This window comes from Miscanthus floridulus, chromosome 18, assembly GCF_019320115.1.
Source record: "Miscanthus floridulus cultivar M001 chromosome 18, ASM1932011v1, whole genome shotgun sequence".
NCBI classification, from domain to species: Eukaryota; Viridiplantae; Streptophyta; class Magnoliopsida; order Poales; family Poaceae; genus Miscanthus; species Miscanthus floridulus.
The window spans coordinates 113,938,724-114,010,812 of NC_089597.1; the positions used below are offsets into that span (position 1 = coordinate 113,938,724).

General features: G+C 43.9%; 1 protein-coding gene and 1 pseudogene across 1 annotated transcript; one reads left to right on the top strand and one right to left on the bottom strand.

The window, feature by feature from the left end:
- The first annotated feature begins 21,295 nt into the window (after window positions 1–21,295).
- Window positions 21,296–29,872, top strand: LOC136522685 (polyubiquitin-like; annotated as a pseudogene).
- Window positions 29,873–41,878: 12,006 nt separating this feature from the next.
- On the bottom strand, window positions 41,879–42,901 carry LOC136524407 (BTB/POZ and MATH domain-containing protein 2-like). Its single transcript, XM_066517800.1, has one exon. It carries the CDS (start codon window positions 42,899–42,901, stop codon window positions 41,879–41,881), a length of 1,023 nt encoding a protein of 340 aa, XP_066373897.1.
- Window positions 42,902–72,089: the final 29,188 nt, after the last annotated feature.

The following is a 72,089-nucleotide window of genomic DNA, read 5'->3' on the forward strand; positions in this document are numbered from 1 at the left end:
CTTCTTTTCAAAGATCTCACAGAAGACGATTGGCAAGAAAGAGCTAAGTGACCTACATGAATTTGTGGTGGAGACACAAAACCATCTAGAGATGTGTTTACCTCCTGCTTTTTTATATAATGCCACATCTCATGATTCACATGGTTCATCAGATATAGGTGCTGGGCCCTTGCTACTTGCATGAAATATGGTCCTACGAGTGGTTGATGTCGGTTCTAAGCCGATACGTGCATAATCAAGCGTACCCAAAGGGCTCCATGATAGAGGGTTATAGTACTGAAGAAGACATCGAGTGCTGTCAAGAGTACCTAAAAGTACAGAAAGGGATTGGTAAACCCGATTCTTGTCACAAGGGTAGGCTAGCTAGGAAGGGCACCAGTGGTAAAAAAGTGTTCATCAACCATGATTACAAAGAAGTGAGTTGGGCGCATTATAGTGTCTTATAGAGTACACAACTGATGCAACCGTATATTGATGAACACTTGGCTATCATTATGGTGGAGAGAAATGGTCATTCATATGATTAGGTCATGAAATAGCACAAGCAATGGCTAACTACATGGTTGAAGGACCAAAACATACCGCCTGGAGAAACCATAGACTCTATTACCATTAGTAGGTTGGTGGAGGGGCCATCGAGACAAGTGACATCTTGGAAAGCTTATGACATCAATGGGTACACGTACTATACCCACGCAAAGGATAGTAAATATGTGAACCAAAACAACAGCGTTCGAATAGAAGCTCTCGATGGAGTGGGGCGAAAGATCCAATACTTTGGCATCATTGAAGAGATATGGGAACTTGACTATGGAAGGGATATAATGGTGGCCCTGTTTCGATGCCCTGGATCAAACAACACCAACTAAACGAGATCAGATTGAGAGTCCTGGACCTCGAGAATCTAGGCTACCAAGATGACCCTTGGGTGCTCGCTGCACATGTCGCACAAGTTTTCTATATGTCTGACCCACAAAGTAACCTCCCCTCGAAGAAGACAAAGCACAAGGTTGCCTCTAGGAAACAGCACTTTATCAGAGTTGATGGTGTGGATGATGTTGAAGCTTACAATAACTATGATAAGATGCCGCTATTCACAGACTTTTCTAAGAAGATCAATATTGTGGAAAAGAACCTGCCTTAAGACATATTGCCATGGGAACAAAAAGGTGTCAAGGGAAAAGTCATTACAGCGGGCCAGCTAGATGTTGAACGTGGAGTGTTTGTGTAAGTGTATGTGTGTATTTGTAAGACTTCATTTATGCATGTGTGTGAGACTATATATTTATGTATGTGTGAGACTATATATTTATGTATGTGTGTGGGACTACCCTTTGCAACATCTAGATGAACCTATTGCAACATCCACTCTATTACTACTAAAACAGCTGTAATACGCAGACACTTAAAGCAGGCACTTATTACTACTGCAACATGTTCGGACTACTATTGAAACACTTAAAACAAGCACTTAACACTTTATGAAATGAAGAAATGACCAAAATAAAAGTTGGAGATCAATATGGTCCTACGAGTGGTTGATGTCGGTTCTAAGCCGATACGTGCATAATCAAGCGTACCCAAAGGGCTCCATGATAGAGGGTTATAGTACTGAAGAAGACATCGAGTGCTGTCAAGAGTACCTAAAAGTACAGAAAGGGATTGGTAAACCCGATTCTCGTCACAAGGGTAGGCTGGCTAGGAAGGGCACCAGTGGTAGAAAAGTGTTCATCAACCATGATTACAAAGAAGTGAGTTGGGCGCATTATAGTGTCTTGTAGAGTACACAACTGATGCAACCGTACATTGATGAACACTTGGCTATCATTATGGCGGAGAGAAATGGTCATTCATATGATTAGGTCATGAAATAGCACAAGCAACGGCTAACTACATGGTTGAAGGACCAAAACATACCGCCTGGAGAAACCATATACTCTATTACCATTAGTAGGTTGGTGGAGGGGCCATCGAGACAAGTGACATCTTGGAAAGCTTATGACATCAATGGGTACACGTACTATACCCACGGAAAGGATAGTAAATATGTGAACTAAAACAACAGCGTTCGAATAGAAGCTCTCGATAGAGTGGGGCGAAAGATCCAATACTTTGGCATCATTGAAGAGATATGGGAACTTGACTATGGAAGGGATATAATGGTGGCCCTGTTTCGATGCCCTGGATCAAACAACACCAACTAAACGAGATCAGATTGAGAGTCCTGAACCTCAAGAATCTAGGCTACCAAGATGACCATTGGGTGCTCGCTGCACATGTCGCACAAGTTTTCTATATGTCTGACCCACAAAGTAACCTCCCCTCGAAGAAGACAAAGCATAAGGTTGCCTCTAGGAAACAGCACATTATCGGAGTTGATGGCGTGGATGATGTTGAAGCTTACAATTACTATGATGAGATGCCGCTATTCACAGACTTTTCTAAGAAGATCAATATTGTGGAAAAGAACCTGCCTTAAGACATATTGCCATGGGAACAAAAAGATGTCAAGGGAAAAGTCATTACAGCGGGCCAACTAGTTGTTGAACGTGGAGTGTTTGTGTAAGTGTATGTGTGTATTTGTAAGACTTCATTTATGCATGTGTGAGACTATATATTTATGTATGTGTGAGACTATATATTTATGTATGTGCGTGAGACTACCCTTTGCAACATCTAGATGAACCTATTGCAACATCCACTCTATTACTACTAAAACAGCTGTAACACGCAGACACTTAAAGCAGGCACTTATTACTACTGCAACATGTTCGGACTACTATTGAAACACTTAAAACAAGCACTTAACACTTTATGAAATGAAGAAATGACCAAAATAAAAGTTGGAGATCTTGACGAGTTATACAACTTTTATATTCATCACCTTTACAGCTGAAATCATTTAGTGGTTGAAAATTAGGTTTGAAGTTGTTATTTTCTAAAATTCAAAATTTGAATTGTCCAAAATTAGTGACAAAGATAGATGACCAGACTAAAATGATAGAGCATGATTTTAGAAAATTTTAGGAAAAAAACCATCAAATTTGGAGTTAGTATGAGGGAGAAAAACTAGTTACAAGTTTCAGACACAGATTAAAAAGAGAAATCACACTTGTTCATCATTGATCATCATGAACAGTTGTGATTTTTCTTTTTAATTTCTGGGTAAAATTTGTAACTAGTCTTTCTCCCTCATATTAACTTCAAATGTGATGATTTTTTTTCTAAAATTTTCTAAAATCATGCCCTATCAAGTTACTTTGTTGATTTGGTCATTCTTTTCGTTTGACAAAGTTTGAGTAATTCAAATTTTTAAATTTAAAACAATGACAAGTTCTAACAAGATTTTAAAACACCAAATGATTTCACCTAAAAAAGTGATGAATACCAAAGTTATATAACTCATCAAGATCAACAACTTTTATTTTGGTTATTTCTTCATCTGACAAAGTGATAGTAAACATTGTTCATAAATCGACATGTCTCTCGTATAGTTTATGAAACTATGAGTGATATGCGGATTTGTGAACAATGTTTACTAACACTTTGTTAAGTGAAGAAATAATCAAAATAAAAGTTATAGATAGTGATGAGTTCAACAACATTTATGTTCATGACTTTGCTAGTTGAAATTATTTAAGGTTTCAAAATCTTGTTTGAAGTTGCCATTTATTAAAATTCAAAATTTGAATTGTTCAAATTTAGTCAAATTAAAAGATGACCAAAATAAAAGTTGTAGATTGTGATGTGTTCAACAAATTTTATGTTCATGACTTTCTTATTTGAAATCATTTAAGGTTTCAAAATCTTGTTTGAAGTTGTTATTAATTGAAATTCAAAATTTGAACTTTTCACATTTTGTCAAATGAAAAGAAAACTAAAATATAAGTTATACATCTTCATGAGGTCTACAACTTTTATGTTTACAACATTTTGATTTTAGATCATTTTTTGTCTTAAAATTCAATTCGAAGTTCACAAATTCAAATTATAAATTTTTTAAATATATTTTTTTATTTTACAAAATAAAATGTATCATTATATCTATATATATAAGCAAGTAATTTTTATGTGTACGCAAAAATATAGCAAATTATTTTTATTACATTTATACATTTATATATACATTTACACATTTATAAAAAATATGCAGAAGTAATATTTAAAATATGCAAAAATATTTGTAGGGGCGGCCGAATTAGAAACCGCCATTACAAATGCATTTGTAGGGGCGGCTGGTCTTTAGAGCCACCCCTACAAATGACTTTGGGTATATATTCTAGAGCTCGCGCCTGGCCAAAATCTCACCAAGTCTTGGGCGTCTTCTTTCTCACAGACGTCGTCAGGCCACCAAAAATTCTCCCGCCACCCCGCCGCCGCCACCATCTCTATGGCCTACCGCCGCCTTCCTCCCATAACCGTCTCCGTCCCCTAGGCCTCCTCCGTGCCCCAAATGCCGCTTTTCCCTAGGCCGCCACGGTGGCTTGGGTTTGTGAGAGCTCGCATGGCTAGCTGGCCTGCCGCCGCTTGATCTCATACCTTGACCTCTGACCTCGCCGGTCCATGCACGCGCTCTGACGACCTCGCCGGGGGATAGGGTTTGTGCTCCCCTGGCCCGGCCATGCGCTCTGGCTGCCATCCCCACCACCGCAGCGGATCCCTCTCCGACCTAGAGCTCCAACTCGCTGGCCCGCGCGCACGCTTTGATGACCTTGCGCGGGCTACGGTTTGTGCTCCCTGGCCTAGCCATGCGCTCTGGCTCCGCCACCGGTGGTCCCTCACCGACCTCTATCTCCGATGATGTCACCGGCCCGCGTGCTCTGACCTCTCCCAGCGCTCCCTCGGTGACCTCAAGCTCCCCTGGTGCTCCCTCTCCGACATCGAGCTTTGAATGCCGCCATACCCCTTGGTATGCCCCAACCCTTCACCTACATGTATCCCCTTCGCCTCAATTCCTGCTGTGATGGGTTACTGAGGAAGAACAGAGCATGCACTTATAGTTCTTTTTCCAGTTAAACTGAAATAATTATATGAATTTGTGGTGAAACTGAAATAATTGTGTGAATGGAGGTCATCTATGTGGATTATTAGCTTCTTTGAGTCCCAGTTAATTTGAACATCGGGAATTTTGTTAATATTATAGTTCTTTTTCTAGTTAAACCAAAGCTACTATTTTTTTGTAGCTGAACAGTAGGCATTATGGTATTCCTTTCTTTGTTTATTAGAAATATGGTTGATTAGCTATTTAATTGGCCCCTGTAAATCTTTACTTTGCATCAGTTTGGTAATGTTATACTTTGCATTAGCTGTGAACTCAATTTGGTGAGGTGTGGTGGCGGCAGTAGTATTATTGTTTTTGCTGCAATGGCGTTGTTTGAGAACATGAAAAGTAAAGGCAGTAAACATTTGTGCTTGTCCAGCAACCCAACTAGTTATATGTTTTTTGTCCAGCAACCGAAGTTTCATGGCTCCAAAAAGTATGAAAACTTTAAAGTATGCTATCTTGAGTATCTAGATTCTGTAGTAATTTTCTTAGGCCCAGATCTGTTCTCTAAGTATATCTCCAGTTGTAGTTGTCCAAAAATTATGAAACTTGGTCTGTATGCTAATCTGGGTATGTACTTGCTGCTATGAAATTCTCCCGTCCATATCTGTTCAGAAAGTAGCAGTTCTCTTTTTAGGCCATAAAATGCTATGTTTTTTAGTTCTTTTGGCTTGAGTATGTAAATAATCTGATGTGGGATATGATTGTTTTAGGAGGAAACCTCCAAACTGATTCAGAGCCCTTTGTCGGTGATGTTTTTTTACTAATTTGAGAGCACCTCCCAAAAATTGCTTCTACTACTACTTCTAGTTCGGCAAATGAGTTATCTTTTAATTTGTTTTAGTTTGGGGGCAGGACCAAGTAGTCCTAGGGCCAATTAAGATTTTTTTTTCTGGAACCTTCCTCCCCCCCTCTTGCTCATCTCTATCTTTCTTTCTTTCTCCTATCTGCTCATGAGATGAATAATGTGATGTCAAAACTGAGGCAAAGGGCTTTCGTGCAATGATGTTTTGCTGAATCTCATGAATTTGTTGCTGCAATATTGGTGCTATTACATAATTCTTGTTTATAAAACATTTTGCCTCAGATGAAAGCAATTGCCAACCTTTAGCTTCTCCTGCTCAAGATTCTTTTTGTGATGTTCTGACTCCTTAATTTGTTTATTTCTTGCATCAAGTGCATCCACCATGTCCTAGATATCGGACCATAGCTTCCGGTTCTCCTCAACAACTCTTTGTGTGTTTTATTGACCAAGCTGTCTCATCTTTAGGATTTCTAGTAAAAGTGGGAAAAACTGTTATTATAGTCATAGATAGCACAAAATGATTGAAAATGGATAGTAACCACCGCATGTATTTAGTCACTCCTAAATGTATTGTTGCGTTGTGCGTAATAAACTGTTGGATAATTGTAGTGATAATTGAGGCGATAGATAGATGAGGACGAGTGGCATTTCTGTGTGTCCCTCCCTTAGGGTGGTGGTGATCCTTTTGTCTTTGTGCCTCCACCAGTCCACCTCTACTTGCTTGTTATGTTTCTTGCTTGCATCAACCAGCCTGCCAGCCAGCAAAAATGAACAGGCCATTCCCAAGACAATAGAGAGCATGTGTAGCCTGTAGGTTTGAGAGCTTGGCTAGCATGCATGTTACCGTGCTTCTTGGAGCTGCATGTACACACATGGTAGGACCTGACCACTCAAGCTTTGCTCACTATTCGTTGCAGACTCTCAGTTTCATAGAAAAAAAGAAATTGGAAAGGAAACACATGCATAGAAGAATGGAAAACGTAGGAACGACCGGCTGGGGTTACCGGAGTGCCTATTACTTAATATAATAAATGTACACACATGATCTTACTATAGTCTTGTAGTGTCGTGAATGGAGGCACTTTCAATTGGATTGACTGGACCTCAAGTGCTATTGCCAATTTACTATCATCTGAGCATAACAAATTTACAATGTTAAAATGAAAGGAAGTATAAAAATTTCAAGGGAATAATTACAATCATTCTACTGGGCAAGAGTTCATCAGACCATAAACTATAACAAATGCTCCTTCCGTGTTTTTTCTTTTTCAGTTGCAAGGGCCAAGGGATACAAACGTTTATTTCAGCAGCTCAGAAGCCTAAAAGTTCATCGATTTTCTGCTAATAATGAGACCAATGCTACTATTTTTTAGCTATTTTTGCCATCAACTACTCCTCTATGTTTGCTAAGCAGCTATTGCTTTTTTTTTTTGCCAAATCTCCCCTCTCCTCTCCTCTCCATTGTTTTGTCGATGATGAAATTGTCCAAGTCCATACATTATATGGAATATGAGCTGATGATCAAGAACTTATGAGGAACTTGGCATCATTACCAGCCGCCCCTATAATACCTTCTCCTCTCTTCTCTGTTATGATGCCTCGATGCTCCAAGTTCATGATCAAATGATGATTGACATGTTTCTGAAGCCTCTACTACTGCTACTACTCGTTTTTTTTATATATTGTTGTTTTATAGGACTACTTTGGTTTATAGACCTTTTTTATTTCTTATACCTTCTCGCATACTTAAAGCACATTTTCTTGCATCTATTAGAACAAAGCGCGAAATAATATCGCGGACACCAGACAGTGTAGCTCGATGCCCCAAGCATGATGAGCAGCCAACCTATGAGGAGCAAGCACTAGAGGACCAGCTTACTCAGGAGCAATTTGATAACAAGTTAGAAAAGGATCTAGAAGTGATGCTTATTCAGGAGCAGTGTGACGAGGAGGAAGGAGGAGCAGAAGGAAGAGCAGGAGAGGCTGCTGAAGGCGAAGAAGAAGAGGATGATGATGATGAGGACTCAGAAGAGGGATATGTAAGTCCTGAGGATCCTTTCCCACGTGAAGCTAGAAGGAGGCCAACAGAGGAAGATTTGGACAAGGATTTTGACCCGAACGAGGAGGTAGGGATAAATCCTTAGCTTGTAAATTTTCTAAAGCTTTGGCTGTATTACCTCTGCTAACACTTTGACCTATCGTATATATAGCTCCCTCCTGAAACTTGAAAAAGACGATGTCGATGTCCGCGACATCTCGTTGGACAAAATGGAGTAGAGGAAAGGAGAGCAGAGGCAACAGCCACAGAGACGGACATTGAGGCCTCTACTCCACAACCTCAAGACACAACCATGAACACGACTACCAAGCCAAAGAGAAAACGAGGGGATAAAAAAGCAAACCAATATTCAGATAAGGCATGCTATGTGATAACAGAGGTCGGGCCAGCATGAGAGATCCTTGAGCCAAAGGAATTTAGTGGACGATTCTGTAATACGATTGGGTGCATAGTAAGAGATAAATTGAACCCAGCAATCCCTAACTAGAAAGCGGTACCAGAGAAGAAAAAGGATGAACTATGGGATAAGCAACTGAAGCTCAATTTTAGATTTTCGAAGGGTAATCAAGAACTGGTAAAAAATGCTTTCAAGATCATGGGATAGTCATTCCAACATTGGAGGTCGGAGTTCAACAAGAAGTATATCCAAAAGGGGTTAACTCCCTTCAACGAGTTCGGCAACATAACTCCTAGTCAATGGGAGGAGCTCGTGGCTCAGAAGACTTCACCAGAGGCATTGGAGCTTAGTGCCCGTAACATCAAGCTGGCGAAGAGGAACAAACACCACCATCATCTAGGCCCCGGTGGCTACTATGCCAAGGAAGAGCAGTTTAGGAAGATAGACGAAGAGGCAGCTTTTGGGAATATTGATGTGAAGAATTTGAAGCTACGCTTAAGGAATTGGATATATGCGAGGAGTACAGAATCATCCGGCGGTAATCTTAAGCTTGATAACCCGGAGACCCAAGAGGCAGTATCAAGGATAATGAAATTTGCTGAAGACAAGGAGAAGGGTTCCTTCAATCCTTCCAGAGAGAGGGATGATCTTAGCCTTGGCTTGGGAAACAACGAGCACACAGGCCGCACCAGGGGTCTAGGGAAAAGGTCGACCTAGAAACATGGATTCGAAGAGGATAGGTGCATGTACAAGAAACAAGGCAGAGACTGAGAGGCTAATCTTGAGCTCCAAGTGAAGGCTCTAGTTGCAAAGGCGCTGGAGGAGCAATGACTGTCTATGGAGCCATGGACATTTATGACGCCGCCAGGAGAAATGATATTAGTTGGTAGCCCTCTGAAAGTTCCTAGCAGCCAAGGTTCCACTGCAGCCACAACCCCCATCGATCGCATACGGGAACCAACTAGTTGCACCTTGGTGTTCCTTAGTGGCCGGCAGAACATTGTGATGGAGGTGGCAACGGGTGTGGCACATCCTCTCGGTGGCTTACACCACAATAATAAGATACCGCCGAACTACACTAGGGTCGAGGTGCATACTGTGAAGCCTAAGTTCATGCAGTGGAGGATAGACTATGCAACTCTCGAGGGGCTGGTGTTACTCGGAGATGTAATGGGGCAGTTCATCCTCTGGCACAAACGGGGCATTATATTGACTGCTTCTTCGCCGCCTCCCCCTCTTTCAAATTTGGAGTGAGTTGTTGAGGACAGGGAGATATTTTCACCATCTCATGACCACCACATTCCTGAGATGCCATATTCTTCCTTGCATCCTAGTGAGCATGTGCCTAATAAGCCACAACCTTCTCCAGCTCATACCGAGCAAAGTGCATGATGAGATGCCACAGTCTTCTCAACAAGCGCTGTCGATACATAAACAACGAGTGTGTAACACCCTTGGTGTTACACTATAAATCATTTGCTAAAACATGTCATGAGCATCATGTTTATGTGTTAATGTATGTAATATAGTGTGTAGATCAATTTCCATAACTTAAAACGACCAACAAAAATGCATAACGAAAGGTTGTTCTCGACTTATGAAATTATCAAGTAAGGCTGTTCGCGAATTTTTATTGAACGAAAACACTATAGAACATATATATGGAACTTTAATAAAGTTAGAAGTATAAACTTTGTAGATGACGATGAAATACCTGCGGTCGAAAAATGAATTCACTAGCTAACTAGTCTAATAGTGTGGAAATCGAATTTGATGCGAATCCGATCAACACTTAGTCAAATTTTTAAGACTGAAAAATGGTTTGACAAAGCTTTGTTTGGCAATTTTTGTATAGTAATTGGGTTAAGGAGTGGTGTGGTATCAGGGCTTGTTTTAGTAGCCTAACATGCCCTATTAAGTATAGCATAGGTGGTTTGGCGATTGAATCAATGATTTGGATTTTTAGGACGCTTTAAAAAGCGTGCATGGCACGTTCCTGGCCGGTTTCATCGCGTGGGCGCGGATACCATGCCTCGGGCACTTGTCGTCATAGCGTCGGCCGTCCGACGCACACGCGCACGCACGCACGCACGCATGCACGCACACACACATGCGCACCGCCATGCTCGGTGGGACGCTAGGGGCCGTTTGGCCTGGCCACTCTGCCCCACCGCGTCACTGCCGTCGCGGGCCCGTCGCCCTAGCCGGTCCGCTGCCGCCTAGCGGCTCTGCTTCGCCATGTCGCTGCCTTGAGTTGCGTCGTGTCGTGTCTACGCTGCGCTGCGTTGTTCCTCTTTGACCGGGTGGATGCCGTCCATGTGGCCTTGCACGCCGTCGCGACGCCATTAATGGCGCCGTAGCATGCAGGCCATGGCCTGTCACCGATGCGCTCGCTTGTCCACTGCGTTTGGGGTGAGGTACCCTCGGCCACGGCACCCGCACCCCACCAAGACGCGCCCTAGTCGAAGTCTGACGAGTCCCGCTGCCCTCCCATCTGCCCGCGTGCCTTGCTTCCCAACCACCGCCGCCGTGATTGGCGTCGCGCCGGCCCGGCCGAGCCGCGCCAAAGCAAATCGCATCGCCTGGTCCAATTCAGAGTAATTGCATGCGCCAAAAGCTTTAAAGAGAGCCTAGCTATGAGCCAAGCCCGCCCACTGCTACAGCCGTACTGTATCAAGCCTCAATTTGAAGTTTCCCCGCCGTTGGCCACGTTAAGACCGAACGGAGACACCCACCAAATTAGCCTCACACCGTCCACCTCCATCCAATTCCATGGCACCATGTCTTCACCTTGATCCCCTCCACTCCCTGCGCACCCCACTTGAACCACTACTACTTTCCCAGTGCCGCTGACAAGGTCGCGCCACCGCAGTCCATCATGGAGCTTGCCATGTGCGCATGGCCGGATGCACCCGATCCATCCCCGGCCAAACTGTCACCAAAGCAACAACCTGGGTACGATAGTGGTGCTTTAGAGTTAGCTAGCTCTCCCTGTGGAGGCTTAGGGTGGCCGATGTGGTCGCACCATCATCGCGCATGGCCACACGCCATGGACACCGCTTCCACGAGCTCCGCCACCCTTGTAACCTCGGTTAGGGTAGACGCTAGGGCTGTAGGTGCCGTTCGGCTCATTATCTGGGTTGGGGCGGGTTCCAAATTGCCGGCATGGTGGTCCAGTGCCATCGCCGCCGCGCTGGTGTGCGCTGGGGTGGTCGGACAACCCACCCTTGGTAAAGAAGTGAATGGGGAGGGGCTTATCTGTATAAGCGTAGACTATGGGAATAGTGTTGCGAACCTCTGGGGGAATCACCGGTAGCTCGAGGGCATTTTTCGCAAAAGATGTCGGCGCATGCGAGCCTCCTCGTCGCGGGCCGTTGCCATGTGGTTGGGTCGCGCCACGCATGGGCCGCGCCGGTGAGTCGCGCGTGCGCGCCCACTGCGCGGGAGTAGGCCGCGTCGCTCGCTCGTGGGCCGCGCGAGTTAAATTCGCTTTTCAATTTATAGAGGATAGAAATGGCTTTGTATTTTACATCCTAAGTTGAACTTTGGAAATTAATATCAATTCGTATAAGTAGCCAAAAATTGTGAAATAAATTCTATTGAGTTCCTAAAAATGTGGTCTACCTGCTAGTATAGTTAGCTTATATATGTCTGTGTTGGTGCTAAGGTCTATTAAATCATTGAAAGTGTTAATGTTATGTAGATTAATAATTATAGGAATTTTTGTGGTAAATTGGTAATAGCTTTGACCGTAAAATTTTTACAGTAGGTTCATTGTATTATTAGGTGCTCACTGTAATTTTTGTACCCTTAGAATAGGTTGATAAATAGGGTAGCTAGTACTCCTTGTTTTATCATATATATAGTAAATCGATATTATGAATAAGGATGCCTTTAGTTGCTAAGATAATACATGCAATGTTTCATACCTGTTTAGTGGTAATAATAGGTAACTTAGCATCTTGGTCGGTAGAGCAAGCTTAGTAGCTTGATAGATGTATTCTTATTTTAAGAGTTGCTATTGCCGTATTACTAAGTGTTGCATCTTCATTTCATGCATGTAGATAACGAGTTGGTAGAGTTCATGACTGTGGGCGAGCAGGAATACGAGGAGATCATCGAGGAGTACGAGGAGGAGATCCTCGTCTAGGAGGGCGCCCCGGAGCTATCAGTTGCTGACTTTGCTGACACCCCGCCTGCCCAAGGCTAGCCCCAGTGCATAACCCTTATTTTGAATGATCACTGGATATATATGGATGTGATATGCATTTATGTTACATGCATTTTATGGAAACTACATGCATAGATATACCTACCTGTGTGTCCTATTAGCATAGGTCGAGTAGCTGCTATGCTTAGGATTTTATGTAGTGTGAGTAACCTACCGTTACTCACAATAGGTGATTATTATGATCACTCATGATAAAATGGTGGAAGGAAAATGGAGACCAGGCAGGGACATGGTTTGGGTATCGGTAGGTGTCCACCAAACAGCAAAGAAGTATCTAAATGTTGATGCCATCAAATGGTCAAAGGATTGCCCGAAAACATATGAAAGAGGCAAGCCCTTCCTACCAAGCTAGAACATCCAGCGCCTACCACTTGGAATGAGAAGGTTTCATGATTGGTACTTGCGTGTTCTCCTAACGAGCATAGACCTCGTACAAGCATTCTTCCCCGCCGGCACATTTGGAAGCCCAGCCGGGAAAATTATCTTTGACTTCAATGACATGCAGACATACTTTCACCTCGGAGCAAAGGAAATGAATCTAATTCGCACGTGATGCCTGTAAGTCCTTGCCCTCCCGATATGATATGAATGTAATCTTTGGATTTTGTTGTAACTAACCCACGCCGTGATTTATAGAATGCAAGTGCACATTGTAAAACAAATGCCAAGTGTGAAAGCTGGGTATATAGACCCTCAAACTATAGTACAAACAAATTTTAATTACCCTAGACAGTGGAAATTAGATGCCAAAGAGCTAGCTATTGGAATGACCCTTCGGGAGAAAGAGGACATCCGTGCGAAGAAACTAAGGCAAGAGTCGCTTAAGGTTTCGACATACATTGCCCTAGCTTTTAAAAATCTCCAACAGCACTCTACTATATGGCTACCATACAACTTCGAGTAAGTTCAACTCTATATTTAAAGCTTTATTCGATATATTTTATTCGATGCAAAAGAGATTATCTAGTTCTATGATTAAATTCATGCAACAACCACTGGATTTTTATAGGCGTTAATGTTGGGAGGAGCATGGCATGGGTCTTAGATTCAATAGATAGGGACCCGGTGACATACAAAGACTTCATATCGATTCTCAAGATGTATACATATCGACAATCCTCATTAGCTTATATATTTATATACATACTTGTAACGTTCACTTTTGGATACTTACAAGTTGCATTTGCTAAAATAATTTAAACAGGGCATTCAGGTTCTATGTCAATGAATATCACGGAAGGCATGATCCAGTAAGGAAGGGGAGGATGGCTATAAAAACACTATGTACGGTAAGTGTAACTTACTTTAGTACTCTATTACATGGCTGTCAAAAGCATTACTTAATATTTCCATATGCAAAACACAGTGCCCCAAGCAGAAGCCTGAGAGTGTACATTGTGGATACTATGTATGTTCTATGATGAGTAACACCGGTGTCTCCAGGAGACACCTCTTAAGGGCAAGTTTGAACCTCTTCACCCGTAGTATAAAAACTTCGCACATGATATGAAATACTAAACCGAAACTTGTTCTCTTGTAGTGGAAAGAAGAGAAAGAAATGAAAAGAGACCCATACAAGGATGCCCAACTCTTAGAGCTCATCGGCGACCTTTGAAACTTTATATTGGACCAGATTGTACATGTCAAAGGCACCTACCATGACCGAGATTCTAACTTAGGTAGAAATCCTCAATACCAACACCTTCGTGAGACTGAAAGGCTAGCTCTAGGTCGTAGATAACAATGTATACGGAATTTAACATTGGTCTTACCTTGTGGAACGATTTGGACTTTTGGAACGAATTAGACATGTGAATTATATATTTTTAATGATGGATTGTATATATTCTTATGAATTGGACTTGTAATGGTAGTTTATATAATGTTCTTGTGCTTGTGGTTAGATTTGAATTATATATGTTCTGGTCAGATTTGAATTTTATATATATATATATATATATATATATATATGTTTTTGTCGAATTTGAATTGTAGATTTGAAAAAAAATTTGGCGGAAAAATATACTGTAGGGGCGGTTCTAGATTAAACCGCCCCTACAAACAGGCATTATAGGGGCGGCTGGTACTACAGCCGCCCCTACAAATCGATTTGTAGGGACGACTAATAACACCATCTGCCTCTACAAATCGATTTATAAGGGCGCTCTGGGAACCGCCCCTACAAATGCATGATTTGTAGAGACGGTATGATCAGCCGCCTCTACAAAGCCTCACTAGCCGCCCCTACTAATCCTGTCAGTGGTAGTATGGAGCTGATTTGTTGTGAGAAAAAACACTGCCGACAAGCCTTGCCTTTCTTCAAGGAGATAATAATCATAGTGAGCATCGAGCATCTGGACATCTCGATGTGACCTAGCTTTTAATCAGCAAGTCCCTTAAGTGAGATCAGTGAAAGCTAAATCCTTTAGCCGGCGGCCACGATGACAAGTAAAATGACAACAGCGGCGGCTGTAGAGAGATTTTTCATGAAGCCGCCATTGGTTGTTTTTTTAGTGCATGTTGATGCGTTGAAGAAGAAAGCGAGCAGACAAATTTGCTTGGATCATCGAGTTGAGTTTCGAGAAGTCAGGCTTATATATAAATCACAAGTCCAAGAGGACAAATCTGCATTGCATTGGCTGCTCCAAAACAATGGATCCATTGAACTTACCAAGAATACAACAGAAACATATGCCTGCCCCCGAAGGAGGATTGGAGGGGAATACTTTGCTTTCTCCAAACATTCTTATTGTAAGTTGGATTCATCCACCGGCCGTTCTGGCCTGGTAGTGTGATATTTCATGCTAAAGTTTTGGACGAGCCAAAATTTCTCACGTCATCTCTAGCTCTCTATCTCTCTATATATATTACCAAACTTTTCACTCATCTGTCATCTGCTCGATCATTCTTCTTCAACGTACGAACTTCATTCCACAAAGAAGCAACCAAAAAATGGAGCTACATTCACGAAGAAATCTCTCTGCAGCCGCAGCCGCCGCCATCGTCCTCCTACTCGTCATCGTGACAGCGGGTACATGCACAAGCTATGTAACGTCGCATGACGCGATGTCTTTTGATTATTACTCTGGCTAATTAACGATGTTCTTGCGTGGACGTCAGAGATGGCCTCTGTTGGGGCAGCAAATACTTGCAGGCACCTGAGCGGCAGCTTTCGAGGGTGGTGCTTGGACGAAAACAGCTGCACAGATGTTTGCATAGACGAAAGCCACGACAACATTCAGGGCACGTGCGCCGACATTCCCCCTCGTTGCTACTGCATTACCAATTGCTCGCCCTAAGATTGTTGCTGTCATGCTTATCCCTGCTCGGCGTCGTGTAATAACTACTTATAATGTATTTGGTGGTACTCACCGGTTACTTGTGTTATGACAAATAAAATCGTTTGGAAGTGTGGATCGATAAACAAACATGTTGTTTATTTGCAACAGAGCAAGTTGTAACATCCCGGAATGTTTCTGATTGCAAAAATGTGGATTTCAAAAAATTTCGTGTGTTTGTTGCTTTGCAGTGAAAACATTTAAGATTATCTTCCCGTGATCTCTCCTAAAATTCCTAGTAATAAAATTTGAGTGCATTTATTTGCGAGAGAAGGATATGGATATTCACGGAAAAGAAGAATCCAAATTAATGATTCGAGGATCTCCCTCATGGAATGCGATACCTTAGGAAGGAAAACAGCTAACACCTAAGGTACCCACGAGGCTAACCAAGAGTATCAAGATGATACGAACTCGAAGCCTATCAGTTTGGAGCTTACATGGAAATAAGAAAGAAGTGTACCCATGTGATGTGGAATAATCGAAGAGAGGACATACAAGCTAGGAACCACCAAGGAGGACAAGATGAACAAGTCAAATGACCAAGAGTATCTGCAGGATACAATGGGTTTCGAGCCACAACTCAGGATCAACCAAAATTGGATTAAGGAGAGATATGACATTATGGAAAAGTAATTTCAACTATGTTGGAAGCATCGACAAGCAATTGGACAAATGTAAGAAGCAAAAGAACTCTGTCAACCCAGTGCAACTTTAATCTCGAGGACGAGATTCTTCTGAGGAGGGGGGAGTCTGTAACATCCCGGAATAATGTTTCTGATTGCAAAAATGTGGATTTCAAAAAAATTCGTGTGTTGTTGCTTTGCAGTGAAAACATTAAAGATTATCGTCCCGTGATCTCACCTAGAATTCCAAGTAATAAAATTTTAGTGCATTTATTTTCATAATAAGGACAAATCTATGTTAGACTGATTTAGAGTTCTTTTGGTTTTGGTTGGTTGCTTGAGTCTGATTTACATTTGAAATCTAAATTCGAATGTGAATCTGAAGCTAACTGTAACCTAACCCGAGCTAAAAGCCTGATAACTATCCAGCTAGCTCTTGATCTCTATCCCAGCCCAAGCCTCTCTGTCTCTAATGCTTTTTCTTTCGTCTCCCGTGAAGCCCAGCTCGGCCTTGACCAATCGAATCAACCCAAACCATTTGCCTGCTGGCGCTCACGCCCGCGGCTCCGTGGGCCGTAAGGGCCGGCGCGGCCGTGGCCAGCACCGTGCTCAAGTGCCTCTCCCCTCCCGTGGCTGTGAACTACTAGCGCACGTGTCGGGGGCACAAGGTGCTCTTGATGAATAAGATGTGCTTTGGCACTTATTACCAGTAATGTGTGGAATGCATGTGGGAGGTATGTGCCTGCAGAATCCAAATTGGTACTTGGATGATATACATATATAGCCTGTTCGCGCCAGCCCAAACCAGCCAGTCAACATTGTTTTCCTCTCACAACAAACCAGTACCAGCCAGCCCAAACCAGCCAGAAACCAACAAGCGAACAGGCCGACAGATACGGAAGATCAATAGTTCAATAGTGATATTTCGTGTTTGTATAACAAAATTAATACTGCCTGTTGCTTCCTTTTTGCAAAGATACCTGTAACAGTGAGTGTTTGAGCTGCTACACTAATATGGGCCGTCGTAGCCCAAGCGGGGGCCCTGGAAAACCCATCACGCAACTGGTTCCAGTCGATAGGCTGCGGCCTGCGCGAGAGGGCAGGCGGACCTTGGACGCCGCGACGGGCGACGGACTCTCGCTCACGTGTGATTCCATATTTTTCTCATAAAAAAACGTGTGATTCTATATTTCCATTGCCGTGACCGTGAGCCGTGACGTCACCGGGACCCCACCAGTTGGGCACGGCAACCCTCCGTTCCCTCACTATAAAGTCCACCTCCGGCCTCCCTAAGATTTCACCAACCCGAACTCCCTCAATCCCAATCGCGAAGTCACACCGCAGCGCCGCCGCCGCGAAAGCAAACTAAGCAAGGCCCTACAGATCTTCTCGTCAAGGTATGTGCCCCCCCCCCCCCCCCGACCGATTCATCCCCCTAATCTCTCAGTCTAGGATGGGGTCGTGTATGTATGGCCAAATCTCTATTGCGCCTTCCATACGAAGATCCTTATAAATTGCTCGCATGGTCTGCGATGTTCGATCGTTACTTTTAGTTAATTCATTCATGCTGAGTTCGTTTTTTGGCTTATTGCCGTGCTTATAGGCCGTGGAGTTTCTGTTCTGGAACGGAATTTTGTAGATATCATAGAGTTAGGGTTCCATTCAAAAGATTTATTAGTGTATTATATCAAAATTAAGAGGGATCATTCCTATCATGACACCTCGAATGCCTCAAACGTAATCCTGCAGATACCATAGAATTATGTTTCAATTCAATAGATTAATTGGTGTATCATCTAAATTATGGCTACATCCTTACTATAGTGTTACCTCAGAAGTCACAAAGATGTCCTGTATAAGTCAATCAGGTTTCAGTTCGATAGATTAATTAGTGTGTTATCAATCTCAAAGTCAAGAAATTCAAAGTTCAAACCATGCCTGCCATAGGGTCCTGCTGCCCCTAACACAATCCTGTAGGTATGGTTTGGTTTAATTTCAATCTGTTGATTAGCTTGTGCTCAAAATTAAGATGGTTTTTGCTTAAAAAAAATTAAGATCTTTATTACTTCAAAGAAATCAAGATGAATCTAGCCTTGAATCTTCCCTGCCAATTTTACCTTAGATCAATCCATTTCTGATCACCTTAATCAGAAGGATATGTATAAATTTTGGAAGTACTGCTAAACTTATCAAGTAAGGATGTTTGCGAATTTTTATTGAATGAAAACACTATAGAACGTATATACGGAACTTTAATAAAGTTAGAAGTACAAACTTTATAGATGACAATGAAATACCTGCGGTCGAAAAATGTATTCACTAGCTAACTGGTCTAATAGCTTGGAAATCGAATTTGACGCGAATCCGATCAAGACTTAGTCAAATTTTTAAGACTAAAAAATGGTTTGACAAAGCTTTATTTGGCAATTTTTGAAGAGTAATTGGGTTAAGGAGTGGTGTGGTATTAGGGCTTGTTTTAGTAGCCTAACATACCCTATTAAGTATAGCATAGGTGGTTTGGCGATTGAATCAACGATTTGGATTTTTAGGACGCTTTAAAAAGCCTGCATGGCACATTCCTGGCCGGTTTCATCGCATGGGCGCGGACACTGTGCTTTGGGCACTCGGCGTCGCAGCGTTGGCCGTCTGACACACACGCGCACGCACGCATGCACCCACACACACGAGCACGCGCACCGCCGTGCTCGGTGGGACGCTAGGGTCGTTTGGCCTGGCCGCTCTGCCTCGCCGTGTCCCTGCCATTGCCGTCGCGGGCCTAACGCCCTAGACGGTCCACTGCCGCCTGGCCGCTCTGCTTCACCATGTCACTGCCTTGCGTTGCGTTGCGTTATGTCTGCGCTGCGCTGCGCTGTTCCTCTCTGACTGGGTGGATGCCGTCTGCGTGGCCCTACACGCCGCCGTGATGCCATTAATGGCGCCGCAGCATGCGGGCACGGCCTATCACCGACGCGCTCGCTCGTCCACTGTGTTTGGGGTGAGGGACCCTCGGCCACGGCACCCACACCCCACCAAGACACGCCCCAGTCGAAGTCTGACGAGACCCGCTGTCGTCCCATCTGCCCACGTGCCCTGCTTCCCAACCACCACCGCCGTGATTGGCGTCGCGCCGGCCCAGCCAAGCCGCGCCAAAGCAAATCACAGCGCCTGGTCCAATTTAGAGTAATTGCGTGTGCCAAAAACTTGAATGGGATCCTAGCTACGCGCTAAGCCCACCCACTGCTGCAGCCGTACTGTGTCGAGCCTGAATTTGAAGTTTCCCCGCCGACGGCCACGTGAAGACTGAACGGCGACGCCCACCAAATTAGCCTCGCACCGTCCACTCCATCCAATTCCGTGGCACCGTGTCTTCGCCTTGATCACCTCCAACCCCTGCGCACCCCACTTGAACCACTACTGCTTTCCTGGCGCCGTCGACATGGTCGCACCACCGCAGTCCATCGCAAAGCTTGCCATCTGCGCATGGCCGGATGCACCCGGTCCATCCCCACCCAAACCATCACCATAGCAGCAACCTAGGTATGATAGTGGTGCTTTAGAGTTAGCTAGCACTCCCCGCGGAGGCTTAGGGTGGCCGACGTGGTCGCGCCGCCATGGCGCATGGCCGCACGCCATGGCCGCCGCTTCCATAAGCTCCGCCACCCCAGTAACCTCAGCTAGGGTAGGCGCTAGGGTTGTAGGTGTTGTTCAGCCCGTGATCTAGGTCAGGGCGGGTCCCAGATGGCCGACGTGGTGGTCTAGTGCCATCGCCGCCACACTGGTGCGCGCGGGGGTGGCCGGAGGACTCGCCCGTGGTAAAGAAGTGAATGGGGAGGGGCTTATCTGTATAAGCGCAGACTGTGGGAATAGTGTTGCAGACCTCGGGGGGAATCACCGGTAGCTCGAGGGCGTTTTCGCAAAAGATGCCGGCGTGCGCAGGCCTCCCCGTCGCGGGCCGTTGCCGCGCGGTTGGGCCGCGCCACGCGTGGGCCGCATCGCTCGCTCATGGGCCACGTGGTTGGGCCGCGTCGCTCGCTCATGGGCCGCACGGGAGTGGGCCGCGTTGCTCACTCATGGGCCACGCGGGTTAAATTCGCTTTTCAATTTATAGAAGATAGAAATAGCTTTGTATTTTACATCCTAAGTTTAACTTTGGCAATTAATACAATTCATATAAGTAGCCAAAAATTATAAAATAAATTATGTTGAGTTCCTAAAAATGTGGTCTACCTGCTAGTATGGTTAGTTGATACATGTCTGTGCTGATGCTAAGGTCTATTAAATCATTGAAAGTGTTAATGTTATTTAGATTAATAATTGTAGGAATTTTTGTGGCAAATTGGTAATAGCTTTGATCGTGAAATTTTTATAGTAGGTTCATTGTATTATTAGTTGCTCACTGTAATTTTGTACCCTTAGAATAGGTTGATAAATAGGGTAGCTAGTACTCCTTGTTTTATCATATATATAGTAAATCGATATTATGAATAAGGATGCCATTAGTTGCTAAGATAATACATGCAATGTTTCATACCTGTTTAGTGGTAATAATAGGTAACTTAGTGTCTTGATTGGTAGAGCTAGCTTAGTAGCTTGATAGATGTATTCTTATTTTAAGAGTTGTTGTTGCCGTATTACTAAGTGTTGCATCATCATTTCATGCATGTAGATAACGAGTTGGTAGAGTTTGTGAATGCGGGCGAGCAGGAGTACGAGGAGATCATTGAGGAGTATGAGGAGGAGATTCTCGTCCAGGAGGGTGCCTCGGAGCCATTAGTTGCTGACTTTGCTAACACCCCGCCTGCCCAAGGCAAGCCCCGATGCATAACCCTTATTTTGAATGATCACTGGATATATATGGATGTTATATGCATTTATGTTACAAGCATTTTATAGAAACTACATGCATAGATATACCTACCTGTGGGTCCTACTAGCATAGGTCGAGTAGCTGCTATGCTTAGGATTTTCGGTAGTGTGAGTAACCTGCTGTTACTCACAATAGGTGATTATTATGATCACTCATGATAAAATGGTGGAAGGAAAATAGAGACCGGGCAGGGACATGGTTTGGGTATCGATGAGTGTAAGAGGTTGTGTCCTGAGGTCAATGGGGCATAGCTTGGTTACATTGTTTCCCTGTCTGTGTCGGTTAAGGACCGACCGTTGCATTGGGTTATAGGCAAGTCACAGACTTATTATTTCGAACACATACTTGTATATGGGCACAGTGATGGCTTGTTGCTCTCTTGTCGTGGGTTCCGGCTCTTTCCAGACTGACTGGTTGGAGGTGGGGATGGTGGTGGTCTAAGCACCGCACTGAGTCCGGGACTCAGGAGCGGGGGCTCAGAGTCCAAGTTTGGACGGGGACCTGGACCCTGTGATAGGAGAGTGGTGGGTTGGTCCTGCTTGTGCCAAGGGTAGGTACAAGCGGGGCGTGTGTTTCGGGGTATCCAGTTGGGCACATTGATTCATGAATTGCCAGACGATCCAGTATGGCTTGTCTGCAATTTAGCACCATAGTAAGAACTGAATGACGAAAGGTGGTGAAATGGAACTGTTTGCTCAACTCTTGCTTGAAAGTAGAACAGGTGCTTACATAGAATGGTTAGATAATGAACTAATCATGACTGCTAATAATACGCATACATAAAGATTCACTATTAGTATTGCTTTCCGCAAAAAGGAAAACCAGCAAACCATAAAGCTTATCATATCCCTTGGAGTCGGGAAATTATTCCCACTAGTCGGATAAGTCTTGCGAGTACATTGTGTACTTAGGGTTTATTTACCCCTGTTGCAGGTGTAGCTTGAGGAGTAGCCGTTATGTGAAGGATTCTTCTGGTGGGCACAGACGGATCCTTGTATATTATCGATAGATGTTTATTTTTATTCCACTGTTTAATTTCCGCACTCTGAACTTGGTATGTAATAATGTCTTTCTAAGAAATCTGGTTGTATGAAATAGACTAAGTAATGTAAACTCGTTCTCATTATTGGATCTAGGTGAAAATGTGGATTATTCGAGTTCTCCCATGGGGTGTGCTCGACGAAATCCGCCCGATGTAGCTTGCTCTCGGGGTGCTTAGTGTCTGGTGGAAGACGAGCGCCTCCAAAGGTGTGTTATTTTAGGTGGTTCTGCCATAGAGTGCCTCCTAAAGAAGGTGATGCACAAGAAGATGAGGATGTGCCTGAATGGGAACTTCGAAAGAAGCATCCAATCACCATAAGGCTAATTTATGTTCCGATGAAAGACGTCTCATCGGTGCACAAGTGGTATGCCCATGACCAGTTAAAGTCTGAGAACCAAGTTAAAAAAGTCCCAACATGGGCTTCTAAGGAGGCCATCACTAGCAAAGTCCACCAAACAACAAAGAAGTATCCAAATGTTGATGCCATCAAGTGGTCAAAGGATTGCCCGAAAACATATAAAAGAGGCGAGCCCTTCCTACCAAACCAGGACATCCAGCGCCTACCACTTGGAATGACAAGGTTACATGATTGGTACTTGCGTGTTCTCCTAACGAGCATAGACCTCGTACAAGCATGCTTCCCCATCGGGACATTTGGAAGCCCAGCCGAGAAAATTATCTTTGACTTCAATGACATGCAGACATGCTTTCACCTCGGAGCAATGGAAATGAATATAATTCGCACATGGTGCATGTACGTCCTTGCCCTCCCGATATGATACAAATGTAATCTTTGGATTTTGTTCTAACTAACCCACGTCGTGATTTGTAGAATGCAAGTGCATATTGTAAAACAAATGCCAAGTGTGAAAGCTGGGTATATAGACCCTCAAGCTATAGCACAAACAAATTTTAATTACCCTAGATAGTGGAAACTGGATGCCAAAGTGCTAGCTGCTTGAAAGACCCTTCGGGAGAAAGAGGACATCCATGCGAAGAAACTAAGGCAAGAGTCCCTTACGGTTTCAGCATACATTGCCCTAGCTTTTAAAAATCTCCAACAACACTCTACTATATGGCTACCATACAACTTCGAGTAAGTTCAACTCTATACTTACAGCTTTGTTCAATATATTTTATTCGATGCAAAAGAGCTTATCTAGTTCTATGATTAAATTCATGCAGCAACCACTGGATTTGTATAAGCGTCGATGTCAGGAGGAGCATGGCATGGGTCTTTGATTTAATAGATAGGGACCCGGTGACATACAAAGACTTCATATCGATTCTCAAGACGTATACATATCGACAATCCTCATTAGCTTATATGTTTATATACATACTTGTAACGTTAACTTTTGGATACTAACAAGTTGCATTTGCTAAAATAATTTGAACAGGGCATTCGGGTTCTATGTCAATGAACATCACAGAAGGCATGATCCAGTAAGAAAGGAAAAGCTGGCTATAAAAACACTATATGCGGTAAGTGTAACTTACTTTAGTACTCCATTACATGGCTGTCAAAAATATTACTTAATATTTCCATATGCAAAACACACAGTGCCCTAAGCAGAAGCCTAGAAGTGTACATTGTGGATACTATGTATGATCTATGATGAGTAACACCGGTGTCTACAGGAGACACCCCTTAAGGGTAAGTTTGAACCTCTTCACCCGTAGTATAAAAACTTCGCACATGATATAAAATACTAAACCAAAACTTGTTCTCTTGTAGTGGAAAGAAGAGAAAGAAATGAAAAGAGACCCATACAAGGATGCCCAACTCTTAGAGCTCGTCGGCGACCTTTGCAACTTCATATTGGACCAGATTGTACACGTCAAAGGCACCTACCATGACCGAGATTCTGACTTAGGTAGAAATTCTTAGTACCAACACCTTCGTGAGACTAAAAGGCTAGCTCTAGGCCGTTGATAACAATGTGTATGGAATTTAACATTGGTCTTACCTTGTGGAACGGTTTGGACTTGTGGAACGAATTAGACTTGTGAATTATGTCTATTTAATGATGGATTGTATATATTTTTGTGAATTGGACTTGTAATGGTAGTTTATATAATGCTCTTGTGCTTGTGGTCAGATTTGAATTATATATATATATATATATATATATATATATATATATATATATATATATATATGTGTGTGTGTGTGTGTGTAGATCGAATTTGAAATGTAAATTAAAAAAAAAATTTGTGGAAAATGTACTGTAGGGGCGGTTTTAGACTGAACCGCCCCTACAAACAGGTATTATAGGGGCAGCTGGTACTACAGCCGCACCTACAAATCAATTTGTAGGGGCGGCTGATAACACCAGCTACCTCTACAAATCGATTTCTAAGGGCGGTCTAGGAATCGCCCCTTCAAATACATGATTTATAGAGACGGTATAGTAGGGGCGGCTAGCCGAGCCGTCTCTACAAAGCCTCACTAGCCGTCCCTACTAATCCTATCTGTGGTAGTGTGAAACTGATTTGTTGTGAGAAAAAAACACTGCTGATAAGCCTTGGCTTTCTTTAAGGAGATAATAATCATAATGAGCATGGAGCATCTGGACATCTCGATGTGACCTAGCTTTTAATCAGCAAGTCCCTTAAGTGAGATCAGTGAAAGCTAAATCATTTAGCCGGCGGCCACGATGACAAGTAAAATGACAACAGCGGCGGCTGTAGAGAGATTTTTCATGAAGCCGCCATTGCTTGTTTTTTAGTGCATGTTGATACGTTGAAGAAGAAAGCGAGCAGACAAATTTGCTTGGATCATCGAGTTGAGTTTCGAGAAGTCAGGCTTTATATATAAATCACAAGTCCAAGAGGACAAATCTGCATTGCATTGGCTGCTCCAAAACAATGGATCCATTGAACTTACCAAGAATACAACAGAAACATATGCCTGCCCCCGAAGGAGGATTGGAGGGGAATACTTTGCTTTCTCCGAACATTCTTATTGTAAGTGGGATTCATCCACCGGCCGTTCTGGCCTGGTAGTGTGATATTTCATGCTAAAGTTTTGGACGAGCCAAAATTTCTCACGTCATCTCTAGCTCTCTATCTCTCTATATATATTACCAAACTTTTCACTCATCTGTCATCTGCTCGATCATTCTTCTTCAACGTACGAACTTCATTCCACAAAGAAGCAACCAAAAAATGGAGCTACATTCACGAAGAAATCTCTCTGCAGCCGCAGCCGCCGCCATCGTCCTCCTACTCGTCATCGTGACAGCGGGTACATGCACAAGCTATGTAACGTCGCATGACGCGATGTCTTTTGATTATTCCTCTGGCTAATTAACGATGTTCTTGCGTGGACGTCAGAGATGGCCTCTGTTGGGGCAGCAAATACTTGCAGGCACCTGAGCGGCAGCTTTCGAGGGTGGTGCTTGGACGAAAACAGCTGCACAGATGTTTGCATAGACGAAAAGCCACGACAACATTCAGGGCACGTGCGCCGACATTCCCCCTCGTTGCTACTGCATTACCAATTGCTCGCCCTGAGATTGTTGCTGTCATGCTTATCCCTGCTCGGCGTCGTGTAATAACTACTTATAATGTATTTGGTGGTACTCACCGGTTACTTGTGTTATGACAAATAAAATCGTTTGGAAGTGTGGATCGATAAACAAACATGTTGTTTATTTGCAACAGAGCAAGTTGTAACATCCCGGAATGTGTCTGATTGCAAAAATGTGGATTTCAAAAAATTTCGTGTGTTTGTTGCTTTGCAGTGAAAACATTTAAGATTATCTTCCCGTGATCTCTCCTAAAATTCCTAGTAATAAAATTTGTGCATTTATTTGCGAGAGAAGGATATGGATATTCACGGAAAAGAAGAATCCAAATGATTCGAGGATCTCCCTCATGGAATGCGATACCTTAGGAAGGAAAACAGCTAACACCTAAGGTACACACGAGGCTAACCAAGAGTATCAAGATGATACGAACTCGAAGCCTATCAGTTTGGAGTACATGGAAATAAGAAAGAAGTGTACCCATGTGATGTGGAATAATCGAAGAGAGGACATACAAGCTAGGAACCACCAAGGAGGACAAGATGAACAAGTCAAATGACCAAGAGTATCTGCAGGATACAATGGGTTTCGAGCCACAACTCAGGATCAACCAAAATTGGATTAAGGAGAGATATGACATTATGGAAAAGTAATTTCAACTATGTTGGAAGCATCGACAAGCAATCGGACAAATGTAAGAAGCAGAAGAACTCTGTCAACCCAGTGCAGCTTTAATCTCGAGGACGAGATTCTTCTGAGGAGGGGGGAGTCTGTAACATCCCGGAATAATGTTTCTGATTGCAAAAATGTGGATTTCAAAAAAATTCGTGTGTTGTTGCTTTGCAGTGAAAACATTAAAGATTATCGTCCCGTGATCTCACCTAGAATTCCTAGTAATAAAATTTTAGTGCATTTATTTTCATAATAAGGACAAATCTATGTTAGACTGATTTAGAGTTCTTTTGGTTTTGGTTGGTTGCTTGAGTCTGATTTACATTTGAAATCTAAATTCGAATGTGAATCTGAAGCTAACTGTAACCTGACCCGAGCTAAAAGCCTGATAACTATCCAGCTAGCTCTTGATCTCTAACCCAGCCCAAGCCTCTCTGTCTCTAATGCTTTTTCTTTCGTCTCCCGTGAAGCCCAGCTCGGCCTTGACCAATCGAATCAACCCAAACCCTTTGCCTGCTGGCGCTCACGCCCGCGGCTCCGTGGGCTGTATGGGCCGGCGCGGCCGTGGCCAGCACCGTGCTCAAGTGCCTCTCCCCTCCCGTGGCCGTGAACTACTAGCGCACGTGTCGGGGGCACGGGGCGCTCTTGATGAATAAGACGTGCTTTGGCATTTATTACCAGTAATGTGTGGAATGCAAGTGGGGGGTATGTACCTGCAGAATCCAAATTGGTACTTGGATGATATACATATACAGATACGGAAGATCAATAGTTCAATAGTGATATTTTGTTTTTGTATAACAAAATTAATACTGCCAGCTGCTTCCTTTTTGCAAAGATACCTGTAACAGTGAGTGTTTGAGCTGCTACACTAATATGGGCCGTCGTAGCCCAAGCGGGGGGCCTGGAAAGCCCATCACGCAACTGGTTCCGTTCGATAGGCTGCGGCCGGCGCGAGAGGGCAGGCGGACCATGGACACCTCGACGGGCCGATGGACTCTCGCTCACGTGTGATTCCATATTTTTCACATAAAAAAACTTGTGATTCCATATTTCCATTGCCGTGACCGTGAGCCGTGACGTCACCGGGACCCCACCAGTTGGGCACGGCAACCCTCCGTTCCCTCACTATAAAGTCCACCTCCGGCCTCCCGATTTCACCAACCCGATCTCCCTCAATCCCAATCGCGAAGTCACACCGCACCGCCGCCGCCGCGAAAGCGAACTAAGCAAGGCTCTACCGATCTTCTCGTCAAGGTATGCCCCCCCCCCCCCCCCCCCCCCCCCCGATTAATCCCCCTAATCTCTCGGTCTAGGATGGGGACGTGTATGTATGGGCAAATCTCTATTGTGCCTTCCGTACGAAGATCCTTATAAATTGCTCGCATGGCCTGCGATGTTCGATCGTTACTTTTAGTTAATTCATTCATGCTGAGTTCGTTTTTTGGCTTATTGCCGTGCTTATAGGCCGTGGTGTTTCTGTTCTGGAACGATATTTTGTAGATATCATAGAGTTAGGGTTCCATTCAAAAGATTTATTAGTGTATTATATCAAAATTAAGAGGGATCATTCCTATCATGATGCCTCGAATGCCTCGAACGTAATCCTGCAGATACCATAGAATTATGTTTCAATTCAATAGATTAATTGGTGTATCATCTAAAGTATGGCTACATCCTTACTATAGTGTTACCTCAGAAGTCAGAAAGATGTCCTGTATAAGTCAATCAGGTTTCAGTTCGATAGATTAATTAGTGTGTTATCAATCTCAAAGTCAAGAAATTCAAAGTTCAAACCATGCCTGCCATAGTGTCCTGCTGCCCCTAACACAATCCTGTTGGTATGGTTTGGTTTAATTTCAATCTGTTGATTAGCTTATGCTCAAAATTAAGATGGTTTTTGCTTAAAAAAATTTAAGATCTTTATTACTTCAAAGAAATCAAGACGAATCTTGCCTTGAATCTTCCCTGCCAATTTTACCTTAGATCAATCCATTTCTGATCACCTTAATCAGAAGGATATGTATAAGTTTTGGAAGTACTGCTAAACTTATTTCTTGTCGATACACTTGCCACTTTTTATGATTATAAATGTTCAATCCCGTCTCTATATTTTCTGCTTGTGTATGTTGAGTTGTCATCTAAATTTGAAATGTAACTAGCACATTGGCAGTTGGTATGCATGAGGTGTTGTTTGTTCTAATTCTCATGGTTCATATATATAAACTATATGTTTGTGTTTTTTGTTTGTTGGTACCTCTGTTTCATAGTTGAGATTTGAATCATTCTTTTCTAAGCACTAGGTTTTCCTGTGCCTATCTCTTTATGGTAGCTTACCGTGATATTTGTCTCTGCAGATGCACGTCTTTGTGAAGACCCTCACTGGCAAGACCATCACCCTCGAGGTTGAGTCCTCGGACACAATTGACAATGTCAAGGCAAAGATCCAGGACAAGGAGGGAATCCCGCCGGATCAGCAGCACCTGATCTTTGCAGGCAAGCAGCTCAAGGATGGGCGGACACTCGCTGACTATAACATCCAGAAGGAGTCCACCCTCCACCTTGTGCTCAGGCTCAGGGGTGGGATGCAGATCTTTGTGAAGACCCTAACTGGAAAGACCATCACACTGGAGGTCGAGTTCTCAGACACGATTGACAACGTGAAGGCCAAGATTCAAGAAAAGGAGGGCATTCCCCCAGACCAGCAGCGCCTTATCTTTGCCGGGAAGCAGCTCGAGGATGGCCGCACCTTGCCTGACTACAACATTCAGAAAGAGTCCACCCTTCACCTTGTGCTCAGGCTAAGGGGAGGCATGCAGATCTTTGTCAAGACTCTGACTGGGAAGACCATCACACTTGAAGTTGAGTCTTCTGATACGATCGATAACGTAAAGGCAAAAATTCAAGACAAGGAGGGCATCCCACCAGACCAGTAGCAAGCAACTTGAGGATGGCCGCACTCTTGCTGACTACATCATTTAGAAGGAGTCCACCCTCCACTTGGTGCTCCACCTCCGTGGTGGTATGCAGATTTTTGTGAAGACACTGACTGGCAAGACCATCACCCTAGAGGTCGAGTCTTCTGACACGATCAACAATGTGAAGGCAAAGATCCAGGATAAGGAGGGTATCCCGCCGGACCAGCAGCGCCTGATATTTGCTGGTAAGCAGCTTGAGGACGGCCGCACCCTTGCGGACTACAACATCCAGAAGGAGTCTATGCTCCACCTGGTTCTGTGCCTCCGTGGTGGGCACTAAGGGTCTGGGCGGGTTGGGGTACTGAGTTCAGTTTGTCGTGTCCAATGTGAGGTCGAATCACTTGTGTTCAAGTTTCTGCTATGATCGAGTCCAATAGCATTCCAGAAAACATATGCTGCCTTGCTGTGTAGCAGCTTCATTGCTGTAATGAATAAGTAAACATGGTTTTATTTTGGTGTACGTAATTTGTTTCTGTCATTTTGTGTTTTAGGCCTGGTGCAAGCGGTAGAGTGTTACCGCCTGTGATCGGAAAGTCCCGGGTTCGAGTCGCGGTCTCCTCGCATTGTACAGGCGAGGGTAAGGCTTGCCACTAACACCCTTCTCCAGACCCCGTCCAGAGCGGGAGCTCTTTGCACTGGGTACTCCTTTTTATATCTGATCTGCTGATCTAACCGTGTTCATGGATTATGTGTGTGTATATGCTGAGTGACAAAGGTTATCTGTCATACGACAGGTAACACCAGAAGTATGACCTTCAGGAAGTCTGAAATGGACACAAGAGTTCCACTTAGATGAATACTCTGTTTGAAATTAGTACCAATGCACAGCCATGTTTATGTAATATATTGGTTGATGAGTAAGCCAGCAGATTGTTTGAGAAACTATGGACGCACATCTGTATCTGAATCTCAGTGCAACTATATACATGTAAAGAAAAAAGTCTCCTTCAATGAGTAGTATAATTAGGCTGATTTCCTGTATTCGCTCTATGTTTCTGAACTTAATATGTTATATGATTGTCTAAATTTTAGTCCTCACGTCCTACACAGGAACAATTCCAGCTTCTCAAGATTATAGAGATTAGTGAACCATTCCAACTAAAATTTATTCCATGCCCTCATTCCTAAACAACCGAACAAGCCCTTATGGGTTTTCCTTTTCGATATTGATACTGTGTGGGCATCCGTCCCGTCTGGACAGACAGACCCACACAGGAACGACTCGAGCGGCCGTGACCCCCCGCTCCCATCCAATCCGTGACCCCCAGCGGACAGGAACGGACGCACCCACTCGCTCTCCCCCGCTCTCTCGCACGCACACGTTCTCCTCCTGCTCCCCCATAGGCATTCGCTCCCGCTCGCCCGAGCCGCTCTCCGGCCGCGCCACAGGATGGGATGCCGCACCCGCGTGCGAGCTCGCTCCACCCACCGGAGACGAGGACGACGGCGGCGGCGGCTCCAACAAGGTAGGTCGTTCCTCCTCTAGATTTGAGCCCTCCTCCTCCTCCTCCTTTAGATCTGAGCTCTCCTCCTCCTCCTCTGGATCTAAGGGACGCGACGGTGGCTAGGGTTCCGGCGAGCTCTATTGCAGTAGCCTTGTGTTTGCTGTTGCAACAAGTAATATTTCTTTGTTGCATTAGTCTCTTTTTTCTGATGTTGCATCTCGCATTTGCGCTTTGTTTCTGTTGTTGCAGTAGCCTTGTTTTGCTGTTGCAACAAGTAATATTTTTTTGTTGCATTAGTCTCTTTTTTTCTGATGTTGTATCTCGCATTGCGCTTTGTTTCTGTTGCTGCAGTAGCCTTGTTTTGTTGTTGGCAATAAGTAATTTTTCTTTGTTGCATTAGTCTTTTTTTTTCTAATGTTGCTTTCTCGCATTGTGCTCTGTTCTGTTTGTTGCAGTAGCCTTGTTATAGTGTTGCAACAAGTAATATTTCTTTGTTGCATTAGTTTCTTTTTTCTGATCTTGCATCTCGCATTGCAGTAGCTTTGTTCTGGTGTTGCAGTAGACTTGTTTCGATGTTGCAAACAAGTAATACTTCTTATGGGAGCACGGTGAGGATGCGACACACCTCGTGGGGCACGCTGGGGGTATGGGCGGCACGACGGGATGGTGGGGGGATGGGCGGCGCGGCGGGATGGTGGGATGGCAGCGCGGCAGGAGGTCGGGCCGCGCGCGAGCGTGGGACGGGGCGCTGCGACTGGCGAGTGACGCCCGAGTCAGACGGACCCGAGGCCTAGGTGCTCCGTTGTTTTGGTTGGGATCGAAACGAGTCGTATTGTTCCATGCGGGGGGCGGGCGTGGTTTCGTGCTGGGGGGACACTCGGACGGACCCGAGGTGCGTCCGGACGCGCTCCTGAAGCCGCAGCATCTATACAATTCAACAACGTTCTCGAGTAGTACTTGAATCTTACACGCCTATCGTCAGCATTATGATTTTTCCTTTACTAGTAGTTGTTGAGCTGTATAATTTTTTTTTTCTCTTGGACGACTGACCGACTCTGCTTGTGTGTGCTACTACTACCAGCTTGTGCTGGGTGTGGTGATAAGTAACTTTCTTTCTTTGTCACCGCGAACTAGTCCGTTCTTGATGACGACGATGTCTCACCATCCCTGCTAGCAACAGATATTCATTAGCGCCGTTTCAGATCCATATGTTCCTGGACATCATGTGTTCTGTTTTTCTAGAAGACTAGAACCTATATAGTCCTCAAGTTCTGCCCATAATGTAATGATATAGTCAGTTATCATATTTCAACATGATCCTTGCAAAATTATGTAGTTTTTGCTTGTGCCAACACCTCTGCTATTCCCTGCTTCTTGGAAGCTTGTTGTTATCTTGTTTCAGATATTAAGATGGGCGATTTCGAAATGACTTGGAGGGATGAGCTTTCTCAGATCCATACTCCCGTCCCGACGCGCTCCCGCCAAAAAAAGAAAAAAAAGAAACTGCCCGCTCGTTCCACTCCCGCGCCGCCTCCATCCCACTCATCCCCCGGGGCATCTCTGCCCGCCACCAGTCGTTGCGCCTGCTATCGTCCCCTTCTTCCTGTCCCTCGCCCGGCCAGAGCTCCCCGCCAGCACCTTCTTCCTGTCCCTGCCCGACCAGAGCTCACCGACAGCTACCTACGCCTGCGGCCGGCCCCTACCTCCCGGCCTATCCCCGTCTTCTTCTCCTCCCACCTGCGACGGCGGTAGCCCGCATCCCGACCAACGCTCGCCGGTGGCCTTTCCCCGCCACCCCCTCCACTCGCCTCCAGAAGGGGCCGTGACGGCGCTGCCCTTCGCCTGCCCATCCCCCGCTTGTGCTACGTCGTACGGAAGAAGAAGGGTGAAAAACGCATGTTGCAAGCCTATGTTTCTAGTGTTTCAGATGTTTCATAGACATGTTAGAAATGTTTTATCAGGATGTTGCAAAAGTAGATCAGGGTATTGTATATGTTGCAATGGTTGTATACGTATGTTGCAAGCTTCTGCTCCCAATGTTCTGTTTTTTCAGACGTATGTTGCAAGAGTGTTATTTTGTATGTTGCATATGTTTCGTACATATGTTGCAAGCGTTTTATCTGGATGCTGGGTTTGTTTTACAATGGTTTTGAGGTGAGTGTTTCAGATGCATGTTTCATGTGTTTCATCTGTCTTGAGATGTATGTTGCAAGTGTTGCATCTTGATGTTTCAAAAGTAGATCGGGTGTTGCTTCTCGCTCCCTCCTCGCCTTCGGCTGCCTCGCCTCGGTGTCTCCACCTTCTCTCGGCGTCGGCTGGGCATCCTAACCAAAGGCGCAGGCGGGTGCCGCCCCGTGGGATGTTGGCACGATGGGGACGGGCCACCACGAGTACACGCGGGCGCGCACTCCATCTGTACCGTTATGCGGGGGAGGGATAGGTGCGCTTGTTTCTTCTGTTTTACGCTGAGATCGGATGGCTCCTGTTCCTCGAATCGGATGGCCCCGAGCTGCGTCCAAATGCGTCCTCGGGCCAGATGTCCGGGAGTTAGTCGTCCCGTTGTCAGATAACTGAAGCCCAAGTATTAGTGAACTTTCAAGACTCGCTGAACCCAAAACCTGAAGGTATAAAGTTGCAGTTTTGAGGTTGTTTTTTAGCTCTTCACTGAGTTTTTTTTGTGCACTCCTGCACACAATGTTCTATTTTCAAAGGAAATTATATCTTGTGACGTGCCTATATTGGCTACCAAAGGGGCCTCACCATCAATATTTGCAATATACAAAAATAACATGATGATTACTCAATAACAAATTCTGAAGTCGTATTATGGATGACTAAATGAAAAATAACTGCACTTGACATTATTAGAAAATAAAAACATCATTTTCTCGCACCCGTTGTCTGAAGAATCCCGCCACTCAAGGGATACGAGTGAAAGAAAAAACAGAGGAGAGGTCATCGCACATGCTTTTTCGTATTGGGGATACAGAACTACACATACATATAACAACAAGAACTATAATACTTGGAGTGAGGTCTCGATCTCCGGCTTAATACATTCCTCAGAAGCTCACTTCTTTGTAAGCAAACGTAGTTGAATTGGTTGATCAGTCATCACCAGGCCAACAAGCCCACTTCTTAAATTTGCAAGCAAACGTATTACGATAGATTTCTGCCAGCAAATTCCTCAGAAGCACATGGCCAACTCTTCTTATAACTATTGTTATACGGGAACTCTGCATAAGGCAAACTCTTGTCCCAACTTGTACCGTAGTGCAATACACAAGCTCTCAACATGTCCTCTAATATCTGATTAATCCTCTCAGCTTGTTCATCTGTCTGAGGATGATATGCTGTACTAAAATTCAACTTTCTTCCCAACAAATTATGTACTTGCTGCCAAAATTGATATGTAAATTGAGTACCTCGATCAGACACAATTTTCTTGGGAACTCATTGTAGACATGCTATTCTTTCCATATATAATGTAGTCAATTGGGGTCTAGTATAGGTAGTCTTGACTGGTAAGAAATGAGTCACTTTAGTTAACTGATCCACTATCACCTATATTGAATCGTAGTCTCTCAGAGTACGTGGTAACCCAACAATAAAATCCATACCAACTTCTTCCTACTTCCACTCAGGTATCTTCATTGGCTGTAATAATCCTGCAGGTCTTTGATGTTTAGCTTTAACTCTCTGACATCTATCACATAAAGCAACATATTCAGCAACATCTCTTTTTAGCCTGTACCACCGATACTTCTCCTTCAAATCCAAGTACATCGTGGTACTCCCGGGATGAATAGAGTAAGCAGACTCATGTGCCTCACGAAAAATTGCATCTCGTATAGCCTTATTCTTAGGCACACATATTCTTTTCCCAAACCACAGAGTTCCATTATCATCCATACGGAATCCTAGTGCCTTACCAATCACTATGTTTTCCGCTATTTCTTTCAAATTTGCATCGTGTAACTGGCCCTTATGTATTTCTTGCTCCAGTTTAGGCTCCAACACCAACTCCACTACATTAGTGACAAAGCCCAAATTTAGTCTCTCAAATTCAACACACAACTCACTTGACATAGGTGCCACTTGCACCTCATTGGCATAACTCTTCCTGCTAAGAGCATCAGCAACAATATTCGCCTTTCCGGGATGATAGTGTACCTCTAGATCATAATCTTTAATCAACCCCAACCATCGACGTTGTCTCATATTCAAATCTGTCTGAATGAAAATGTACTTTAGACTCTTGTGATCAGTATAAATATCACTCTTATGTTCGATAAGATAGTGTCTCCATATTTTCAAAGCATGAACCACTGCTGCTAACTCCAAATCATGAGTAGGATAGTTTAGCTCATGCTTTCTCAACTGTCAGGATGCATAGGCCACTACTCTTCCTTCTTGCATAAGAACACATCCGAGACCTTGATGAGATGCATCACAATAGATCAAAAAGCTCTTGCCCAAATCTGGCAAAACCAACACTAGGGCGGTAGTCAACCTCTTCTTCAATTCTTCAAAGTTAGCCTGGCACTTCTCGGACCACACAAACTTAGCATTTTTATCCAACAGGGCTGTCATAGGCTTGGCAAGTTTAGAAAAACCTTCTATGAACCTTCTAAAGTATCCAGCGAATCCTAAGAAACTACGAATCTCTCCCACATTGGTTGGTGGTTTCCAATTCAACACATCTCTCACCTTGCTTGGATCTACCGCTATTTCACCATTAGAGACAACATGGCATACGAAAGAAACTTTCTTCAACCAAAACTCACACTTACTTCGCTTAGCACACAATTTGTGTTCCCTGAGCTTCTACAAGATCAACCTTAGATGTTCAGCATGCTCTTCTTCCATTTTATAGAATACCAATATATCATCGATAAATACCACCACAAACTTATCCAAAAATTCCATGAACACCTTGTTAAACAAGTACATAAAGTATGCAAGTGCATTGGTCAAACCAAAGGACATAACGGTATACTCATACAAGCCATACCTCATAGTAAAGGTTGTCTTGGGTATGTCAGTTGCACGAATCTTCAACTAATGATAACCAGAACGAAGATCAATCTTGGAGAAAACACAAGCACCTCTCAACTGATCAAACAAGTCATCAATTCTAGGCAATGGATACTTGTTCTTGATAGTAACCTCATTTAGTGACCGATAATCAACACACATTCTCTGGGTACCATTCTTCTTGCCTACAAATATAACTGGTGCAACCCAAGGTGACGAACTAGGACGAATGAAACCTTTCTCCTGCAACTCATTTATTTGTTTCTTAAGTTCTTCTAGTTCGTTAACCCCCATTCTATATGGACACTTAGCTATAGGTACAGTTCCAGGTAATAATTCAATAATAAACTCAATGTTACGGTCAGGTGGCATACCTAGCAAATCGTTGGGGAACACATCCGGAAACTCATCCACTATTGGGTCCTCCTTGTTGACGTAATCATCAAGCTGGTTCATTGTGGTTGTCGACTGCTTCTACACTACAACATCAACACTGATCCTATCCCCATTTGGTGTGGTCACAGCAACTACCTTCTCCTTACACTGAATCACTGCTTGTTGTTGCATCATCCAATCCATACCCAGAATCACATCAATGCCAGATGTTCTCAACACAATGGGGCTGAAAGCTCTAGTTTGGTTTTGGTGAATTGATGAAACCCTAAGTGCTAACCTAGTTTATCAAGTGATCATGAGATAGGTAGCACACTTCAAGTGGAGAAGCTAATGAAGATCATAACATGACAATAGTGATGACATGGCGATGATCAAGGGCTTAAACTTGAAAAGAAGAAAGAGAAAAACAAAATGCTCAAGGCAAAGGTATAATCCATAGGAGCTATTTTGTTTTGGTGATCAAGACACTTAGAGAGTGTGATCACATTTATAACTGGTGCTCCCCAAGGTGATGAACTAGGACGAATGAAACCTTTCTCCTGCAACTCCTTTATTTGTTTCTTAAGTTCTTCTAGTTCGTTAACCCCCATTCTATATGGACACTTAGCTATAGGTGCAGTTCTAGGTAATAATTCAATAATAAACTCAATGTTATGATCAGGTGGCATACCTGGCAAATCATCGGGGAACACATCCAGAAACTCATCCACTACTGGGTCCTCCTTATTGACGCGATCATCAAGCTGGTTCATTGTGGCTGTCGACTGCTTCTACACTACAACATCAACACAGATCATATCCCCATTCGGTGTGGTCACAGCAACTACCTTCTCCTTACACTGAATCACTGCTTGTTGTTGCATCATCCAATCCATACCCAGAATCACATCAATGCCAGATGTTCTCAACACAATAGGGCTCACTTTAAACTCTACCCCCTTAAGGATAGACTAGTTGGAAGACAACGATAAGAAGCTTGCATACTACCTCCTAGTTTGCTTACTAATATAGGATCTTTCATGGCACATAAGAGGATGCTATTATTTCTAACAAATGCTTGTGATATGAATGAATGCGAAGCTCCAGAATAAAAAAGAACAGTGGTAGGAGTTGAGTTGACATCGAATGTACTGAGCATGACTTTTGGTAAAGCAAGCATCATCTCAGTAGACACATGATTCACCTTTCCTATGTTGGGCGCTAGCTTCTGATAACTATTCTACCTCTGTGGGGTCTGCTGGTTTGGCTTCTCAGGACAATTATAAGACAGGTGTCCCTCTTTACCATAGCGGAAACACTTGTTGGGAGTGCTAGGGACACTAGTCTTCATGGGAGTCTTGTTAGGCGCTCCCTGTTGTGGTGTCTGCTGACCATTCTGCTACTGAGGACGTTGATTGCCATTCTGCTGCTGGTATGGTGGACGTTGCTGGTTCAGGTTGTGCTAAGGGTACTGGCCATGATTCCCCTGATTGGGTGGTCCTTGGTACCTCTGTTGGAAGCCTTGCTGAGGGTTGGTGCGCGGACGAGTATTACTTCTAGAGTCCTGACCCTGAAGCCTCCTCTTCTTGGCCTCCATCTCTTTGCGCTTATTGTCAATAACAATGGCGCGATTTATCAACGTTTGAAATTTGGGGTATGTATTGGACATAAGATGGAGTTGCAGACCGTCATACAGACCCTTGAGAAAATGGCATTGCTTATCCGCATCATCAGCCACCTCATTTGGAGCGTAACGTGACAACTGAGCAAGCTTGTCAAGATACTCAACTACGGACATAGATTCCTGTTTCAGAGCTTGGAATTCTTCCTGCTTGAGCTCTATCAATCCTTCAGGTATGTGGTAGGATTTGAAATTCTCTGTAAATTCCTGCCAGGTGATAGGAGGAGCATTAGCGGGACATCCATACTCGAATGACTCCCACCAATCTTGAGCTTCTCCTTGGAGTTATCCTGACGCGTACAACACCTTCTGCTGATCATCACACTATGCTATGTTGAGTTGCTTTTCTACTGCATGAAGCCAATCATCTGCTTCCAGTGGATCAATGGCATGAGAGAACACCGGGGGATGGCCCTTCAAGAATTCACCATGCTTGTCACGCGGTGCTCCACCAATCGGTTGATTCTGCTGATTTTGAACCAGAGCTTGCATAAGTTGTGTCTACACTTCCAGAAGTTGCTCAATTGTCGGTGGCGGTGGTGGTGGTGGATGTGGGGGAACACCACTATGACCTCGGCCTCTTCCTCTTCCAGACATCTAACATCCAACAGAAATATTCAAATTTAGAGATTTCCAAGTTATATGCACTTATAGAGATATAGAATACATTCTGAAAATTTTCTAGACGAGTTCCAACATCAGTAGCTCATTAAAACAGCCATATCTCGAGTTCCAGATATCCAAAAGAGATGTGCTTTACATGGTTGGAAACTTAAGAAATTATCTACGATTTTTATTCAGACCACCTTCCTAGATTCTGTCGTTAGGTTACTCAAAAATAGGACATAACCGAAACTGTTTCAGACTCCAGACTGCGCAGAACTTTAAACAACCATATCTCACAAACTAGATCATATGTAGGGGTGATTCCAGAGGAATTGGAAAGATACTTAAGTCTAGTTGTTTCCATAACATTTCATAATTTTTGGTCAAGTAGATTTAGATTGGCATTGAGATAAGGGCAGACTGCTTCGAAAAATAGATCCGAGAGAACAAGATGTACCAAACCCAACTATTTATTTATTGACTCAAACTTTAATATTCATAACTATGAAACTTGCGTACATGCCCACAAAGTTCCAGCACTCATTACAAAGATCCAACTCACACATAAACATAATAACAAATCAACTAGGCACACCAAAGTTCACACCACACTTCTAGACTCAACTTGACTGAACTCGACCTATTCTACTAACGTCTTATTACATAGAAAGGACTCCAACAACTATGGGCAAAATTTATGGGAAAACACCTCGTACATCCTTGACAGGTTGAGGCACACCCTTTGCTCATTTATAACTTGTCGGTATCTCTTAAGGGTCGCCTCCTGTGCCTTCAACTAATCTTCCGGCCATCGATTCTTGTCTACCGATTCGTAGGCATAGATCACCATCACTTGAGTAGTGGGATCCCTACCTTCAGGGTCCATTATTGCCCATCCCAAGTCAGGATGCTGGTGAGGGAGAAAGCGATATTGCTCCTCCTTCATATCATTAAAGCAACGACCACGGAGACCCAAGCAGGCTACAGCGGCTGCATCTTCTATGCTATCTTCCATGGTGACACAATGAGCGTGATGCGCATAGTTCGAGTCCAGCTGGTATACGTCCTTCTGTTCATCCCTGATGGAGATGCACACCCTGGTCTTCCAATAAGTGTCCTCCAGAGGGTGTGTATGCTCATTGCAGACGTACTCCACAGTTCCGTCCCAATCAGCGTAGTAAGTCTGAAGAATCCCCATAAGTCGGTGGTGCGAGACGCAAGATTCACACCCCGGCTTGTACTAGACCTTCGTAGTCCATCCCAGCGGAGGGATCGGCTCATCCTCTTGAGCGGCGTCTTCCTCCTCATCAGACAATAAGACGACCTCCACTTGTTCAGGTTCTTCTTCTTCAGGCTCTTCCTGGAATGGCTCAGGCGTAGGTACAGGTGTTGGCGAATCAACATCTTGTTCTTGGGGTTCCTGGTCCTCATGTGGCTTAGTAGCCTCCGGTGCTGATGTGAGCGGTCTTATTGGCACGAGACATCTACAGAATTAGATTTAGCTAGAGTAGATGCAAATAATTTTTATAACAGAGTGAGGCAAAAGAAGCATAAAACTTTAGCAAATAACAAGTGTGAGATGGAAATCATGAAATGAGTGAAGCAAAAGAAGCTAAAATGACCATTGTTAACTAGGCTTACGTCCTACAGTCAACACGGCTCTGATACCAATCTATTACACCCGATTTTAAAGATAAAATGGGATGCAAAATCTTATGTGCGCCCAGAGATCAGTCACACATATAAGCCGGCAAATTATGAATAGTATCATCATAAGTGTTTATTACATCACAAATAATAGAACATAGTCTTCACATATATGTAGCGGAAGTATTAAGTAAATTCTCTCGCTGAAGCCCTATATCACAGGGACGTCAACTGGTTGACCACAAGTCTAGTAATACTCAGGAAAGTCATCATTAACATAGCCATCTGTTACTCATCCGGGATTTTTATCCGAATAATGAAAATAAACAAGCGTAAGTATGTGTCGTACTCCACAAGTGTAACATGGGGTTCATGAGGCTCAAAAGGCTTGACACAAGTTTAACAGCATTCAGCTTTTAGATGTCACAATTTTAGCATAAGATTAGCAATAAGGTGTTTCAATCCCAAAGTACAACACATGATCAATGTAAACATGAGTAATGAATAGCATAAACAGATAATTCTTAGTGATCATCTATTCCATAAATGTTCCAAGGCCTCTCGTGACCGTGAGCTCGGCTGATATGCCAGTTTTACAGTCTGCAAAGGTTGTATACTTTCACTGTGAGTCGTGATTTACTCTTTCGCCCGAGGTCGCGAGCCCCGTGGGATGTCGGCGCGACGGGGACGGGCCGCCACGAGTACACGCGGGCTCGCACTCCTTCTGTTCTGTTATGCGGGGGAGGGATACGTGCGCTTGTTTCTTCTGTTTTATGCTGGGATCGGACAGCTCCTCGAATCGGATGGCCCTGAGCTACGTCCGGATGCGTCCTCGGGCCGGATGTCCGGACGTTAGTCGTCCCTTTGTCAGATAACTGTAGCCCGAGTATTAGTGAACTTTCAAGACTCGCTGAACGCAAAACCTGAAGGTATAAAGTTGCAGTTTTGAGGTTGTTTTTTTAGCTCTTCACTGAGTTTTTTTTGTGCACTCCTGCACACAATGTTCTATTTTCAAAGGAAATTATATCTTGTGACGCGCCTATATTGGCTACCAAAGGGGCCTCACCATCAATATTTCCAATATACAAAAATAACATGATGATTACTCAATAATAAATTCTGAAGTCTTATTATGGATGACTAAATGAAAAATAACTGCACATGACATTATTAGAAAATAAAAACATTATTTTATGGCACCCGTTGTCTGAAGAATCCCGCCACTCAAGGGATACGAGTGAAAGAAAAAAAACAGAGGAGAGGGCATCGCACATGCTTTTTCGTATTGGGGATACAGAACTACACATACATATAACAACAAGAACTGTAATACTTGGAGTGAGGTCTCGATCTCCAGCTTCATACATTCCTCAGAAGCTCACTTCTTTGTAAGCAAACGTAGTTGAATTGGTTGATCAGTCATCACCAGGCCAGCAAGCCCACTTCTTAAATTTGCAAGCAAACGTATTACGAGAGATTTCTGCCAGCAAATTCCTCAGAAGCACATGGCCAACTCATCTTGCATTGGGTCATCCTCATACGCCCACATCTCCTTCAAAAGCATTGGGCAATTTTTAGCCACAAGCTCGAGTATGTCATGGTCGGTCGCCATGACCGCCTCGAGTACAGGAGGATCTCCAAGAAACTCAATGCAGGCGTCCCTAAGCATATGGCAGTGGTGCTGTACAGCCAGTCCCAATGTCTTCGTGACAGTATTCACATTGATGTCACTGCTCAGTATCTCCTCGCAAATCAGCTTGAGCTCCTGCATGTCGAACCTGGCCGCGGCTACCAGCAAATGCTCAGCCATGATCGACTCTTCTTCTGGCCCCGTCGTCATCTCCGGCAACGAATCTGTGTACACAAAATGTAGCACGCTCTTGAACACCTGAGGCAGCATATCGTCGATGTGTATGCAGCAAGCCCCTGCTGCCAAGGTGCTCTCTCTTGCGAGCTCCGCCTCCAACACCCGCGACTTGGCAGCAAGAACACACCTGTGGACGCTGAACGCCTCGCCGCCGACTTGGAACGTGACGTCGGGATCCAACGAGAGACGCTGCTGCAAGTCGTACGCCCTTTCTACGGAGACGACGCACTCGATAGTGAGGCGGTCGTCGACGAGATACTCCGACGCCTCCAAAGACTCCTTGTGGATGAAAAGATCGCAGCCGTACCAGTCGAGTTTAGAGTACTCACATACGCCTGAGCAGGAGTGACCAGGCACGGGTTCCCCGGCACGATCGAGCAAAGTGAAACTAACTCGTGGCTTGACAGGTTCGTCGGTGACTGCTCTGCCGCCAGCTCCGGCAATGAAGATTGAGATGTAGTCTGCGCTGGAGGTGGAGCGGCCGTTGGGGTAGTAGTAGATGCACCAGGAGCAATCCCCAGCCTTGAAAGGGGGAAACTCGATCGGCTGCCCATTGCGGCACTGCTCCTTCATGAACCCGTAGTGATTTACCACGAGGCGGTAGCTCCTGGTCACCGGGCCAGGCGATGCAAAATCCAACGTCGTCGCCATGGCCGTGGCGGCGAGGGTTTTTGACGAGATTCGATTCGTTCGACGCAAACCACAGATGCGTGTCTGGGCTGGGCAGGTGGAGTTGTGGAGTTGCGGTCTCGCGGGGCGACTTTTGGCAAACCACGGATGGGGGCTTTTATGCAACGCGTCGGTTGGCTCGAATTACCTCTGAACGACCGTCATCGGAGTCGAATTCTTCTCGGAGTCGGCGGGGTTCTCAGAGCTGCGCATTGCTTCCCGCTCCTGAAGAGGCACACGGCACACCGCATCAGGGGCGGAGACAAGGCCAAGTCCGCTACTTCTTCCTGCCTCCTACGCCTAGCGAGTTCGGCCAGATTCACCACTCCGGATCCATTTTCTTTTCTTTTCTTTCTTCCGAACCGGAATGTACCCTTTTTCCATGAGAAGCGGGTTCTTTCTCAAAGAACGGCAAAAATCTTTGCCGAGATTTTTATTTGACGGAGAAATAAAAAAAAAAAACTCCGTCAAATTTTTAAGTGAAAAACCGTGCCCAGAAAGCATATAACCGGTAGAGTGCGTCACTCCTCCCACACAACTATAGAACAACTAACAACTCCATGCCATTACTTACTCAACCTTGAGCCAACGTGATCAAAAATTAAAACAACCCAACTGGCAACTCAACTCTACTGATATCTAGCTAACAACTAAAGCAACTCAGAACATCTCAACCCAAAACCAATTGGCAAACCAACTTACTCAGACAAACTATCACACCCGATTTTAATGATAAAATGGGATGCAAAATCTTATGTGCGCCTAGAGATCAGTCACACACATAAGCCGACAAATTATGAAAAGTATCATCACAAGTGTTTATTACATCACGAATAATAGAACATAGTATTCACATATATGTAGCGGAAGTATTAAGTAAATTCTCTCGCAGAATCTCCATATCACAGGGACATCAACTGGTTGACCACAAGTCTAGTAATTCTCAGGAAAGTCATCATTACCATAGCCATTTGTTACCCATCTGGAATTTTTATCCAAATAATAAAAATAAACAAGCGTAAGTACGTGTCATACTCAACAAGTGTAATATGGGGTTTATGAGGCTCAAAAGGCTTGACACAGGTTTAACAGCATTCAACTTTTAGTTGTCACAATTTTAGTATAAGAGTAGCAACAAGGTGTTTCAATCCCAAAGTAAAACACATGATCAATGTAAACATCAGTAATAAATAGCATAAACAAATAATTCTTAGTGATCATCTATTCCATAAATGTTCCTAGGCCACTTTTGACCGTGAGTTCGGCTGATATACCAGTTTTACACTCTGCAGAGGTTGTACACTTTCACCGTGAGTCATGATTTATCCTTTCGCCCGAGGTCGCGAGCCTCTTAACCCACTACCAAGGAAGGTTGGCAGGGTTCACTATGAAGCCTTTCAGAGGTTCATCTAACAAGTTAGGGCCATTAGATTCACTCGGCAAACAGATGTAGAGCCCCCTTCCCGATGACACATTGACGCGCAGCCTATACTCATGGGGACAGAGGCCGCACTATACTCGATTCATCAAGCCATTCTTATGCTAATGATGGTAACCACTAATAAGTTAGAAAATATCCTCATATTGAGCTAAAGCCAGAGCCATATATCCCTCACAGCTGTACTGTAAGTCCCGAATGATCACTTACAGATAAGTCCTTAGGGAGAGGAATCTAGAGCACTATAAAAACAACCCAATACTCTAGCCCCCTGGTTCTATGTTGCTAAAAATCATGTTTTAATGTTTATTGCATATACCATTAGTCAAGTTACAAGATCATGGTTTAATTGAGCACCAGTGAAGCTACCCAATGTAAATCCCATAGGAGACAAGGTATAAGTTCAATTCAAGGGAATCAGTATCAAAGTGATACATGCAACATGAATTAAAGGTATTAAGGTGAATAAGAAACAAGGATAATCCCATGCTATACTTGCCTTGAACAAAATGCTCCTATTGATCCTACTCATCAAAGTAATACTCTTGGTCTCCCACGAATTACTCACCGTCTATACTCGATAATTACAGCAACAGATAAGCATCCAGAAACATTCATGCATAGCAAAAAAGCTATAGATTAGAACACTACACCAATCAGCATAAAATCAAGATGAAAAGTTTATAAAATGAATCTACGTCTCACTACGAACATACAGATGCGAAGATCACAAAAATCGGAGCTAAAACGAAGAAGTTATGAATTAAACAAGATTTTCTTTAGTAAAATAATAGATTAAATCTAACTTCAAATTTTAAAAGTTGAAAACATACTTAACAGTAGTATGAACATGTAGATTATGGAATTCCAAACCTAACACGAGTTGAATGGATCAAATCGGAGTTAAAACAGAGATTTTATGGCCTTTAGAAGATAGTGGCAATCTTGTAAATAGAGGAAACTTGATTTTCGAATTAAAATAAATAAAACCTGATTTTTAAATCTGGCCGAGGACTGCGGGCATTATTAAAAGAAAAGACAGGGGTCCTTTTAAAAGAAACCAGGGACGATAGGTTGAGATCTAAATAGCTATAAGGGCCTTTTTTGCAAATTTCACAGCGAAGGGGTATCAGCTGATCTCCACCGTTGGATTAGATTTGAGCGGCCAAGATTGGTTCGGGAGGGGGAAGTGACGACGCCAGCTAGCCGACAACGAGGTCCGACGGCGGCGCCATGGCCGGAAGCGGGCGGAGCTCATGGAAGACGACCTACGGATCATCATTGAATGAAGGAAGAGCACGGGGAGAGAGAGGAGATTACGGCGGACTCACCGAAAGACTTTTCACGAACGTAGGCGGGACAGTGGCGACGTGCGGCTTGGTGAAGTGGATGGCGTTGGCAGTGGCACTAGGGTTAGTGAGTCTCAGCGCGATGCGATGGCAGCTACGGCTCTGTAGCTCGAGATAGGCGCGGAATGAGGTGGGCATCTAATTTTTATGAGACAGTTAGGCGAAGCATAGATTGCGGGGACTCGCCAACGGCGGAGGCGGTGTCTGGCTCGGACACGTTATAGAGGAAGGGGAAGATCCTAACAGGCAGGCCTAGGCTGTCAGAGAGGGTGAAGAAGCACGCGGGCGCGTTGCCTGTCGAGCTGGGCTACGGGCGAAGCTAGGCCAATGCCCGAGTGAGAGAAGAGGAAAATGGGCCACGCTAAAAAAAATGGACGATGCGGGCAGCCCAAGAGCGAGAGTGAGGCGACCGGGCCGATGGGGAGAGTAGGTTGACTGGGCCAAAAACCAGGGAGGGAGTAAGTTTTCCTTTTTCATTTTTCTAAACTAATTTTCCAAACAAATTTTGAAATGCAAATTCAAATCAACTTGAAGTTTGATTTCAAACCACACAATTCAAAAATACTATGCAGCAGCATGAATGCATATACATGTTTGTATACCTTATATTTGATTTTAATTTGATAAAATTTATTTTTTTTCTATGTGCATGCACACACTATTGCATAATTAAATCAATTTACCTATTTAAAAATAATGAAAATTTAGGGTGTTACAATTCTACCCCCTTAAAATGAATCTCGTCCTCGAGATTCCGATGATGCTTACTCAAAAAGCTATGGGTATGTTTTTCTCAAATCCTCTTCTCTTTCCCATGTAGCCTCATCTTTTGTATACTGATTCCACTAAACTTTATACATCTTTATAACTCGGCTCCTTGTAACTCTTTCTACTGTCTCCAAAATCCTTACCGGAAATTCCTCATATGTAAGATCTTCCTTAACCGTAAGCTCCTCTAACGGTATCTGCTCCTCTAGTACACGCAAACACTTCTTTAATTGAGACACATAGAACACATCATGTACACCTGACAAACTCTCAGGCAATTTCAACTGATAAGCTACTTCACCACATCTCTCTAAAATCTTGAAAGGTCCAATATATCTTGGTGCTAACTTTCCTTTCATGTTAAATCTTCTCACACTTCTCATAAGTGACACCTTCAGATAACATAGTCTCCTATTTCAAAAACTAATTCTCTTCTCCGAGTGTCAGCATAACTCTTCTGTTGGGACTGTGCTACCCTCAAGTTATCTCTAGTCATCCTTACTTGCTCTTCTGCGTATCTCAAAACATCTGGTCCAAACACTTGGGTTTCTCCCGTTTGATTCCAAAACAACAGGGTTCTACGCTTTCGTCCATACAAAGCTTCGAAAGGTGCCATATTGAGACTCTTCTGATAACTATTGTTATACGGGAACTCTACATAAGGCAAACTCTTGTCCCAACTTATACTGTACTGCAATACACAAGCTCTCAACATGTCCTCTAATATCTGATTAATCATCTCAGTTTGTCCATCTGTCTGAGGATGATATGTTATACTAAAATTTAACTTTGTTCCCAATGAACTATGTACTTGCTGCCAAAAATGATATGTAAATTGAGTACCTCGATTAGACACAATTTTCTTGAGAACTCCATATAGACACACTATTCTTTCCATATATAATGTAGCCAATTGGGGTCCAGTATAGGTAGTCTTGACCGGTAAGAAATGAGTCACTTTAGTTAACTGATCCACTATCACCTATATTGAATCGTAGCCTCTCAGAGTACGTGGTAACCCAACAATAAAATCCATACCAACTTCTTCCAACTTCCACTCATGTATCTTCATTGGCTGCAATAATCCTACAGGTTTTTGATGTTTAGCTTTAACTCTCTGACATGTATCACATAAAGCAACATATTCAACAACATCTCTTTTTAGCCTGTACCACCAATACTTCTCCTTCAAATCCAAGTACATTTTGGTACTCCCGGAATGAAAGAGTAAGCAAACTCATGTGCCTCACGAAGAATTGCATCTCGTATAGCCTTATTCTCAGGCACACATATTCTTTTCCCAAACCACAGAGTTCCATTATCATCCATATGGAATCCTAGTGCCTTACCAATCACTACATTTTCCGCTATTTCTTTCAAATTTGCATCGTGTAACTAGCCCTTACGTATTTCTTGCTCTAGTTTAGGCTCCACACCAACTCCAACACATTAGTGACAAAGCCCAAATTTAGTCTCTCAAATTCAACACACAACTCACTTGACATAGGTGCCACTTGCACCTCATTGGCATAACTCTTTCTGCTAAGAGCATCGGCAACAACATTCGCCTTTCCGGGATGATAGTGTACCTCTAGATCATAATCTTTAATCAACTCCAACCATCGACGTTGTCTCATATTCAGATCTATCTGAGTGAAAATGTACTTTAGACACTTGTGATCAGTATAAATATCACTCTTATGTCCGATAAGATAGTGTCTCCATATTTTCAAAGCATGAACCACTGCTGCTAACTCCAAATCATGAGTAGGATAGTTTAGCTCATGCTTTCTCAACTGTCGGGATGCATAGGCCACTACTCTTCCTTCTTGCATAAGAACACATCTAAGACCTTGATGAGATGTATCACAATAGATCAAAAAGCTCTTGCCCAAATCTGGCAAAACCAACACTGGGGCGGTAGTCAACCTCTTCTTCAATTCTTCAAAGTTAGCCTGGCACTTCTCGGACCACACAAACTTAGCATTTTTGTCCAACTGAGCTGTCATAGGCTTGGCAAGTTTAGAAAAACCTTCTATAAACCTTCTAAAGTATCCAGCCAATCCCAAGAAACTACGAATCTCTCCCACATCGGTTGGTGGTTTCCAATTCAACACATCTCTCACCTTGTTTGGATCTACCGCTATTTCCCCATTAGAGACAACATGGCATAGGAAAGAAACTTTCTTCAACCAAAACTCACACTTACTTCGCTTAGCATACAATTTGTGTTCCCTGAGCTTCTGCAAGATCAACCTTAAATGTTCAGCATGCTCTTCTTCCATTTTAGAGAATACCAATATATCATCGATAAATACCACCATAAACTTATCCAAAAATTCCATGAACACCTTGTTAAACAAGTACATAAAGTATGCAGGTGCATTGGTCAAACCAAAGAACATAACGGTATACTCATACAAGCCATACCTCATAGTAAAGGTTGTCTTGGGTATGTCAGTTGCATGAATCTTCAACTAACGCTAACCAGAACGAAGATCAATCTTGGAGAAAACACAAGCACCTCTCAACTGATCAAACAAGTCATCAATTCTAGGCAATGGATACTTGTTCTTGATAGTAACCTCATTTAGTGACCGATAATTAACACACATTCTCTGGGTACCATTCTTCTTGCCTACAAATATAACTGGTGCAACCCAAGGTGACGAACTAGGACGAATGAAACCTTTCTCCTGCAACTCATTTATTTGTTTCTTAAGTTCTTCTAGTTCGTTAACCCCCATTCTATATGGACACTTAGCTATAGGTACAGTTCCATGTAATAATTCAATAATAAACTCAATGTTACGGTCAGGTGGCATACCTAGCAAATCGTTGGGGAACACATCCGGAAACTCATCCACTATTGGGTCCTCCTTGTTGACGTAATCATCAAGCTGGTTCATTGTGGTTGTCGACTGCTTCTACACTACAACATCAACACTGATCCTATCCCCATTTGGTGTGGTCACAGCAACTACCTTCTCCTTACACTGAATCACTGCTTGTTGTTGCATCATCCAATCCATACCCAGAATCACATCAATGCCAGATGTTCTCAACACAATGGGGCTGAAAGCTCTAGTTTGGTTTTGGTGAATTGATGAAACCCTAAGTGCTAACCTAGTTTATCAAGTGATCATGAGATAGGTAGCACACTTCAAGTGGAGAAGCTAATGAAGATCATAACATGACAATAGTGATGACATGGCGATGATCAAGGGCTTAAACTTGAAAAGAAGAAAGAGAAAAACAAAATGCTCAAGGCAAAGGTATAATCCATAGGAGCTATTTTGTTTTGGTGATCAAGACACTTAGAGAGTGTGATCACATTTAGGTTTGATAGCCATACTATTAAGAGGGGTGAAACTCGTATCGGAATGCGGTTATCAAAGTGCCACTAGATGCTCTAACTCATTGCATATGCATTTAGGATCTAGTGGAGTGCTAACACCCTTGATAATATTTGTGAAAATATGCTAACAAATGTGCATAAGGTGATACATTTGGTGGTTGGTACATTGGAGCAAGGGTGGAGAAGTTAGAAGTGAAAATAGAGCTGATGCCAACGTCGGTCAAGTGACCGGACGCTGAATCCAAAAGCACCGGACGCTGATTGCCTGCGTCCGGTCATGTTGAGTGGCGATACAGAGGCTAGGGTTTACCACCGGACGCTGGGCTGTGTCTGGTCAAGGTGGACCGGACGCGTCCGGTCGAGGAAAACCAGGTTTCGACCCTTACTGTACTCGACCGGACACTGAGGCTCCAGCGTCCGGTCAGTTCTACCGGAGTGTCCGTTCAACTTTATAGCCGTTGAAAACTAACGAACATCGTTTGAAGCTGGTGACACGTGGCATCCATCAGTGGACCAGATGCTGAGTCCAGGGTCCGGTCAGTTGGACCGGAGCGTCCGGTCAGAGCGCAGTGTACCCAGTGAAGGGGTACAACGGCTCTATTTCGTGGGGGCTTCTATTTAAGCCCCATGGCCGGCTGTGGCTCATATCTTTGGCCATTTTCATTGACATAGCAACCTTGTGAGCCTAGCCAAAGTCCTCCCACTCATCTCCATCATTGATTCATCATCATAGTGAGATTGGGAGTGATACAAGTGCATTGCTTGAGTGATTGCATCTAGAGGCACTTGGTGTTCGTGTTCCACTGCAGATTTCGCTTGTTACTCTTGGTGGTTGCTGCCACCTAGATGGCTTGGAGCAGCGAGGATCGTCGAGCGGAGGTGGTGATTGTCTCCGGCTCCGATCATGGTGATTGTGAGGGGTTCTTGACCTTTCCCCAGCAGAGCGCCAAAAGGTACTCTAGTGGATTGCTCATGGCTTGTGTGATCCTCATCTTGTGTTGGTTGTGCGGCATCCTATTGAGGGTTTGGCGTGTGAAGTCAATCAGCGCGTGAACCTCCAAGTGAGTGAATCACCACAACGAGGAGTAGCTTGCCGGCAAGCAAGTGAACCTCGGTAAAAATCATTGTGTTCATCCTTTGATTCTAAGGTGATTGGTCTTCATTGTTATTTATCCTTGTGATTGATTGGTTCACTCCTCTACATGGCGATATAACTATCTTGATCACTCTCTTTACTTTACCGCAAACTAGTTGACAAGCTCTTTAGTGTAGCTAGTTGTGAGAGCTTGCATGCTTGGTTGGTGTGGCTCTTTAGTTAGCCCTTGAGAGCACACTAACATAGGGTAGTGTCATTGCTCTTGTGTGAATTGACACTATCTAAACTAGAATTGCGGTAGGTGGCTTGCATTTTGAGTAGGCTAGCGCAACACTTGCTTCGCCTCATAATTGTCTAACCATTTTGTTAAGTGTTGTTGTAGAAATTTTATTAGGCTATTCACCCCCCCCCTCTAGCCATTAGGACCTTTCAAGTGGTATCGGAGCCGAGGTCACCGTTATTTGAGGCTTAACAACCTTCAGTGTAAAAATGGCTCAAATCAACAACACCAAGAAGCCACCCCAATTTGATGGCACAAATTATCCTTATTGGAAATCAAAGATGACCACACATATCAAGTCAATCAATAGAAAGGTGTGGAAGGTGGTGGAAACCAAAATTGAGATTGGTGATCCGGAGAATCCCACCGCCGCCGAAGAAGTGCTTCTCCAAAACAATGATATTGCTCTAAGTGCCATTCATTATGCAATTGATGAAAGAACATTTGAGCAAATCAAGAATATTGAGATGGCACATGAAGCTTGGAAGAAGTTGGAAGAATCATTTGAGGGCACTCAAGCCGTGAAGGGTCCAAAGGCATATATCCTCAAAGAAAAGTTTGCAAGCTTCAAGATGAAGGAGGATGAGAGTGTGCCAGAGATGTTTCATAGGCTTCAAGTGCTTATCAATGATCTCAAAGCACTTGGAGAAGAAGTGAAGGACAAGGACTTCTCCCACAAGTTCTTGAGATGCTTGCCTTCAAGATTTGGTACATTGGTCTCCATTCTAGTGAGAAGCGCTTTGGACACCATGACACCAAACCAAGTGTTGGGAGATATAATGACCGATGATACCTATAGAGATGATGATGAGAAGGAAGAAAAGAAGGAGAAGAAGGATGAGAAGAAAGATGAGAAAAAGAAGAGCGTGGCATTCAAAGCCACATCATCCAAGGGCAAAGCAAAGCAAGAAACATCAAGTGAAGAAGATGAATCATGGGATGATGATGATGATGAGAAGATGGCTCTATTTGTCAAGAGATTTGGCAAGTTCATGGTGAAGAAGGGCTACCGTGCTAGAAGAAAGAAGTCTTCATCCAAGAACAAAGAAGAGTCAAGAAGATGCTTCAAATGTGGAAGCAAAGATCATCTTGTTGCTCAATGCCCATACAACAGTGAAAATGATGATGACAACAAGAAGAACAAGAAGAAGGATAAGAAGGAAAAGAAAGAGAAGAAGGACAAGATGGCCTTCAAGAAAAAAAAGGGTGGTTCATATGTAGTCACTTGGGATAGTGATGCTTCCTCAAGTAATGATGATGATGATAGTGAGGATCACAAGACCACCAAGAAGAAGGTTCTTGCAAGCATTGCCATCAATGAGAAGCCTTCTCTCTTCGAATCTTCATCATGCTTCATGGCTAAGGCCACTAAGGTACAATCTTGTGATGATGAAAGTGATGAAGAACATGATGATGAAAATGAAAATGATAGTGATAGTGATAATGATGAACCTACTAAAGATGAATTATTTGACATGCTAGAAGATGCTAAAGAACACTTTGACATTAAGAGAAGGGAATGCAAGAGCTTGAATAAGGAGGTAAAAGCCCTTAAGCAAGCCCTTGATGAGCTCAAAGCAACTCATGAGAAGCTAGAGGTAGCACATGAGAAGCTTGGCAAGGCTCACAAAAAGCTTGAAAAAGCTCATTCCACTTTGCTTAATGAACAAGATAAAAAGAAGCATGTTGAAACTTATGATGTAGCTGTAACTTGTGATTTAATTGATACATCACTATCTATGCATATCATTGTCGCTCCTACTAACCCTTCTTGTAGCACTTCCACTTCTACCTCATCTAGTAGTGATGGTCTCACTTGTGATGCCTCACTAGTGGTTGAGAATGAGAACCTCAAGGAGGTCACTAAGCTCACTCACAACCTAGCTAAGGCTTATGGTGGTGAGGACCGCTTGCTTATGGCCTTGGGTAGCCAAAGACCTTCTCTCTACAAAGAGGGATTGGGCTATACCCCCAAGAAAGGCAAAGCGGCCTTTGCTCCTCACAAGACAAGTTTTGTGAAGAACAATGGTCGGTTTTGCACTAGTTGCAAGCAAGTTGGTCATAAAGAGCATGAATGCACCAACAAAAGCAAAAATGCTAATGTATCCTCTATTAAGCTTAATTCTTCCTATATGCTTGTTAAGGGTACAAATGGTGTGAAGGCTAAGTTCATTGGCAAACCATGGATGGGCTCAAAGAAGAAAGCCATTTGGGTGCCAAAGAGCTTGGTTACTAACCTTCAAGGACCCAAGCAAGTTTGGGTACCTAAAAAGAATTAATCTTCTTTTGTAGGTTAATTACAAAGCCGGAGGAAGGCATTAGGTTCTTGATAGTGGGTGCACTCAACACATGAACGGTGATGCAAGAATGTTCAACTCAATCAACACCAATGGCAATGATGGTTATGATAGTATCACATTTGGTGACAATGGCAAAGGCAAGGTCAAAGGGCTTGGTAAGATTGCAATATCCAATGACTTGAGCATATCCAATGTGTTGCTAGTAGAGAGCTTGAACTTCAATTTGCTATCCATAGCTCAATTGTGTGATCTTGGATTCAAATGCATATTTGGGGTAGATGATGTAGAGATCATAAGTGTAGATGGCTCTAACTTGATTTTCAAAGGCTTTAGATATGAGAATTTATACTTGGTTGATTTCAATGCTAGTGAAGCTAGATTGTCCACATGCTTGTTCACTAAGTCTAGCATGGGTTGGTTATGGCATAGAAGGCTTGGTCATGTTGGAATGAAACAATTGAATAGATTGATTAAGCATGACTTAGTTAAAGGCTTGAAAGATGTTGTGTTTGAAAAGGATAAGCTTTGTAGCTCTTATCAAGACGGCAAACAAGTTGGAAACACCCATCCTAAGAAAAGCGTGATGAGCACTAGTAAAGCATTTGAGTTATTGCACATGGATTTGTTTGGGCCAACACAATACACTAGTATCGGTGGAAACAAATATGGATTTGTGATAGTGGATGACTACACTAGATACACATGGGTATTCTTTCTAGTGGACAAAAGTGATGTATTTGCAACATTCAAATCATTTGTCAAGGGCATTCACAATGAGTTTGAAACAACCATCAAGAGAGTTAGAAGTGACAATGGTAGTGAGTTCAAGAATACTAGAATTGATGAGTTATGTGATGAATTTGGAATTAGACATCAATTCTCGGCCAAATACACTCCTCAATCAAATGGCCTTGTTGAGAGGAAAAATAGAACACTCATAGATATGGCAAGGTCTATGCTTAGTGAGTACAATGTGAGTCAATCTTTTTGGGCCGAAGCTATCAACACGGCTTGCTATTGTAGCAACGCCTCTATTGTCACCGATTGAAAGAGAAGACACCATATGAGCTCTTGAATGGTAGAAAGCCCAACATTGCATATTTTTGGGTCTTTGATTGCAAATGCTATATCTTGAAGAAAGGCACAAGATTGGGCAAGTTTGACAAGAAATGTGATGAAGGATTCCTACTTGGTTACTCCACTACAAGCAAAGCATATAGAGTTTGGAATTTGGATAGTGGTACTCTTGAGGAAGTTCATGATGTTGAATTTGATGAAACAAAGGGTTCACAAGAAGAGAATGAGAACTTGGAAGATGTTAGAGGCATTCAACTTTCAAATGCCATGAAGAACATGGATATTGGTGAATTGAGGCCTAGGCAAGTGATTGATGATGAAGATGATCAAGTGCAAGTACTCTCTAATTCAAATGAGCAAGATGATACAAATCAAGTTAGTGCAAGTGACTCTCATGACATTGATCAAGATCAAGTGGCTAGTACATCATCTCAACCCAATGATCTAGCAAGTGCAAGCAATCAAGTTCCATTGCTCCAACCAACAAGTATTGCAAGAGATCATCCATTAGACACTATCATTGGTGATATTTCAAGAGGTGTACAAACAAGATCAAGATTGGCATCATTTTGTGAACACTTCTCATTTGTGTCATCCATTGAACCAAAGAAGATAGATGAAGCTTTGAAGGATGTTGATTGGGTCAATGCTATGCATTAAGAGCTAAACAACTTCACAAGAAATCAAGTATGGGAGTTGGTAGAAAGACCAAAGGGACACAATGTGATTGGAACCAAATGGGTCTTTAGAAACAAGCAAGATCAAGATGGGATAGTTGTAAGGAACAAAGCAAGATTGGTAGCACAAGGCTATACACAAGTTGAAGGTCTTGACTTTGGAGAAACATATGCCCCGGTTGCTAGATTGGAAGCAATAAGAATCTTGCTAGCCTATGCTTGTGCTCACAACATCAAGCTCTATCAAATGGATGTTAAGAGTGCATTTCTCAATGGTTATATCAATGAAGAAGTATATGTTGAGCAACCTCCTGGTTTTGAAGATGACAAGAAGCCCAACCATGTGTACAAGTTGAAGAAGGCATTGTATGGCTTGAAGCAAGCACCTAGAGCATGGTATGAGAGATTGAGAGATTTCCTACTCTCTAAGGGGTTCACCATGGGCAAGGTTGACACCACTCTTTTCATCAAGAAGATTGGAAAAGATCTATTTGTATTGCAAATCTATGTTGATGACATCATATTTGGATCAACAAATCAAGAATTTTGTGATGAATTTGGAAAGATGATGGCTAATGAGTTTGAAATGTCCATGATTGGAGAATTGAGTTACTTCCTTGGTCTTCAAATCAAGCAATTGAAGAATGGTACTTTTGTGAGTCAAGGCAATTACATCAAAGACATGATCAAGAAGTTTGGCATGATTGATAGCAAAGTCATTAGCACACCAATGGGAACTAATGGCAACTTGGATAGTGATGCAAGTGGAAATATGGTGGATCAAAAGTTGTATCGGTCTATGATTGGAAGCCTACTCTATGTGACCGCATCAAGGCCGGATGTCATGTTTAGTGTATGCATGTGTGCAAGATTTCAAGCCTCCCAAGAGAAAGTCATTTGAAGGCTACAAAGAGGATATTGAGGAACTTGAAGCATACACCAAATATTGGTTTGTGGTATCCCAAAGGAGCAAAGTTTGAGCTAGTTGGTTACTCCGACTCGGATTATGCGGGATGCAAGGTTGAAAGGAAGAGCACCTCAGGCACATGTCAATTGTTGGGAAGATCACTTGTTTCATGGTCATCAAAGAAGCAAAATAGTGTTGCATTATCAACCGCCGAAGCCGAATACATATCCGCCGGTAGTTGGTGTGCACAAGTACTTTGGATGAAGGCCACTTTGAGTGATTTTGGAATCAAGTTTAAGAAAGTGCTATTGCTATGTGACAATGAGAGTGCAATCAAGCTAACCAACAATCCGGTTCAACATGCAAGAACAAAGCACATTGATGTCCGCCACCATTTCATAAGAGATCACCAACAAAAAGGGGACATTTGCATTGAGAGTGTAGGCACCGAAGATCAACTTGCCAATATATTCACCAAGCCAATGGATGAGAAAAGGTTTTGCAAGCTAAGGAATGAGTTGAACATATTGGATTTCTCAAATATGTGTTGATGCACCCCCCACTCATATGACATGCCTCTCCTTCGAGCTATCTAAGGTAAAAGTTGATTAGCATGACATACATCCTTGCTAAGGACATGTTTAGTGCATCTAGTTATATTTTCAATCTTTTTAGGACCTTGCAAGTGGTTCTATTTTATTAGGCTCATTCATGAAAATCAAATGAATTTGATGTTTATATGGTATCACTATTGCTTCTATGCTTGACATGATCTAGTGATAGCATATGACATGTTTGTGGGCTTGTAAACCTAGTGTTTAATCTAGAAAATAAGCTATAAGTGTTTAACTCAACATGGTACAAGATAACCTTTATTTGGAGGTGTGAAGAAGCTTGTCCTTGGATCAAACCGAGTTAAATATCGTTGGTAAATGATCTAGACTATACCAAATTTGGGAAAATGATCCTCACTCCATTGATTGACATTGATAATCTCGACCCTACAAGTAATACTATCTACTTTTAGAACCTTTGTGGTCATTGATGACAAAGGGGGGAGAGAAACAAAGATATGGGGGAGAGAAACAAAGATAGGGAGAGATATGAAAAAAGGAAAGGGATCAATTAAAAAGGAAAGGGATCAATTAAAATTTTGAGCACACAAGTAGGGGGAGCAAGCTCATGAACTTGTATGATGCATTTGTATGTGCATTTCATATGTTTGCTTGCATGGCACAATTATTAAACTTACACATCCATGCTTATGTGATGAATGTTAGTTGTAAGATTGAATGATGAAATGAAATCACTAGATAACTTTCATTTCCAAGTAAGTCTTTACAAGTGATATCTTTTCAAAGTATGTTTCCAAGTGATATAGAACTAACCATGGTGCTAAGGATGGTATATTGGTGCACTCCGATTGGTATCACGCTTCAAAGGTCCATCTTTTATACCTTAGCATCATTTGGTAGACATTGACTCCTACATTTCCTATCTAAGCATATGTGCAAGCTATAATCCAAACTCTTAGCACATATATAGGGGGAGCAATTGCTACCATTTGGGGTTCATGAAACTTGTCCATATCCTTTTACACATGGTAAATATGCTTGGGCAAGCAACATGGATTCAATTGAATTTTAATTCATATCTTTGTATAAGGGCTGTCATCAATTACCAAAAAGGGGGAGATTGAAAGCTCTAGTTTGGTTTTGGTGAATTGATGAAACCCTAAGTGCTAACCTAGTTTATCAAGTGATCATGAGATAGGTAGCACACTTCAAGTGGAGAAGCTAATGAAGATCATAACATGACAATAGTGATGACATGGCGATGATCAAGGGCTTAAACTTGAAAAGAAGAAAGAGAAAAACAAAATGCTCAAGGCAAAGGTATAATCCATAGGAGCTATTTTGTTTTGGTGATCAAGACACTTAGAGAGTGTGATCACATTTAGGTTTGATAGCCGTACTATTAAGAGGGGTGAAACTCGTATCGGAATGCGGTTATCAAAGTGCCACTAGATGCTCTAACTCATTGCATATGCATTTAGGATCTAGTGGAGTGCTAACACCCTTGATAATATTTGTGAAAATATGCTAACAAATGTGCACAAGGTGATACACTTGGTGGTTGGCACATTGGAGCAAGGGTGGAGAAGTTAGAAGTGAAAACAGGGCTGATGCCAGCGTCGGTCAAGTGACCGGACGCTGAATCCAAAAGCACCGGACGCTGACTGCCTGCGTCCGGTCGCGTTGACTGGTGGTACAGAGGCTTGGGTTTACCACCAGACGCTGGGTTGTGTCCGGTCGAGGTGGACCGGACGCGTCCGGTCGAGGAAAACTAGGTTTCGACCCTTACTGTACTCGACCGAACGCTGAGGCTCCAGCATCCGGTCAGTTCTACCGGAGTGTCCGTTCAACTTTATAGCCATTGAAAACTAACGAACATCGTTTGAAGCTGGTGACACGTGGCGTCCATCAGTGGACCGGATGCTGAGTCCAGGGTTCGGTCAGAGCGCAGTGTACCCAGTGAAGGGGTACAACGGCTCTATTTCGTGGGGGCTTCTATTTAAGCCCCATGGCCGGCTGTGGCTCATATCTTTGGCCATTTTCATTGACATAGCAACCTTGTGAGCCTAGCCAAAGTCCTCCCACTCATCTCCATCATTGATTCATCATCATAGTGAGATTGGGAGTGATACAAGTGCATTGCTTGAGTGATTGCATCTAGAGGCACTTGGTGTTCGTGTTCCACTGCGGATTTCGCTTGTTACTCTTGGTGGTTGCTGCCACCTAGACGGCTTGGAGCAGCGAGGATCATCGAGCGGAGGTGGTGATTGTCTCCGGCTCTGATCATGGTGATTGTGAGGGGTTCTTGACCTTTCCCCGGCAGAGCGCCAAAAGGTACTCTAGTGGATTGCTCGTGGCTTGTGTGATCCTCATCTTGTGTTGGTTGTGCGGCACCCTATTGAGGGTTTGGCGTGTGAAGCCAATTAGCGCGTGAACCTCCAAGTGAGTGAATCACCACAACGAGGAGTAGCTTGCCGGCAAGCAAGTGAACCTCGGTAAAAATCATTGTGTTCATCCTTTGATTCTAAGGTGATTGGTCTTCATTGTTATTTATCCTTGTGATTGATTGGTTCACTCCTCTACACGGCGGTATAATTATCTTGATCACTCTCTTTACTTTACCGCAAACTAGTTGACAAGCTCTTTAGTGTAGCTAGTTGTGAGAGCTTGCATGCTTGGTTGGTGTGGCTCTTTAGTTAGCCCTTGAGAGCACACTAACATAGGATAGTGTCATTGCTCTTGTGTGAATTGACACTATCTAAACTAGAATTGCGGTAGGTGGCTTGCATTTTGAGTAGGCTAGCGCAACACTTGCTTCGCCTCATAATTGTCTAACCATTTTGTTAAGTGTTGTTGTAGAAATTTTATTAGGCTATTCACCCCCCCCCCCCCCCTCTAGCCATTAGGACCTTTCAGGGGCTCACTTTAAACTCTACCCCCTTAAGGATAGACTAGTTGGAAGGCAATGATAAGAAGCTTGCATACTACCTCCTGGTGAGCTTACTAATATAGGATGTTTTATGGCACATAAGGGGATGCTATTATTTCTAACAAATGCTTGTGATATGAATGAATGCGAAGCTCCAGAATAAAAAAGAACAGTGGTAGGAGTTGAGTTGACATCGAACATATTGAGCATGACTTCTGGTATAGCAAGCATCGTCTCAGTAGACACATGATTCACCTTTCCTATGTTGGGCGCTAGCTTCTGATAACTATTCTGCCTCTGTGGGGTCTGCTGGTTTGGCTTCTCAGGACAATTATAAGATAGGTGTCCCTCTTTACCATAGCAGAAACACTTGTTGGGAGTGCTAGGGGCACTAGTCTTTATGGGAGTGTTGTTAGGCGCTCCCTGTTGTGGTGTCTGCTAACCATTCTACTGCTAAGGACGTTGATTGCCATTCTGCTACTGGTATGGTGAACGTTGCTGGTTCGGGTTGTGCTGAGGGTACTGGCCATGATTCCCCTGATTGGGTGGTCCTTGGTACCTCTGTTGGAAGCCTTGCTAAGGGTTGGTGCGCGGACGAGTATTACTTCCAGAGGCCTGACCCTGAAGCCTCCTCTTCTTGGCCTCCATCTCTTTGCGCTTATTGTCAATAACAATAGCGCGATTTACCAATGTTTGAAATTTGGGGTATGTATTGGACATAAGCTGGAGTTGCAAACCGTCATACAGACCCTTGAGAAAATGGCATTGCTTATCCGCATCATCAACCACCTCATTTAGAGCGTAACGTGACAACTGAGCAAGCTTGTCAAGATACTCAGCTACGGACATAGATCCCTGTTTCAGAGCTTATCAATCCTTCAGGTATGTGGTAGGATATAAAATTCTCTATAAATTCCTGCCAGGTGACAGGAGGAGCATTAGCAGGACGTCCATACTCGAATGACTCCCACCAATCTTGAGCTTCTCTTTGGAGTTATCCTGGCGCGTACAACACCTTCTGCTGATCATCACACTATGCTATGTTGAGTTGCTTTTCTACTACACGAAGCCAATCATCTGCTTCTAGTGGATCAGTGGCATGAGAGAACACCGGAGGACGGCCCTTCAAGAATTCACCATGCTTGTCACGCGGTGCTCCACCAATCGGTTGATTCTATTGATTCTGAACCAGAGCTTGCATATGCTGTGTCTACACTGCCAAAAGTTGCTCAATTGTCGGTGGCGGTGGTGGTGGTGGATGTGGGGGAACACCACCATGACCTCGGCCTCTTCCTCTTTCAGACATCTGACATCCAACAGAAATATTCAAATTTAGAGATTTCCAACTTATAGCACTTATAGAGATATAGAATACATTCTGAAAAATTTCTAGACGAGTTCCAACATCAGGAGCTCATTAAAACAGCCATATCTCGAGTTCCAGATATCCAAAAGAGATGTACTTTACATGGTTGGAAAGCTTAAGAAATTATCTACGACTTTTATTCAGACCACATTCCCAGATTCTATCGTTAGGTTACTCAAAAATAGGACATAACCAAAATTGTTCGAGACTCCAGACTGCGCAGAACTTGAAACAACCATATCTCACAAACCAGATCAGATGTAGGGGTGATTCCAGAGGAATTGGAAAGATACTTAAGTCTAGTTGTTCCCATAAAAATTTTATAATTTTTGGTCGAGTAGATTTAGATTGGCATTGAGATAAGGGCATACTGCTTCGAAAAATAAATCCGAGAGAACAAGATGTACCAAATCCAACTATTTATTTATTGACTCAAACTTTAATATTCTTAACTATGAAACTTGCAGACATGCCCACAAAGTTCCAGCACTCATTACAAAGATCCAACTCACACATAAACATAATAACAAATCAACTAGGCACACCAAAGTTCACACCGCACTTCTAGACTTGACTTGACTCAACTGGACCTGTTCTACTAACGTCTTATTACATAGAAAGGACTCCAACAACTATGGGCGAAATTTATGGGAAAACTCCTCATACATCCTTGGCAGGTTGAGGCACACCCTTTGCTCATTTATAACTTGTCGTTATCTCTTAAGGGTCGCCTCCTGTGCCTTCAACTAATCTTCCAGCCGTCGATTCTTGTCTACTAATTCGTAGGCATAGTTCACCATCACTTGAGTAGTGGGATCCCTGCCTTCAGGGTCCATTATTGCCCATCCCAAGTCAGGATGCTAGCGAGGGAGAAAGCGATATTGATCCTCCTTCATATCATCAAAGCAACGACCACAGAGACCTATGCAGGCTATAGCGGCTGCATCTTCTATGCTATCTTCCATGGTGACACAATGAGTGTGATGCGCATAGTTCGAGTCCAGCTAGTATGCATCCTTCTGTTCATCCCTGATGGAGATGCACACCCTGGTCTTCCAATAAGTGTCCTCTAGAGGGTGTGTATGCTCATTGCAGACGTACTCCACAGTTTCATCCCAATCAGCGTAGTAAGTCTGAAGAATCCCCATAAGTCGGTGGTGCGAGACGGAAGATTCACACCCCGGCTTATACCAGACCTTCGTAGTCCATCCCAGCGGAGGGATCAGCTCATCCTCTTGAGCGGCGTCTTCCTTCTCACCAGACAATAAGACGACCTCCACTTCTTCGGGTTCTTCTTCTTCAGGCTCTTCCTGGAATGGCTCAGGCGTAGGTACAGGTGTTGGCGAATCAACATCTTGTTCCTGGGGTTCCTCCTCCTCATGTGGCTTAGTAGCCTCCGGTGCTGATGCAAGCAGTCTTATTGGCACGAGACATCTACAGAATTAGATTTAGCTAGAGTAGAGGCAAATAATTTTTATAACAGAGTGAGGCAAAAGAAACATAAAACTTTAGCAAATAACAAGGGTGAGATGGAAAGCATGAAATGAGTGAAGCAAAAGAAGCTAAAACAACCATTGCTAACTAGGCTTGCGTCCTACAGTCAACACGGCTCTGATACCAATCTGTCACACCCGATTTTAAAGATAAAATGAGATACAAAATCTCATGTGCGCCCAGAGATCAGTCACACACATAAGCCGACAAATTATGAATAGTATCATCATAAGTGTTTATTACATCACAAATAATAGAACATAGTCTTCACATATATGTAGCGGAAGTATTAAGTAAATTCTCTCACTGAAACCCTATATCACAGGGACGTCAACTGGTTGACCACAAGTCTAATAATACTCAGGAAAGTCATCATTACCATAGCCATTTGTTACTCATCCGGGATTTTTATCCAAATAATGAAAATAAACAAGCGTAAGTATGTGTCGTACTCCACAAGTGTAACATGGGATTCTTGAGGCTCAAAAGGCTTGACACAGGTTTAACAGCATTCAGCTTTTAGATGTCACAATTTTAGCATAAGATTAGCAATAAGGTGTTTCAATCCCATGAGTAATGAATAACATAAACAGATAATTCTTAGTGATCATCTATTCCATAAATGTTCCAAGGCCGCTCGTGACCGTGAGCTCGGCTGATATACCAGTTTTACAGTCTGCAGAGGTTGTATACTTTCACTGTGAGTCGTGATTTACCCTTTCGCCAGAGGTCGCGAGCCCCGTGGGATGTCGGCGCGACGGGGACGGGCCGCCACGAGTACACGCGGCCTCGCACTCCTTCGGTTCCGTTATGCGGGGGAGGGATAGGTGCGCTTGTTTCTTCTGTTTTATGCTGGGATCGTTCGGCTCCTCGAATCGGATGGCCCCGAGCTATGTCCGGATGCGTCCTCGGGCCGGATGTCCGGACGTTAGTCGCCCCTTTGTCAGATAACTGTAGCCCGAGTATTAGTGAACTTTCAAGACTCGCTGAACGCAAAACCTGAAGGTATAAAGTTGCAGTTTTGAGGTTGTTTTTTTAGCTCTTCACTGAGTTTTTTTTGTGCACTCCTGCACACAATGTTCTATTTTCAAAGGAAATTATATCTTGTGACGCGCCTATATTGGCTAACCAAAGGGGCCTCACCATCAATATTTCCAATATACAAAAATAACATGATGATTACTCAATAATAAATTCTTAAGTCTTATTATGGATGACTAAATGAAAAATAACTGCACATGACATTATTAGAAAATAAAAACATTATTTTCTGGCACCCGTTGTCTGAAGAATCCCGCCACTCAAGGGATACGAGTGAAAGAAAAAAACAGAGGAGAGGGCATCGCACATGCTTTTTCGTATTGGGGATACAGAACTACACATACATATAACAACAAGAACTGTAATACTTGGAGTGAGGTCTCGATCTCCAGCTTAATACATTCCTCAGAAGCTCACTTCTTTGTAAGCAAACGTAGTTGAATTGGTTGATCAGTCATCACCAGGCCAGCAAGCCCACTTCCTAAATTTGCAAGCAAACGTATTACGAGAGATTTCTGCCAGCAAATTCCTCAGAAGCACATGGCCAACTCATCTTGCATTGGGTCATCCTCATACGCCCACATCTCCTTCAAAAGCATAGGGCAATTTTTAGCCACAAGCTCGAGTATGTCATGGTCGGTCGCCATGACCGCCTCGAGTACAGGAGGATCTCCAAGAAACTCAATGCAGGCGTCCCTAAGCATATGGCAGTGGTGTTGTACAGCCAGTCCCAATGTCTTCGTGACAGTATTCACATTGATGTCACTGCTCAGTATCTCCTCGCAAATCAGCTTGAGCTCCTGCATGTCGAACCTGGCCGCGGCTACCAGCAAATGCTCAGCCATGATCGACTCTTCTTCTGGCCCCGTCGTCATCTCCGGCAACGAATCTGTGTACACAAAATGTAGCACGCTCTTGAACACCTGAGGCAGCATATCGTCGATGTGTATGCAGCAAGCCCCTGCTGCCAAGGTGCTCTCTCTTGCGAGCTCCGCCTCCAACACCGGCGACTTGGCAGCAAGAACACACCTGTGGACGCTGAACGCCTCGCCGCCGACTTGGAACGTGACGTCGGGATCCAACGAGAGACGCTGCTGCAAGTCGTACGCCCTTTCTACGGAGACGACGCACTCGATAGTGAGGCGGTCGTCGACGAGATACTCCGACGCCTCCAAAGACTCCTTGTGGATGAAAAGATCGCAGCCGTACCAGTCGAGTTTAGAGTACTCACATACGCCTGAGCAGGAGTGACCAGGCACGGGTTCCCCGGCACGATCGAGCAAAGTGAAACTAACTCGTGCCTTGACAGGTTCGTCGGTGACTGCTCTGCCGCCAGCTCCGGCAATGAAGATTGAGATGTAGTCTGCGCTGGAGGTGGAGCGGCCGTTGGGGTAGTAGTAGATGCACCAGGAGCAATCCCCAGCCTTGAAAGGGGGAAACTCGATCGGCTGCCCATTGCGGCACTGCTCCTTCATGAACCCGTAGTGATGTACCACGAGGCGGTAGCTCCTGGTCACCGGGCCAGGCGATGCAAAATCCAACGTCGTCGCCATGGCCGTGGCGGCGAGGGTTTTTGACGAGATTCGATTCGTTCGACGCAAACCACAGATGCGTGTCTGGGCTGGGCAGGTGGAGTTGTGGAGTTGCGGTCTCGCGGGGCGAGTTTTGGCAAACCACGGATGGGGGCTTTTATACAACGCGTCGGTTGGCTCGAATTAGCCTCTGAACGACCGTCATCGGACTCGAATTCTTCTCGGAGTCGGCGGGGTTCTCAGAGCTGCGCAGGGCGGAGACAAGGCCAAGTCCCCTACTTCTTCCTGCCTCTTACGCCTAGCGAGTTCGGCCAGATTCACCACTCCGGATCCATTTTCTTTTCTTTTCTTTCTTCCGAACCGGAATGTATCCTTTTCCATGAGAAGCGGATTCTTTTTCAAAGAACGGCAAAAATCTTTGCCGAGATTTTTATTTGACGGAGAAATAAAAAAAATGTCCGCCAAATTTTTTAAGTGAAAAACTATGTCCCAAAAGCATACAACTAGGAGAGTGTGCCACTCCTCCCACACAACTCTAGAACAACGACCAAACAACTAACAACTCCATGCCATTACTTACTCAACCTTGAGCCAACATGATCAAAAGTTAAAACGACCCAACTAGCAACTAAACTCCACTTACATCTAGCTAACAACTAAAGCAACTCAGAACATCTCAACCAAAAACCAATTGGCAAACCAACTTACTCGGACAAACCAACACCGAGCACAACTAAAAAATTCAATGTGTTACCAAGCACCACCATCAACACAAGTTGGAGCACCGCCATGTCTAGACGACAAACAGTAGGAGCGAAATAGCGGAGTTGGAAGAGCCTAGCAACACCCTTAGAAAGGAAACTAGCAACACCCTTAGAAAGGAAATGACGCTAAAGCAGCCGACGATGCTAGCCCACTATGGAAAGGTTTTCTCCTACAAATCCCATCATTGTAAGAGAAGACAAACTAAAAGGACATCTCCAACAAGGAACCCGCATCTGCAAATGTCGTCTTCGAAGCTTTCGCCTTGACCTGAAGCTAGCAGCCCACCCACCACGGCCCGCTAGAGCCCCCTACAAAGGATGCTTGTCCCAAAGGAAAGTGTCAGTGATGGCATAGGGGCGTCCTCGCTGACACTGGACGCCACCACGCATGCGCAATGATGGGAAGATGTCCTTGGCCCACCAAGGAGACGGGAAGCAGGGAGGCGAGGGTGGTGGCCACTGTGTCATAGTGCTGACCCACTGCATTGAGAAGGTACAGATTAAAGACCGACCACCGCCCCGAGGAGGACAAGCGACGCAACAAAGACCCAAGCCAGCCAAGCAGAGTCCCCATGGCCGTCTCAACCCCTAGCCACAGAGGACAAGCATGACCCGAAGCACAGGCTGCACAGCCAAGCAAATGCATCCACCACCAACGAGGGGACGCCGAATTCGACTGCAAAACCAACAGATCAGACCATAGACCTAGCGGATTTAGCCATGGATCTCGTGGATCTGACCACCCTAGAGCCAACAAGGCCACCACCACTAAAACAAGGAGCAAGGACTGGTGACCACCAAAATGGGGATGCAAAGAGCACAATAGGGGAAGAGGAAAGGAATCATCACCATCGCTGTCATCGCCACTACCTGAAACCCCAAGCAAGCCGGCTCTGGCGGTGACAAGATGCAAGGACACGTTATCGGAGGGCTGATGGCCGGGCATCTCACGTCCACCCGAGCCACCTGAAAGGAGGATGTGAGCATCGACAATCGTTAAGAACGGAAATCAAGAACAAAGTTCAAGGGTACCGACTTAGGGGACGTATAAAAGGATTTACATCCACACTTGACTCATATGAACATCAGACCTAACCACTCAACCACCTGGACCACAGAGCATCATGATGGTATTAACCAACATAGATCTCAGTTCTTAGGTGAAGCCTTGCAAAGACAAACAAAAAGCAAAAGATTTTCATCCATTTCAGATCTCTTCAAGGTAGACACCATCACAGTCTGCCTTGAACAGATTTGAAAATGGATGAAATATCTTTTGTTTTTGTTTATCTTTGCATGGCTCCATCTAAGAACTGTGATGTATGCTAGTTAGTACCATCATGATGCTCCGAGGTGCAATTGGTTGTGAGTGGTTAGGTCTGATGTTCACATGAGTCAAGTGTGGATGTAAAGCCTTTTATACGTACCCTAACTCGATACCGTTGAACTTTGTTCTTGATTTTCATTCTTAATGACTATCGACGCTTGTGTCATCCTTTCTGGCAGCTCTGGTGGACCCGAGATGCTTGCGCCATCGCCCTTCCCTCACGTGCCCTCGCATCTCGTCGTCGCCGGAGCCGGCTTCTAAGGTCCCGAGCTGCGACAATGACGGCAACGGTGAGGCTTCCTTTTCCCATCACATGCGGTGTTCTTTCGCTTCCTCGTTTTGGTGGTCGCTAGTGCATGCTCCTTGTTTCAGTGGTAGTGGCCTTGTTGGCTTTGGAGTGGTTAGATCCACAAGGTGCATGGCTAGTTTTGCTAGGTCCATGGCCGGATCTGTCGAATCTGGCGTTCCCTCATTGGTGGTGGATGCAATTGTGTGGCTTGGCTCAAGTCTCCGGCACATTGCCGGTCCTCCCCGGGTGGTGGTCGGCCTTTGTGTTATAGCTTCTCGGGACGGTGGGTCAGCACTATGACACTATGGCCACCCCATCATCTCTCTGCTTCCTGTATCCTTGGTGGGGTCCATGGACATATTCCCATTGCTACGCATGTGGTGGGGGCAACCGCAGGTGCACTGTGGTGGTATCCAGTATCAGCAGTGATGCTCATATGCCATCATCAACGCTTTCCTTTGGGACAACCATCCTTTGTAGGGGGCTCAGGGCGAAAGCTCAGACCAAAGTGTCTGCACACGCTGCTTCCTCATTCGAGACGTCCTTTTTGAACATCTCCTACCGTGCTAGGATTTGCAAATGAAAACGTTCCCACGGTGGGCTGGCATCATCGGTGCCTTTAGTGTTGTTTCCTTCCTGAAGGTGTTGCTAGGCTCTTCCGGCTCTGTTCTTTCGCTACAATAGTCTACCCTCTAGCCACGATTGTGCTCGAAGTTATGTTGGTGGTGGTGCTTGGCAACACATCGAGTTTGTTAGTTGTGCTTGGTGTTGGTTTATCTGAGTAAGTTGGTTTGACAGTTGGTTCCTGGGTTGAAATGTTCTGAGTTGCTTTAGTTGTTGCTATACTGTCAGTGAGTTGAGTTGCTAGTTGGATCGTTTTGATCAAGTTAGCTCAAGGTTGAATAAGTAGTGGCTTAAAGTTATTAGTTGTAGTTGTTTGGTCGTTGTACTGAAGATGTGTGGCACACTCTCCTGGTTATGTGGTTTTTAGGCTTGGTTTCCATTCAAAAAACTAGACTGAACATTCTTTCTTTTTATTTCTCCGTCTAATAAAAACCGCAACAAAGCTTTTGTCGTCCTTAAAAATTTCATTTTTACTAAAAAGGGCATATTCCATCTGGAAGAAAGAAGAAAAGAAAAATAGGGAAACACTATACATGAGGTGCTTGTTTTTTTTTCTTTTCATACCGGCAACAAACCAAGATTGTTGGATCTTGAACATGAGCTCTCAAGGCTGCAACGCTCGTCCCTACCTCCCACTGGCCTGCCCTAGTCCATGGCGAACCTCCCGGCCACTGCTTCTAGCTCCGCTTGTCCCCTATCGCTGCTAACCCGACGTCGTGGGGCTGTAGGATCTCTGGTTGGCCTAGAGGGGGGTGAATAGGCTTGTCAAAACAAACACTCAAACTTTCATCAAATTCAACCTACGGCACTGCCGCTCTAACCTCGTGGCACTGCCAAACAGCGGCACTGCTGGACAACAGCACTGTCGGGCCAGAACAGCGGCACTATAGCACCTGCAGACAACTTCGAGTCATAGTTCAAAATCAGTAAATGTAAACTTGAATCGGAGAAATTTCTTAGCTTCTTGTAGGTATGAGATTCACAGATCGAGAGCTAGAAGGGGTAGGAATACAACACACAAGTAGATCGACCACAAAACCTAGAAATCACCTCAACAACAATATGAAATGCAAATAATATAAATCAAGCACAAGTTGACATGATGATTTAACCCGTAGTTCAACTCGTCACCTAGGCTTGCCTACGTCCACGTTGTTGAGGTTAGCCACTAAGGCTTAGGGCTTTTCAACACTTCCTCGTTCTCAAATCAAGAGACTCAACTCTTGAGATGAAGGGGTGAGTTTACTATCTTCAAGAGGATGGTTACAAACCTCCCTAGGGCTGCCACACAAGTTGGCAAGCTCCACGTGCGACTGCTCTAGCCGGCTAGGAGCAAAGCTCCAAGAGTAATAAACACAACCTCCGGCCAAAACGTGAACCAAGTGCTCTTTTGAGTTGGGGAATCAAAGGATCTGCTCTCTAATTGAGTTTGCGACCTTTTTCTCTCAAGGATTGATGGGAAATCAAGGGAGAATGCTTGGGAGCTCATGGTCATCAATGGAGGAGAGAAAGAAGGGCACTCTTCTATTCTTAGATGAGCTAAATGAGTGGGAGAGAGAAGAGAGACGTTGGGGAGGAAGTGGAAAGGTATAAGTACTCCCAACCCCAACTGGTCACATAAGTCAGTGACAGTGTCGCACTACGGTAGTGCCACACTACTGCAGTGCCTCTTTCAGGTGCAGCACTGCCGCACCAGGCAAGACATTAAGGGTAAGAGTGAAGTGTTGGATGTCTTGGTTGAGTAACTGAGGATGTATGTGTAAGATTGAGTACTTGGTAGCACATGTTAGCTTAAGCATTGTGTCCCCCTCTATAGTATGACTTTTCTTATACTCAAATTCAAAATATAAAAGAATTTAAACATCCTTTGAGTTTGAAGCCATCAATATTTATAATTGGGGGCTTCACCAGTTTCATGTAACATCCTCGAATATAGATTCACTGCTTGTCATCTCGATAAATCTCATTAGTTCTCTAATTGCATGGTCATTATCACCAAAACTCACAATTAGGGCTTGATTGCACTTTCAATCTCCCCCTTTTTGGTGATTGATGACAACCCAATTAGAGCTAACAAAAGCTATGAAATGAATACTGAGATTTTCGAGCCATGGGTGTAGAGCCTCCCCCTAAATGTGTGAATAGAGAATTGAATTCTCAAATTGGCATAAGAAGCCAAGATTCACATTTTAGTGAAAGTGATGGGGCTCCCCCTACATCCATGCTCCTATGGGGTGCTGCATACTGTGTTAGGTATGTAGACGTGATGTGAATGATAGTTCATGCACAACAAGTTTTGTTGTAATAGCTAGGGCGGCACTGTCGCTCTTGGGTGTGGCACTACCGCACTTGCTTGTAACAGCACAGATAAGAATAGGCACCACACAGCATATAACACATATAAAGGTATACATTCTAGCACAATTTTATCACCAGCAACAACACAGATTAATTCATTTCCATATCCCACACATATAAAGTACTTAGGTAGTATTATTACATAAATAGAGTTTTGAATCGTCTCTCAAACTCTCAACCAAACTGAAGTCTACTCTAAATGGATAAGAACATGAAGCCTCAGTTGTAGCAACCTCCTCTCTATGGCGACAAAAAAGTTATTGACCCCTCTAATTTTCTCCCCCTTTGGCATAAAGTACCAAAAAGAGAAGAAAAGAAGAAATACCAACACTCACTCTCATCTTCTCGGATGGTGTCCCAATCGACACCATCCGCACCAACAGCTCCACTAGCACCTACAACATTCCTCCTCACCACCACCATCATCATCCTCTGAATCTGTGTCGGAGAGGCTAGAGGGGTTGTCAAACCTCAGCGGTGACTGTACTAGAGAAAGAGGTGGCAGCCCTGCACGCTCTCTAGCCTCCTGGTTGGCTTCATGGTTCTCTAACTAGTCCTCATATGCAGTCCTCACTGCATAGGTGCATGTGGTGAAAATGGCCTTGATCCATTTCCCTAAACTTCTCCATCTTCTTTTCCTTGCGAGGCCTAGAGCAAGACTGACTCAGGCATAGTCCTCAACTGATGGAGAGAGTCTCACTGTCCTGCTAGCACCTAAGGGTTGGGTCTTCTCAATCTTGTAGATGGTGTGGAGACCATCTTTATCAAACCTAGTAACCAGTGACCCTCTCAATCATGAACATTGAGATAGGAGGCATAGGGCATCCCCTTTCTCCCATTCTCCATGGCATTCCTCAGCTCACGCAACATGAAGCGAGGGACATTGAACCTATCACCTCTAGGAGCAAACCTAACAAGCACATTCCTCACATAGCCATTAAGATCTGAAAGCTGCTCCATCCTTGGGATTTATTGTGTGTCCTAATCAGATTGTTTAGAATGTAGTAGTAGCTCTTCAAGCCACTGATCCTTACCATCTGCACTTCTCCTATCAATCCATATATATGCAATGTCGTAGATCTCAGCTCTAGCCTCATCAAGAATATAAGTGAAGCCCCGCTCCTCTCCAAAACCAAGGATCTGACTGAAAGTCACAAAGTCAATCCTATAATGTCGTCCATGAGTCATCCAATGAATCTCATCAGTGTAGATGTCATAGAAGAAGGTGGCATGAAACTAGGCTAGCACTTCCTCATTCCAATTGTACCAGAAGCTAATGATATCAGTGAGGCCAAACAGCTCACAAGCCTTGATCACTTTGTTGAACTTAGGCTCATTCTTCCCCTTCATCTCCTCCCAGTTCAACATACTGCATCTTGATAATCTTTGACTTTTTGGAGTTGAAAATCACTCAGGCATAAAAGTTGGAATGAAACTCATTCCAAAACCTAGTAGTCCACTCCAAATCCTTTGGCTGCTCATAAGGATTGTTCTGACGTGCTTCTTCCACCATCTTTAGCTTTCCCGCATAGTTGAGCACGGGATGAGCACATGTGTCAACTGGGACACCTCATGATCACTTCCTCAGAATACTCTATGACGTAACTTCTATCAAACTCCT

Excerpts from the sequence above, each read along its gene's own strand:
- LOC136524407 (XM_066517800.1), bottom strand. The coding sequence starts at position 42,901 with ATGGCGACGACGTTGGATTTTGCATCGCCTGGCCCGGTGACCAGGAGC.